At 30.3% G+C, this 72,089-nt stretch overlaps 8 protein-coding genes, 1 long non-coding RNA gene and 1 other non-coding gene across 12 annotated transcripts in view; 6 read left to right on the forward strand and 4 right to left on the reverse strand.

The window, feature by feature from the left end:
• Nucleotides 1-9,742: 9,742 nt before the first annotated feature.
• On the forward strand, nt 9,743-10,968 carry LOC100815986 (uncharacterized). Its single transcript, XM_014777569.3, has 3 exons — nt 9,743-10,037; nt 10,149-10,205; nt 10,542-10,968. Exons 1-3 carry the CDS (start codon nt 9,993-9,995, stop codon nt 10,740-10,742), a joined length of 303 nt encoding a protein of 100 aa, XP_014633055.1. The 5' UTR covers nt 9,743-9,992; the 3' UTR covers nt 10,743-10,968.
• Nucleotides 10,969-15,180: 4,212 nt separating this feature from the next.
• LOC100783022 (pectinesterase inhibitor 10) lies at nt 15,181-16,244 on the forward strand. Its single transcript, XM_006583833.4, has one exon. The coding sequence runs from the start codon at nt 15,556-15,558 to the stop codon at nt 15,982-15,984; it is 429 nt and encodes a 142-aa protein (XP_006583896.1). The 5' UTR covers nt 15,181-15,555; the 3' UTR covers nt 15,985-16,244.
• Nucleotides 16,245-27,581: 11,337 nt separating this feature from the next.
• Nucleotides 27,582-28,386, forward strand: LOC100305848 (proline-rich antigen homolog). Its single transcript, XM_014778169.3, has one exon. It carries the CDS (start codon nt 27,827-27,829, stop codon nt 28,316-28,318), a length of 492 nt encoding a protein of 163 aa, XP_014633655.1. The 5' UTR covers nt 27,582-27,826; the 3' UTR covers nt 28,319-28,386.
• Nucleotides 28,387-41,551: 13,165 nt separating this feature from the next.
• Nucleotides 41,552-43,866, forward strand: LOC100816513 (pentatricopeptide repeat-containing protein At2g01860). Of its 2 annotated transcripts, none has more exons than XM_003528480.5 (3): nt 41,552-41,763; nt 41,960-42,126; nt 42,218-43,866. In XM_003528480.5, the coding sequence occupies exon 3, from the start codon at nt 42,268-42,270 to the stop codon at nt 43,702-43,704; it is 1,437 nt and encodes a 478-aa protein (XP_003528528.1). In that variant the 5' UTR covers nt 41,552-41,763; nt 41,960-42,126; nt 42,218-42,267; the 3' UTR covers nt 43,705-43,866. The 2 variants fall into 2 exon arrangements, with proteins under 2 accessions (XP_003528528.1, XP_006583897.1); XM_006583834.4 differs by having other exon boundaries at nt 41,966-42,126.
• A 1,292-nt stretch (nt 43,867-45,158) lies between these two features.
• Nucleotides 45,159-45,222, forward strand: LOC113002211 (small nucleolar RNA snoR101). Its single transcript, XR_003267755.1, has one exon. It is a non-coding gene; the product is annotated as a small nucleolar RNA snoR101 (small nucleolar RNA).
• A 5,458-nt stretch (nt 45,223-50,680) lies between these two features.
• LOC106799384 (uncharacterized) lies at nt 50,681-52,036 on the reverse strand. 2 transcript variants are annotated; one of them, XR_001389075.2, is made up of 2 exons: nt 51,622-52,036; nt 50,681-51,220 (listed from the first exon to the last, which is right to left on the reverse strand). It is a non-coding gene; the product is annotated as an uncharacterized lncRNA (long non-coding RNA). The 2 variants fall into 2 exon arrangements; XR_001389076.2 differs by having other exon boundaries at nt 50,681-51,209; nt 51,622-52,021.
• A 3,645-nt stretch (nt 52,037-55,681) lies between these two features.
• Nucleotides 55,682-57,313, reverse strand: LOC100817044 (pentatricopeptide repeat-containing protein At4g11690). Its single transcript, XM_003528481.5, has one exon. The coding sequence runs from the start codon at nt 57,311-57,313 to the stop codon at nt 55,682-55,684; it is 1,632 nt and encodes a 543-aa protein (XP_003528529.4).
• Nucleotides 57,314-63,255: 5,942 nt separating this feature from the next.
• On the reverse strand, nt 63,256-64,590 carry LOC100817578 (uncharacterized). Its single transcript, XM_003528482.4, has 2 exons — nt 64,100-64,590; nt 63,256-63,771 (listed from the first exon to the last, which is right to left on the reverse strand). The coding sequence occupies exons 1-2, from the start codon at nt 64,466-64,468 to the stop codon at nt 63,259-63,261; spliced, it is 882 nt and encodes a 293-aa protein (XP_003528530.2). The 5' UTR covers nt 64,469-64,590; the 3' UTR covers nt 63,256-63,258.
• A 3,421-nt stretch (nt 64,591-68,011) lies between these two features.
• On the forward strand, nt 68,012-68,389 carry LOC106799316 (transcription repressor OFP8). The gene has a single exon (XM_014777522.1). The coding sequence runs from the start codon at nt 68,012-68,014 to the stop codon at nt 68,387-68,389; it is 378 nt and encodes a 125-aa protein (XP_014633008.1).
• Nucleotides 68,390-71,855: 3,466 nt separating this feature from the next.
• LOC100784092 (probable diphthine methyl ester synthase) overlaps nt 71,856-72,089 on the reverse strand; it is a 3,083-nt gene continuing 2,849 nt past the window's right edge. The window contains exon 6 of the mRNA XM_003529362.4: nt 71,856-72,089. This exon is cut by the window's right edge and continues 216 nt beyond it. The gene's annotated coding sequence lies outside the window, so the exon portion shown is untranslated.

The following is a 72,089-nucleotide window of genomic DNA, read 5'->3' on the forward strand; positions in this document are numbered from 1 at the left end:
ATGGAGTTTATAAGTTCTCCAAAACACTTATCAAACTCATTCGAACCCGAGATATCCTTTGTTCGGAGTTAAAAGATTAATCCATGAACGTATTTATGTATTAAAATTTTTTTAAAGGACTAACATCTTTTGAGATGTTTTTTTCATAGACATGAATTTGAAATTGAACTCCTGATCAATAAGAGATAAGATTATTCATCAATCATATCACATCAAGTTGATTGGTTAAAGGTCTCTTTAAAATATGTCGATTCTTCTTATATATATACTTTCCTGGTGTTGATTATAAGAAAAAAAAAGACATATTTCATATTTATTAAAAAAATTAGTTAATTTCATTAAATTATATAATTTTTAATTAAAAATAAATACTTTTCTAAAATATTCTTCAATGGGATGAATATCATATATAAAAAAGTTTTTGATCTTATTAAATAAAAGATATGTTAGAAAGAGCCTCATTAACTAAGACATAAGTAATTAAGATTTACTGAAATAAGAAAAAAAGAAAAACTTTTATTACCTATATTTAAAACGAAATGAAAGGGAGTATTTTTCCATACACACAATTGAATTGTCTGCTGCTGGATATAAAACAATAATGTTATTATGATCACATAGATTTCAAGGTTGCGGCAAGACTAAGGCAGAAGTTATCCCGCAGACAGCAGAAATTGAAGATGTTGCGAATAGAGCCGTATTGGAAATGAAAAAGAAAAAGACTAAGGATAGAGCCCAAGAAAAGAATCTATAGTTAGGCTTAGGCAGGACAACGTTTGACATTTGATTATAACAACGTTTGAAATTATCTGTTAGTCATCCTAGCGACAAGTTCTTTAAATTCGTCCCAGATAAACCTTTGCAATTTCGTCAAACAAAGCGCATTTTTTCGATGTTTGTTTATTTAAAAGTAATTTAAAAACTATCTAGGCCTGTATGTTAAAAATTGAAGAGTATTAAAAATTTGCTTCTATTTTTTTTAAAAAAATAATCGTCAAATACTGTAAGGGTACGCAAAATTTGCTTCTAAAAAAAGAGAACACAAGGGTTGCCGTCAAAGTCCACAAGCACCACAACTCAATCCTATTTTGAACCCATCCTTGATTAATTTTTTTTAAAATTAATTCAAAATAATTTAGAAATGTATAAAATAAGTTTTAACTATCTTTGCTAACGTATTTACATTAACTAACTTACTTGTTTGGCATATAAAATAATTTTCTCAAAGTTATAAGATTGGTTTAATGGTGAAGGAAGAAAAAAATAAAAATAAAAATCATGTGTTTAAATTTTTTCATTAAAAAAAATTAACAATTAATATTTGCTGATAAAAAATAATAATTTTCTTGACATGATAGAACAAACAATATGTCTCTACCTTGTTTAGGTGGGTAATTGCAAACTTGCTTTTGAATGAATAAAAAAAACCCCTTTGGTACACTAAAGGCGTCATTTTATAAGAAGAAATTGTTCTATAATTTGTAATAATGAAAAAACTTTTAATTTACTTTCAACTCACTTTTTACTTTTTAGGATTTGGATCATTTTGAACTTTTCTCATGTTATAGAATGAGTCACATAAAACAATAAAGAGATCCTCATTACCAAGATACAAGTAAATTATGCAAATAAGTTAAATTATTATATTTGTAAATTTTTCTCACTTATATATTATTCATCATGCTTATTTATACCTAATGTGAGATTTCTTCACTTACATTTGTCACAATAATCTCTCCTCAATGTAAATCTCTTTCACATGATATACTTCCTCTCTTAAGTGAAAGTCTACCATTATTAGCTCAAATTAATATGACATGTTGTTTCACCTCAACATTATTAAAAAGATTTTTTATACAATATATTCTTATACATGAATTCACTGTTAGGAATACTTTTAATATAAGAGATCCTCATACATGGATCAATCACTAATTCTACAATCCATTAATATTTATTTGAGTTGGTATCAAGTCACACCATGACCTCTACATTGTTAGGATCGATCACCTAGTCACACCCTGTTATTTTGGTAATGATTTTGATACTAATTGTTATGAAATATAAAAAGGTAAATATTAAGGAGAATTTTATTAACAAGTCATGAATGAACTATCCAAACTATTCCAATAAATTTAATATCACATTTAATCCAAAATTTCAAAACATTAAATTTGTGAATCATTTTTACTTATATTTTAATTAATATGATCATTTTTATTTAATATTTAATATGAAACTTTTCACTCACACGGAACTTCAACATTTTCAAACTTTATCTTTTTCTAATTTTTCTTTTTCTTTCTATATGTTCATCGATTCTTTCTTTCATTTTTTTTATGCTCTCCCCTCTTCTTTTTTTGCCATAGATGCAAGAGGATAGGAGAGAATCCAATTTACATATTTTATGATCATGCAAGAGAATTTGTATCAGTCTTTTTACTCTTTCATTTTAATTTTATAATGTTTTCATTATAACAAATTGTAATGATATTTTGAATGATTATAATTTTGTAAGATTAATTTTGATTAAGATTGAGTTTAAAGTGAATTGATTTATATATGATTTTTTTTTTGTTTTAAAAACATACTTGCAGTAAATTATGATATAAATTTGACTCCAAATTTGTAGGGAAAAAAGTTAGAAATTTTTATTCCTCAAATTTGGTTTTAGAGACAAACTTGATTCGGTTGAAAATAACTAAACACAATTTGTTTGTCAAAATAAAATTAAACCCATGAAAAATTATGTCTATCATTGTCTATTGTAAAACTAAACATGTAGCATGTGTGAATTAATGTTAACTAATGTTTGAAAAAGACCAAAATCTTATTCTTTTTTAGACAACAATACAAGAAAATACATATTCACATTGATTATTTTTTGATACATTAAAAAAATAAAGGAAAACAACAAATAGAAGAAAAACGGCAGGAAACTGAAATCTAAGAAAGCTATCTCTCATGACATCAACCAAGGGTTGTGGTCTGATATTATCCGAAGCACGAAACAACAGTTGAACTTCCAAACCCGATTCGGGACCCAACTTGAACAAGAATTCTACATATTGTATTTAATTAGAATCAGAATACATTAAAAATGAAAATATTTTTTTCACCAAAAAAATACATTTTAAAACAAAATCCAATCATAAAGGTTTTATAATTAAAAATATTGACTTTTTTTATAATATTTTAAAAATTATATTTATAACGATCTCTAATTGATTCACAATGTATCAAAATTTAATTAAATTCATTTTTATTTCATAAATTATACTAATACACCATCCTTTTCAAACTAGAGAAAAAATATTATAATATTTTTAGTGCATTAATGACCGTATTACTTTTTCAAGCTAAGCAAAAGAAAAGCTATACATTCCAATATTGACTAAGACAATTACTTTATATTTGATGGGAAAAAAAAAATGTTTGCCGTTTAAGTTCTAGACCTAATCGGGCTCATTCATTTCTAAGCCGCACCCCATTTGGGTCAACTTACGGAAAATGCAAGCGTGCAAACGCATGATCATCGTGAAAATAAATAATTAAATATTATTTTTAGTTCATTTGAGTATTTTTTTTATTTTGTTATATTAAATTTTAAAAGTTTTGTTTTAGTCTTTTATATTTTTTGAAAGTTTTATTTTGGTACGTTAAGTTTTATTTTAGTTCTTTATGTTTTCAAAAATATCATTTTGATCCTTTATGTTTTCAAAAGTTTCATTGTGATCTTTTGTTATGATTTTCATTAATTACCAAACATTAGTATTATGTTCATTTTTTAAGTAATTAATTAAAAATAATAACAACTAAAAATCGAAGTAATATCTAAAATCACCAACGAGATATTAAATCAAAAGTTTCTTATCACTATCAAAACTTAATGTTTATGATTTATATTGAGGTCGAGTAATGGTGTGGCTATGGGATAACAGGCTAGTGTTGTTTGGGGGATGGGGATTGTTAATCTTGGTTGTTTGTTGATAATGGATGTAGTGCTAGGAAGGTTGTAGATATGAGTGGATAGTGGTTATAGGTTAAAAAAGTAAGTGTGGTTGAATGCATTAAGATAGTGACAGTTTTAGTTGCCACTATTTTAAACTAATTATTTTAAAATTTAACAGAATACCAATGTTTGTTTGTTAACATAATGAGAAGAAATGGTTAAAATAAAACTTTTGAAAATATAAAAGATTAAAATGAAACTTTTAAAAACATAAAAATCAAAATGAAAATTTTAAAACTTAATGTACCAAAATGAAACTTTCAGAAACATAAAGGATCAAAATAAAAATTTCAAAAACATAAAAATCAAAATAAAACTTTTAAAACTTAATTTATTAAAATGAAACTACATTATAACATAATGAACTAAAAGTGATATTTAGTGAAAATAAATTAAACCATTTTTTCCTTTTTTTGATATATTTATTATGAAATCATTTGTATGAAACATTACCTTTCTCTTTGTCGTATAAGAGAAAAAAAAAACTTATCTCAAAATAATTGTTATTTTAGATTTTTAATGCAACCTTAATTACTTCTCTACTTATATCCCTTATGATATTAATAGTAGGTAACAAAAATTATAGTTGAATTAATGATGATATAAAATTAATTTTGAAATTATTACTCTTATTTATTTCTTTATTATTTTTTATTTGTGTAAAATAATTTAGGAAGAAAATTATTTTATGACTAAGGGAGTGGTATTAAAATATTATTACAAAAAAAAACGTTACTAAATAAAACATTGCAAAAATGAGGATATTATGATGCAAAGAGGAGAAGAAAGAAAACAAAGAAAGAAAGAAGGAAACTCCTCTTATCTGCCTAACTAGTCGGAGATTCCGAGTATCATGGATCTGCTATTTTCAAGTCATTGATATACAATTACTTCCATGTTTAAGACTGACCTTTCCTGCGCATGTGTTACTCAACAATACCGCAATAAATTCACAATCAATGCATAAAAATCAACGCAAAAAGCATTTCATTTTTATTTTTAAAAAGGAACGTATCCACCCTTAATTTAAATTGAAGATTTGTTTTAATTCAAATCAAGAATTTATATATATATATATATATTCCTTCATTTTACCTAATTTTTCACTTTGAACCATATCCTTCTTTCCCTTGTATTGTATAAATGCTATTTAAGGATTTTTTTTGTGTGTGTTTTGAACTAGAATATGATTGACTCCTTATTATATGTTAAAGATCAGAGAAAATAGAATATTTCTGCGGGGATTGTCTCCGTGACATGAAATGAAAAATTAGATCAAAGGGGCCATGGTATCCATTTATTGGCTAGAACTAGAAAGAAAGTCATGGGATCACGCCATTGGTTTTTATTACTATTTAATAAAGTATACCAAAATGAAAGTGTAACGTGATTATTTTCGCCCATGTATAGCGGGAGCCTACACTTCTATCCACCACCCAACCAGCTACTAGTCAAATTGCAATTCATCTATTTAATATATACATTTTTTTTCTCGATTAAAAATTTAAGAATGGAGATGGTGTCTTAGTTCAAGATAAGAAAAGTTCTCTGACTTGAAAGAAGTTTTACTTACATTTAACTCATCTCAAATAAACAATTAAAAATTTCAAGTTGCAACTTATCAAATACACAACACTTTATCTTGTTCCATTTGACCAACCTCCATTATATACAAGTTTTATTAAAACATTAAACTCAGTAACTATTTCTTTTATTTGAATTGTACTTTGCCACTTCACGATAAGGTCATTTACATGCCACTAGAAGGAAAAAAGTGCCACAAGCTAGATGTGAAATGCTGCTTAGTGAGCACCAAGGATAATTAAAGCTCGTTCAATGCGACGTCAACTTCAAGAGTCAAGACCCATACTTCCAATTCAGTATCCACTTTGAGTTTGAGGGAGGGAGATGCTCAGTGCTGTCACACAACGAATCAAGCAAAATGCTGCAGAAAAAATCAACTTCATAAATAATACATGCAAGTTGTAAGTAGTGTGCTTTGTAACTTGTTAAGTATATGCGGTCCAAATACTAAGATTTTAAGATCCTCAAGCTACCACCAAGTAAATCAATTGAAATTACTTTTAGTAAACGATATCTATGGTCTCAAAAAAAAAAAAAAACACTGCATGCTGATAATTGTTGCTGCATTTAGAACTTAGAAGTTTTATTACGACATGACAATTTTAACTATGAAAGGAAGCTACGGTATGGTATGGGTTTCAATATACAGTGTAAATTACAATAACACTGTTCAAATGTCAGAAGACTTTCACCAAAAAAAAAAAATGACAGAAGATTATATGCATTCTTAAGTGCAGTTTGAAAACAACTATTTTTTTTAAATGATTATTTATTTTCAACAACTTACTTAAAAAATATAAAAAAAAATTAAGAAATTAAATGAATATAGAATACACACAAAATACTTCTTTTCTAATATTACCGTCGAATAATTCCATAAAAATGTGAATCGATCAGGCTTTTGGATTCATCATTTCCAAATTATTCTATTTCGGCCCAACTCATAAGCATTGTTCTACAACCCAACTTACCAAGCCCAACGTCATTAGGTGCTTTGAAGCTATTTCAGCCCAACTCTTGCTCATACCTTCATGAAATTAATTCCAAATCGTCCAAAAACAAAAGGTTCTTGCTATTTACACTCTCATGTTTTAAGCACACCCCTGTACCGCTTTTACCTCTCAATTACCCATTATGCCCTTTTTGTTAAAGAAGTACACCCATTTTACTTTCCAGAAATGTATTTCCAAAATTGCATATACATATTCTGAAAAACTGTATTTTTAAAACTATAATTCATAGTTTTGGAGATATACTTTTAGAATAGATATATATTTTTCAATAAAATATCATCTAAGAATTCAGATGATTGACGAGAAATTAGAAAAACAATAAAAGTTTATCTTATATTTATGTTTGTTAGTCTTGTTTTCATCTTATCATTAATATTCTTTAAATCTTGTCTAAAAACTTATTTTCATTTTATCATATGTATATATTTTTTAATAAAATATCACCTAAGAATTAAGATGGTTGACAAGAAATAAAAAAAAATGATAAACGCTTTTCTTATATATTTTCTCCTCATTACCGAAATCCAACACCACTAATCCGAAGCTCCTCTTCAAGCTCTCTCATTGCGTCGCCATTGACGAGCTCTTGAAGCTCTTGAGCTTTCATTCAAAGCTCGTACCAATGCAGAACATGACGCGCGTCTCTAGAAGGCTATCGATGTTTGCGGGGACATAAATGTGATATCAATCCCCCCTCATACTTTTTTTTTTGGAAAATTTTTATTTTTGGGTTTAAGGAATTTTTTTTTTATAAAACATAAATGGCTTTAATATAACTTTTGTTCTCAAAGTTTTACAATCTTACAAATTTTGTTTTTAGAGAATTTCTTTTCACCAATTATGTATACCCCAATTTAATTAATACCACGAATTTTGTCCTGACATAGAAAATCATCACTAAGATAATTTTGTGATATTTTTCCTTAAGTTCATCACAATTAAGATAATTTAGTGGCGATTTTTCCTTTAAACCATCACAGTTAAAATAAATTGCAACTTTTTATAAACTGAGACAGATTTTGAAAAAAAAATCTAAGGTGCAAAATTTTTGAGATTGTGAAACTTAGGAAAAAGGGCAAACTGTGCAATTTGATATCGATATAAATATAAAAAGATAGTTCAATTAAGTTAATATAAATATATCCATCGCTAAAAGATTGTAAGAACATATACTTTTCCACGACTATATTTTGATTAATCTTACATTACTAAATTATTTGAGATTTTTTTAATTTATTTTTTATATTTTAAAAGTTTATAATTAGAGACTTCAACTTTTAAATCAATTTTAAGGCACAATCAGGGAAGATAATGCTTATGCTTGCGCAAATTGCTTGGCAAAGCTTGGCTCTCAATCTAACTATCATCTCCATAATCATGAAGTTCTGTGCAACTTCAACTGAATAAATAAGCTTATGGTCCAATTTTTAAAACTACAATAAAATGTATTTAGAGGTCAAATTAAAAAGACTTTAAAATTTAAGAACTTAATTACAAATTTTAAAAAATAAGTATTGAATTAAAAGTTTTAAATAATTTAGGAATCGACGGATGAAACAAATAATTCAGGAATCTATACATTAATTTAACTTATATTTTCTTAATTCATTTTAAAATAAAATAAAATATTGTAAAATAAAGAAAATTAAGCATAAGATAGTAGGTATATGGACTGAAAATGAGTAAATCTTTAAAGTGTATAACATTGTCATAGTACATGAAACTAAGAAAATTCTAAATAAGTTCAAGTGTAATTTGTCAATCACATTAACCCAATTTTTTTAAAAAAATTAAACTTAAGTGATATATATTAATACATGTTTAGAGTGCAAAATATTAGTATGTTATTAAATTTAATTAGGAACTTGGATGAACCAACTGGAATATTTAGATATTAATTTAAAATTTTATAGTTTTATAGATTGGAGTTTAATAGACATGTATCACCTATATAAAGGTTTTTATATTATTCTTCAATTAAAAATATTTTTTAGGTAAATATCAATTTTTTCTTTGAAAGTATAAAATATTGTCACATTAGTTTCTAAAATTTTGAAAAAAAATCAGAATAAGTTCTTAGATAGGATATCAAAAAAGTCTTTAAATTTAATTATTTACGTACTTTCGCTTTAGTCGTTATGCATATGCTAATCTTATTATTAAAGTCACAACTTTTAAAATTTTGAAATAAAGTGATTGATATATTATTTTTTGAATAGTTTTTTGGATTTTTTTAAATATTTTCAAGAATTAATCTGATAACACTATATACTTTAAAAACTCAAATAGTGTTTTACTTTCATTTTTTAGCACAATGATATTTGAATACTCCTTAATTTTAAATATCTTAATATCTCTCTCTTTTTTTTATCTCTTTTGTTTATTACATTATGTCATATATTATTATATTTATATTTTTTTTCTCTTTTCTCTTTAGGTGTAGAATAAGAATTTTGGTGTGCAAATATATTTATCTCATTTTTTAATATTAATTCAATTTATTAATTATATGAATTATAAAAGTTATTACATTAAGTTAAGACTTTTGATAAAGCACTGGTATCGGTCGGGTTTTGAAAAATATACACAAGATTTTATGTTCGAAATTTAGGGTATGTTTGGAAGGAAAGGAAAAAAAAATTGAGAGTAAAGAAACTCGTATAATGATATCTTTTTCTTTGTTCTGATTAAAGAGAAAATGAAAAAAAAATTTGAAAAAAAATTGATTTCAAGAAATTAAAATTAAAATTTTTCTTTCTTCCTATTTTCCTTTAATTTAAATTTAAATTTTGTTTTCCTTCATTTTCTTTTCTCTCTATCAAAGGGTTAATGTGACCATGTAAAAAAAATTGAGACTTTTGATTAGATAATTATGCAAAGAGTCTTTGGGTATACTTATATTTCTCCATAGACTAATATGCTCATCGAATTACACTTTTTTTGGCCACTAAAATAGTGATTTACATGGGAAAGGAAGGGATGAGTGTAAGAACGACAGCACACCAAGCAATGACGCGTGACAACGTTGAACTTCTCACCCCCAAAATACTTATCATGTTTGTTAACCACCTCATGTGGTATTCTCAACAAGTTATTAAAAATAAAATTAAGATTAAATAAAAGGATGTTTTAAGAATAATAGAATTAAATATAATAAAATTAGTTAGATTTACTTATTTAAATAAGTCCAGTTTACAAGATCATTTTTTTATTGTAAAAGTTAGTCAAGTTATCTCACACATATGTAATTAAATGATAGTGTAAAGTTTGTTTGCACTCAGTGTATAGCTATTTTTTTGTCTTTTGTGATGTTATATTGAGCTTTGTTGCTTAATTCTTTGCGTTTACTTGGAGCAGTGTTGTCTGATCATAAGAAAAGAACTATGTATGATGCGGGCTTGTATGATCCTCAAGAGGAAGAGGATGAGGTGAGTGTGTTTTAGAGTCGTCTTTTATGTGGATTCAAATTCGGTTCTTTATTTATTTATTCTTGTTGTATTATGGTCTTGAAAGATTTATGTGTGTTTCTCTGCTTTCAGGGCTTTTCTGATTTTGTGGAAGAAATGTTGTTCCATATGGCTCAAGTGAGGCGAGAGGTAATGCTTCTTATTAGAATTTAGAATTGAATAATATGAATTGGAATGAAAAATTATTTACGTGAAGTTTAGTTGTTTGAAGGAGATATAGGGAAGATTGGATAGTCAAGGAAAAAGAAAAAAAGTCTCAAGTTTGATTTCTTTCCTAAAAAAAACTAACATACTAGCAAATTACATTTGCTGATATAAAAAACAAGTTTAGTTGTTTGAATATGATGCTATTATTGTATGATTTAAAATTAAAATGAAGTTGGATATAAATTGATGGAAAAATAGGATTTGGTGAAACGAAGAATGAGCAACACTAACCATTTTCAACTATCAATGTTTCTGCAGGGAAAGCATTACGGTTTGGAAGAGTTGCAGGGCATGTTAATGGAAATGGCTAAAGGATTCGAGTGTCCTTCAATGTACTGTGGGGTGAACTCTGTGATTGATGAGTCTCCGTGCTTAAAGAGGACACGTTTTGACACAAACATGATGGAGAATAAAGGGTCACATTTTCAAGTACCTGATCTTAACCTCTATTGCAGTTAAAGTGATATTGAATTTTGCTAGTTATTTTCAACATTTTGATCATGCATTTATCTGCACATATTCTTCCTTGTATGGTGCTAAATTCGCGAGATGTAAGTGTTAGACCCCAGTGTTTTCTCTCAATTTTTCTAGTTGTAAATGATATGATGGGCTGAAGGGGAAGATGAAGAGAAACTAATGATTGTGTAGTTTGGAAGTGTTATGTTTGAGTAAGGATTTTCTGCCACGGGATTGTTCAGCTTTTGTGTTTCTTTGATTTGGATAAGAAGTTTTATTGACATGTTTTTTAAAAATTTTAACACTAGATTTTTATGAATTTTAAATAAGTTATTATATATAATAATATTTGTAATTAGATGATTGTATATTTTTTATTTCTTTTGTTAATAATTGTTAATTAATTTGATTTTCAATATTTAAAAATAATTTAGTTTTGAAATTAATAAATTTGATCCTAGAATAATATTTACAATTAAAAATAATCTGATTGATTTAATAATGCTAAGGGATAATGTTGTATTTTTCCCCCCAACAATAACAAGAAATAAATATTAGATCGATTATAGTGGGTAAGAGATTACATTAACCGATAAAAGTTAAATTGTTATTGAAGTTAAGTTATAATTTTAATTTTATGAATATTACAGATTTAATGAACTAAAAATGCTAATTTTTGGAATTAAAGTTATTTATGCACTTCACTTTACAATGAAGTCCACAGTAAAGGTGTTTCAGTTTTTATCGAAAGGTATACATTTGTAAAAATTCACGAAAAATATATATTTTATTTTGAAATAATGTCACATTACAAAATTACAGTCCTTGTCTGATAGATTTTCATAATTTACATATTTTTCAGTATTTGCAAAAATAAAAAAACAAAAAAGTACTTTGCTTTAATTCTTTTTATCTAAAACATATATCATAAAATTTATAAAAATACTTTGCTTAGTATAAATAAATAATTATAATTTGGGAAAAATATAAATAAGTGTATTCATTTAATTATTATAAGTTCCGTTTACATAGAAAATCAAATTACATGATTTGTATTGAAATTTTATTAAATATTATTATTTTTGATAAAAATATGAATTCCTTATTGGTAAAAATGTAAAAAAGAGTAGAAATATAAGTTATTTTTGAAAGTATTTTTTTGTGTGCCAAATTTAAACAGTTTTTTTATTAAAAATATTAAAACACAAAAGTTTTTATACCTTGGGCTTTGTGTTTTGTTTGGGTTTTGACCCAAATGTTTATCCTCTTCAGTTAAGAAAATGGCCACGGCTGGAAACGTTGTTTCGTTCTTCTTTACGTAGCATTTTCTATTTGGACAAATAAAAAAAAAGTTCATCTTTAATGAAAAAGAAAAAGCAGATAAATTTTTGGAAACTGAGATAAACTCTCGTTATTTGTAAAGGATTACATTGATTATTTGATTTGAAAAATAATATAAAATTCAATTTATAAGTCTTCCCCACCCCTTAATTTACAAAATCACTAGTGTTAAAATAGAATTATTTTAAATTTCAGATATAATAACCAGGGGTAAGCATTTATCGGATTATCTAAAAACTGGCATTTATTCTATATAATACTAGCGGAAACACACTTCGTGCCTCTCTAAATTTTTTGAAAAATAAAAATAATATTAAATAACTTTTAGGATGTGAGTTGGTTGAAGAGAGTAGTTGTAGGGATATTTTTTTTTTTTTGAAAAGTTAATTTTAGGGATAAAATGTGAAAAAAATGTGTAAACGGAATATCATATTCCTTTTATTAATAGTAAAGATACTGATCAAAATACTAGTTTCATAAAACTTTATCATTCTCGTTGTTAAATGTGAGGCCATCTTTGGGGTATGTTTGAATTTAAAGTGGAAGGAAATCCAAAAATATATTTAAGTTTGGAATTATGCATGTTTGATTATTCCTCAAAAATATATTATTTTTGCCTGCTTTGGAGAAACAAGACTTTGGATACTCTTGTAAACTGAGTTTGACACAAACTTAAGTTTACAAACTTTAATCCAAACATCCTATTATATTTATTTATATATTTTTTGTTAACATAGCTTTATCATGATTTATTATAAATTTTTAAAAATAATCAAATTATTATTTATATTGCTTTCAGTTTTTTGTGATAATTTTTCTCTCTTCAAATATCAACTTATTTTAATTTTTTAAATTTTATTGTTAAAATTTCTTTTTTTTTATCTCAAATTCATCTACTTGTAGAACAAGAAAATTAAAATGTCCAATATATATGGGTACTTTAAATTTTTTTTAAAAAAAATTCAATTTTTTTAATTTCCTGAAACTAAATTACTTATATTTCTATTTACAATAATTATACATAATTTTCTATATTTTCAAAATTTACCAGGCTCCCTAACTCTATTGAAAAATCAACAAGTTAAAATTTCTTAACACCAAATAAATAAAAAAGTTTCTATGGGCAGGGTTAACCATTAACATCACAAGGTACCAAAAAGTTCAACTACATATGTCAAAGAAGTTGTGGCCGGCAGTAGTACAACTTCTACGTGGATTTTATTCGTTTTTATTTTTTGTTTTTTGTCGAAAGAAGATGATCCTTTACAAGTTAAGCAACATAGGAGAAAAAAGAGAATCGTCCAAGAGATCCCTGAATTAAATGTTGTCCCAGTACACTCAAGAACTCTTGGAGCCAAGGGATCTAGGAATATATCTCACAAAAATCGATTTGATTTTTCTACTGTCTCTTCTTCAGCTGTTTATGTCCCTTGAAAATCATACTGTTTTAAAATTAAATTACAAAATTAAATATTTTAACAAAATTAAATATAAATACAACTACATGGACAACACAGCTGACAAAAAGGACAACAACAAACCAATTTTCACAAATACAGGAGTTAAGCTTTCCAAAATGTCTTTGGGTATCACTCACCGAACAAAATATTAGGTGATTTTGGACTATATAGTCTTTATCAATAGTCACATGACATATAATCAAGTGTTATTTATTTTTTTTTTCAAATGAAAAAATTTAAATATATATCATATAAAGATTAGTACTCGAGATAAAGAAAGAGCAAGGAGGGGAATAAACAAAAGTCATATATATGTAGGAGATTTCTCGAATATAAGAGTAGAGAAGCTCAATAATTAGTAAGTGTAGTGTGAAGTTAATTAGTCAAAATCAAAGCTACAAATACAATAGTCTAAGATGATGACTCAAAAATACAGCTACAATAGTCCAAAATGATGAGTAACTCAGCTCTTTGATTTGGGGGGTGGTTTAGAAAATAGGACATGGGAAGTGATAATCATTTTTCATACGTGTCAATTCTTTTATAGTAGAATGAAATACACTTGTGGAGACTAGCTAACAACTCACCCCCATTCATTATATCCTTTTTTCTTTTTCTCCTTATTTATGCACTGTGGTGCCAACGTATGGCATGAAGTGGAATTTGATTTTAAATGTTTTAATAGAGACAAAAAAATAGTTTGAAACAACAGATTAATAATACTATAACTTTTAGAATCCTATGGTCAAATAATCGGCATTTATTTTTTGTTACAACGATCATGTGGCAACCTGCAGAGAAGGTTTCATCATGTGAAACAATATAGGTTCACAAATTAAAAATTCATACAAAAAATATTAAACAAAAAGTTGTTTACACCAAGAAAAGGAATGACTTACCCCTCTTTGCAAGATATGATTTCCACACGCACACGCTAATTTCTGGTGATGATGACACTGTTACTGCTGCACTTTAGCTCTAAAACGTTGCTGTCAACTTTAAGCTGCATTAATTTCAACAAAAGCATAACTAGGAATTGGATTTGACCTCAAAAGTGTTGCAACGGGTGGAATACAGGGATCCAAGATTAAACTCAAATAGTGCCAAAACTTAACAATCCAAAGTGGCTTAGGTCCATGTTAATTTTTGAGGACATGTGGAAGAAATTGCTTTCACAACAAATTAAATTATATAAAAATGATTCAATCTTGTGAGAGAAATAAAAAAGTGTAAAATAAAAAAAAATTGATGCTATAAGAATAAATAGTTTTGTTAATTAGTATTGATGATAATTTTAAAAAACATTTATCATAAAAATCATAAAAAATAATAAGAAATAGTAAAAAAAAGTTATGAATAACATAATTTTACTCATATTAATAAAATAATTTCTATTTTTAATTTTTTAACTATGATATTCTAAGGATATTAGTAAGCATTTTTTAAGAATAAATAATACATTAATCAACAATGTAAAAGTATTTTATCATTATGGTTTAAAATTACAAATCATATATAATAGATTTATCAAATTTCATAATAATCATTTAAAAAAACGTCATTCTAAAAATGATTTATATTAACTAAGAGTATAATTTTTATTTTTTTTACATTCACATAAATATTAAACTCATAATAATTTTTTATATAAAAATGTATTAATATTATAAGTGGTGGAGCTCACAATCTACACAAGCCACATGTTATTGAGGTTCCCTTATTCCATAAGTTACTTAGAAAACCCGAGAAAGCGAAGAGTTCCATAATAGAAAAAAGCCTCAATATCCCCATATGCTCACTCAAATTTCATCTTAGAAAAGTACTTACCCTAAATAAACTCAAAAGGTCAATTTACCAATTTTTTTTTTTTATAGTTCCCATGCACCTAACGTAAGAAATCCTTCACCTTCACTTCTCTAAATCTCTCTTTCCCAATTCATCAATCTCACACTCACACAAATCAGAATTCACACCCACACAAACACAAACACACAATCTCTGAATTGAAACCCACTATGTTGATCAAAGGGAATCAAATTAAGGCACCAATATTGGTCCTCAATTTCTTCCTTGTCCTAATTTGTTCCACATCTTCTTCAGTCAACGGCGTTGAATCAAGGAAACTTGATGAGACTCCAGTGCCTGCCACAAACGGCACTGAAGAAAAGTGTGGATCATGTGGTGGTACCACTTATCCATCGCCACCGCCACCAGTACTACCACCACCATCACCACCACCGCCATCGCCAAAGAAACAACCACCCTCTCAGTATTGTCCGCCACCACCACCATCGTCGTTCATATACATCACCGGGCCTCCGGGGAACTTGTATCCCGTCGACGAGAATTTCAGCGGAGCCATCAGCCACCGCCACCGCCGGAGCTTTGCCACCATGTTGTTGCCACTTTTGGTTGGCTTGTTTAGCACGCTTGCGTTTTGGTGATTCGCTTGTGAAGAAGGTAATAGTAACGATGTATCATTCAGATCATTCTAAACACAAATACACAATGGAAGAATTTTATGGTTTATGATGTTATTGTTATTGTTATAGTTATGAATATCAAGATTTTACGTATGGTACGGCACAGAGAATTTTGTACCGGTAATTAGTGTTTGACACCATGCTCTGTTCTTCTTTTTTATGCGATCACAATCTCTCTTGTAATTCTCTGTCAAATTTATAAAGAACGCCTTTTTTGAAAACTTTGTGTGTCTCATCTGAGGATTTTGTTCCTCTACAGATTTTAGTGGAACTCGGATTTATTATTTATCTTATTGCATAGTAAATTAATATTAATATTTAAAACTAAACTATATTAATTTTAGTGATTAGATATGCATGCAATATCTTTTTGAAACTGTAGAGGATGGGGCTCAATTCCATTTTTTCATGTTAAAAGTTTAATTTTCAGATGCACTGGTAATCCCAATTTTCCCAAACTCGATTAATTAGAAACCAGAGAAATGTGAGAGTAACATATTTTAATACACTCTTGTAATATTTTTAATAAATTTTAACTAATAGAAAAACACGATAATTAAATAATAGTGTAATAAAAAATTATATTATAATTCTAATTAAACTCAATATTAATTTTCCACGAAATTTCCCGAAATGTGAAAAAAGGGATGAATGGTTATTGATGGATCAAACAAGAAAGTGGGTGCTGATCTAAATCGAGTGTAGCTGCAATTTCTGCATTATTAAAATAAATAATGTTGAATTGTTGACCTATATCAATTAATTATGTTGAATACAACGGATCATCCACCACCTTCATTAGCTCCATACCATTGCTTTCACATTGCCGTCTCAATTATACACAAAGTTCATTGTTGAAGGGTCCACGCTTTGTTGCTAATAATGGTTCTTTGGTTCCGCGTAGCCTATCTATACAAATAACACATGCCAAATAATGGATCGCAGAAATAAGAGATGCATTAACTCCAATTAGGTTTTCAATTTCCAGTTGTTATTTTTAAATTTAATTAGAAAAAGAGCCAATAAAAGTAATGCTAGCTCGTGAACAACATATGAGGGAAACATTCACTAAAGCCTTGTGGATAATTATGCTGATCTCATATAACACTTTTATATTACTTTTTACAATTTAAAAGAGAAATAGAAAGAGTAGAATTGTGAGATAAGATGAGTAATGTAACAGAGAGAAAGATAAAGAGAAAATTAAATTATAAGAATAATATTACTCAAGTTTTATTTTACCAAATATATTTTTAGTTGCAAGGGAAGTTCGCTATAACTTGAGACAAATTTTCTCTGTTTTGGATAATGTTATGGAATGAATTAGAATTATAATTAAAATCTTTGACTTTATGGTGAAATCCTAAAGTATTTTTACAAATTTTGATACTTTGAATCAATTATGACTAATCTCTCCAGTTCTAATTACACTAAAAGCTCTTTATTCCTTTTTAGTGATGTTTTATGTAAGAACCAAACTTAGGCCATTATGTACACATTCAATCACAAATTCAAAACATGTTGTTATACTCATTGAATATTTCTTTAAGACTTCAAGTATACCTGGCCAAAGAAAGTTCTGAATTTTTGTTTAATATTGACAGTGTTAGAGAGAAATTTTAACATTTAGGATGATTTGTTCCTACAAATTAATCATAAAATAACGATATAGTTACGTAAGATTAATTAGTGTTCATTATCTATTACGTAACAGTAGCTCTGTATCAGAACCTATAATTATCTTTATTAAAAGGTTAATCAATTTTTTTTAAAAAAAAAACAAGCAGAGAGGACTAAACTCTTTAGACAAGCCACGGTTGAATGTGCAATCTCATCTTTATCGTTTTCTAAGTGGATGAAAGCGGAGTAGTAGTGACCTTAAAGAATAATAATCTTTTGGATCTTGATGTCAGAGTTCAATTCATGTTTGTGAAATCAAATGAGTCATTTATGTCAGTGGCTTGAAACATAAACTTCGGTTGCACCAACATGCATAGAGTGGGGACCCATTAATTGTTGATGTTTGGCAAGTTTAGCCTATATGTCTACATCTTTTCACTGTTTCATCCCTATCACCCCACTAAAGAAAATTCCAGCAGGGAAAATTTCAATGGGGCACGGCTTTTAGTTCTATAGGTTGCATAAATGACAGAATCAAATGAGTTAAGTCTATAACTATTTTTTGCTTGTCCTTGAGTTCTATTCAAATTTGAAAATACCCCACTAAAATTGTTTAGTGAAGTAATGCATTTAAGCAGTACTAATAAATTACTGTTTTGGAATGTTTATCCAAAAGAGGAGTACTTTTACTTTTCATAACATAGGACAAAATGTCTCTAAACCAAAAACAAGTTGTTTGCTATGCTATTTTGCATTCTTATTTCATCAACTAACCAATTACACATTGTCCATTTAAATACAATAAAGTAACTTATATTTGATTATATGTTAGATGTAGAAATTATTGATGAGCTTTCACTCACACTCTTGATACTAATAGAACTGATCACCGGCATTGTATTCCCTGTGATTAATAATTCGTTTACTGTACAATCTATTACTCTCTATTTTTGATATAATTGCATCACGTTTAACAAGTAAAAGTTCAGATGAATGGAAGCATATTGCTTAGACGCCTTCACATAAGCAGTGATTAAGTAGTTATGGATAATTGTTTCGTATACCTTTTTTCATTTTTTGGCACTTTGTTATAGTGGTTAACAATTTATATTGGCTAATCAACCCAGCTAGTTATTCTGACTCTTGTAAGTTTTTTTATGATGTTTTTTAATTATTATTTAAAAGTTGATTAATTATATAAAATAAGTATAGCAAAATGGAATTGTGTATAAAAATACAGGTGTGCAATTAGAATTTTCTATAATTGCTCAATTGGCATTATTCAGACAAATCCCGCCACCCTTTATAAATCACTAACGACATTCATTAAAAAAGAACAAATAAGTTTAGTGGTAACGATTATGGTAGCTTAACCTCATTTGTTTGCAACACTCTGTTGAGGACTGGCTTGAGAAGACATCACTTAATATTAGGTGTGATTGAAACTGGTGCACCTACGTTCCAAGGTGTAATAATTTAGGGCGTTGTGTATGACCTGCATCAAAGTGCATATGGAGTGCTCTATTTTTTGCTTGTCTTTTTTGGGTGCAGATAATAAAACTAATTGTTCCCGCCTAGTAACAAAGAATTATAGGCTTGGTAAATATGAGATTCAGGAGACATATTGCACTTATTTTCTCTTGAATGATGCATGTGTTGTATATCATCGTTGATATATAAAAGTGGACATTGGTAACGTTACAAAATAAATTATTCACGTGCCCGTAGATCTTTTAAAAAATGGTGCTAATTGCTATGCTCAAGTTAAGGTTGGGAATAGAGTAGCATCTAATACAAAAGAGGAAAAATGATAAGTTAAACTTCAAAGTATTTTTTAAGTTTAAATATATTTTTCATCCTCATAAAATTAAAAAAAATATATTTTTATAAAACTTTTAGTAAGTTTATTTCATCCTCGTAAAAATAGTGTTATTCTTTGATCTAGAACAAGATTTGAATATTTAAATCTATATATTTAACTTTTTTTGTCTTAGTTATCTGTATAGCCTATATAAAAAAATTACATTTACATGTAAAAAATTATAATATAGATTTGGATACAACCAAATCTTAGACCAAAAATAATACATTTAAATTTTATGAGAAAAAAAATATATACTAAAAATTTTGTAGAGACAAAAAGATGAACATTTTCAATTTTTGAGGAAAAAAACAATTTTAATCTATTTTATACTTATATTTTCATACACTTTTCTCAAGATATTTTTTTGAATTAAATGTTACTTTTAATCCTTTATATTTTAATATTTTTATGTTTTCTACATTAAGTGTTAAAATCTCATTGTAATCATTTATGTTTTTAAAAGGATTTGATTTTGTTTCTTTTTCAATTTTTTGTTAAAAATATTAATGTTCCATTAACTTTTAAGTTTTAAAATAATTATAATTAAAAATTATCACTATTTTAAATTAATTATTTCACATTAAAATATCCATAGGGTGGAGTTGCGACCTGGATCAAGAAGGGGTGAAACTGATGTTGGAGTGCACAGTTATCTTAGCTTCACGAACTCATGAGACCAACACTTTGATGTCAAAAGTAATCAAGGCTCCACCACGAGCGCAGAGTAGCATTATGTCATTGCAACGCCAAACCATGCTCGATGTAGGTGGAAGCATGACTAGTGCAAAGCTTCACATGCTAAATCGCGCATATCGAGATTCTGGTTCATAAACTACTTCCCGCGACAAACCCACACTGATGACGCTCTCTCGATTTCGTCCCAATGTCAACCTTGCTCGCAGACCCATCACTGAATCACGACATTTTTGTGTGGAAGCAATGAGTGAAAATGTTGTTCATAAGAGATAGAGACTCGTCGGACCCTATGGTGATAAAAGATCTAAGAAGAACAAGCATGACGATGATGATTCAAATATGAGAATAATGATGATGATTCAGATCAGAAGGTGGGGAGGGTGGAGTCAGATCTGAGAAGAATGATGATGATGTGGTTGAACGGGGTGGCAGCATGAGTTTCTATAAGGTTATAATGATAATTATACTACATGAGAGATTTAGGTCTTCACTATATATTATTATTAATTTTAGGGTTATGAATTCTCTAAAACAATAAAACATTGGAAGATAGGTTTTATTCATTTATCTAAGGATTAAATTAATGAGTAGTTTTTCACATATTTTATTTGATATGGTTTGTATGAACTTTGGAGTGTCAAGATTTGTTTAACATGAAATTAGGTTATTTATTGATTTTTTTTAAGTTTACAAATATTTGACATGTAATTCTCTTACCATGAAATAAGCATTTTTTTAAGTCAATACATCCTTTTAATTAAATTTTGTTACGAACGTATCTAGAAAATATTACAAGTATATATATGTATCTTGGGGGTAGAATGGTGTTACAACAACCGCAACACAAGACCCCAAAAATATGCTTCTTTGTCTTCCAATGACAAGGTGCCTTAAAATATGTGTAGAATCTTTGTTTTCTCTTTTTGCATAAAAGTATCCCTCGCTTAGTGAGCAGAATAACTCACTAACCAAATTCCATCTAACATTAATTCAACTTCTTCGAAAGAGGTTGCTTCGCTTAGCAAGCATATGCTTGTTAAGCGGCCTTGGTGATGTTGGCGTGGCTTCCTCAAGAGCAGCCTTGCTAAGTGAACAAAAGTTCTCGATTAGCCATTACTTGCCACATGTCCTCCTCTAAATGATTTTTCTTGCTAAACGGTCAGATCATCTCGCTATGTGAGCAGTCTTCACTCTCTATTTTTCAACTCTTCTTCCAAGTGCACTAAGTTTCTGCAAAAACACATAAAATCCTAATAAATTTCCTATAATTAACTAGATAAATTTTTTTTACTCTTAATACCAAGTAAATCCTAACTAAATAGGATCAAGTATAGCAATAAATAGATAGTGAGATAATTGTTGTGAATTTGGAGTGTAAATACAAGTATGTACAATAATTATCACATACCAATAATATAGTTATTCAAAAAATGCACCGTACGAAACTTTCTAACTAAATTTCTATTGAAGTTCATTTTAAGGGTTTAATCTTTATATTCCTTGTTCAAGTTTAAAAATAAATTAAATATATAAATTATCACCATTGAAAATTGAACTTTTTTTAAAATCATAATTTGATTCATTCAAACAAGTTAAATTTATAACGTTATAATCAAATTACTAAACCTAGGTAAAAAAGATATAAGCAGCTACCAAAAAGGGTTGAGTCTAGTGGAAAGGGCTAGTCTCCTATAGCATGATGAACCAAGGTTCGAATATCTATTGGAAAATGTTCACACATTTAGTGGTAATTTTATAATTTCTTTTTAGGAAAAGGTTAACCAATACTTTAAGTCCATTGGTTAAGAAATGAAAAATTAACATTTTTATTAAAAAAATTATTATTAGTGCATTTGTGCTATGATTTTCAATACACCTCAACATAATTTTAAACAAAAACTTCCTAAACCCATTGGAGTTGACTTAGAAAATATTCTCTTCGTCCCGTTATAATTGTTGTGTAAGGAAAAAAAATTGTTTCAAAATAATTATCAATTTTAATTTTTCAATGTAATATTAATTATCTTTTTTTTTACTTATATCTCATAACATTAAAGGTGGATAACACAATCTATAAATGAATTAATGATGATATAAGATTAATTTTGTTAAATTATTACTTTTTTTATTTATTTATTATTATTTTGTTTGTATGTATAAATCAACCTAGGACGACAATTATAATAGAACAAAGGGAATAATTTGTTTCCAAAATAAGTTGAATGTTTGGGATCTAACTAAAATTTAGAAAAAGCTTTTCTTTGAAAAATAAGTTATTTTTATGAAGCTGAAAATTTGTAGCTTGGAATTATTTTTTAAGAGCTTATTTTTCTTTTTAGCTATTTTTATACTATTTTACTATGTAAAAGCTGTTTTTTTGTTGTATCCAAACAAAATTAATTATTTTAAATCACTTTTAAGCAAACTTACCCAAACAGAAATTGATTATGATTATAATCAATTATAAGAATAATCGATTATGCATATAATTTATTATTGAAATAATCTAATTTTATCAATTGTCCTAAACACACCTTTAGTGGTGAGGATTGGAGTTTGGGTAGCCTTTAACCAATGCCTTTGAGATATTGATTAGCAAGACTCGTGTTTTTTTTTTTTTTATTAATTTTAACTGAAATTTTGTTTTAAAAATTGATATAGATTTAATATTTTTAAAGATCTTGATAGTCAATCAAATATAATCTAGAAGAATTAAATAGGATGTGTTTGATTGTGTTTTTATTTTTTAGATTTTAAAGACAATTTTTAAATAAGTTTTAGAAAATTGAAATATAACAAGATGTAAAAGTACAAACAATAACATGAGTAATAGAAAAGTAATCATAAAAAACGAAAATAACCTAGAAATGTTCTGGCCTTTTTATTTTAAAAAACTAATTGCGAAAAGAAGTTAATTTTGAAAGCAATTTTAAAAGCTATTCTTTTAAAATAATATTTTCGTTTTTCATTTTTAAATAGAAAATAGTAATAAAAAAACAAAAAGAAAAATCAAAGAGCCACTTAATTTTTTAATTCACTATCCATAAAAAAGTTAGAAGTTTTACTACAATTTTTCTTTTTTACCAATTTGGAATTCTTTTTTACAATTTTTTAATTCACTTAATATATATAATTGGCATGGGAATCTTGTGCAGTCGGGGACATGTGCATGAACCCAAAGAAGAAAACAAAACAATTAAATAAAATCTTTTGAAGATGTTCAACTGATTTGGAATCATACGTACATTGATAGCTATAACCACTATCACCCGTCAAATAAGTGTCTGTTTAGGAACAAGAAACCAACTACATGGCCTTTTTCCACCGACACAATGAGATTCAGTAAAACTAAAATTAGTACACCACCTAATTCACCTTTAATTTCGTTGATGTTATCATATTTTTTAACCCTAATGCGTTTTACTTAATATTTGGGACTAATAATTCTCATTAAGCATAGGAATACCAAATTCACAATTATTTGAACAATGTAGACAATTGGGTCAAATATTGAACACTAAAGTATTAGGCATTGTAGTTTTCTTTTATTATAAGAGACAACACCAACAAAGATCGATTCAATTGGTAAAAAATAAATTTATATTTAAAAAAATATATTTAATTTTTGCTATCGATATAAAAATCTTATTGATAAGTAATTTGTAAATATTATTACCTCTATCAATATTTAATGAATCTGACCACCTGTTAGAACTTAACTCTTCTACACTTTAAACTTTTGTTAATAAAAAAGAAATTGTAGCAGCCAACAAAGTTAGGCTATGTGACACAACATGGTGTTTCCGTTATGGGGCACGCGTCTAATCATTCATTCTCACACATTATTTTTTTTCTCCAGCTGTTCTTCAATTTTCTTTCTTGCGTATGGAATGGGTTTTGGTGATTTGAATTACACTAGTGAAGTCAGCAAATTGGACACTAGCTTCATTTGTAATATTGTCCACATGCTCCTCTATGATTTGATTCTTCCAGTCCTCGAAACAACCCTGTTTTAATCAAAACCAAGTATCTCTACCTAGAAAAGTTCATAACTAATCTACATTTAGATGCAATAACAGTAATAACTAGGTCTCTATTATGATGAAAGAAACTGAACTTTTAGTCTATAATGTTGTTGGGACCATTTCATCCTAGTTCTTATTTGGATAACTAATATTTGATCTTTTTAAAGTATAGTTAATTCAATGATAGTATATGAATGTAATTGTTTATCAAATAAATAATTGTGCTTAAGACAACCGTATTGAAGAATTAGACAATTATAAAAATGAAAAATGACAAAATTGAACTTAGAGTTTGCATCTTTATTTATAATAAAAATTACAACAGTACAGAGTACGCTGAGTTTGTACTTTAATTTGTAGCTTCGTTCATAAAAATTGTGATGAAAGATTTGTAACTTGGTCCATCCGAAGCATATTATATTTCATTATAAAAAAGAAAAGAGAAGCATATTATATTTTGTGGGGGTTGTGTTGTTATATTATTTTTCTCCTTAAACGGAAAGAAGTCTGTAATCTATCTCGAGCATCAACAAATATATATATTTTTGTCATATTTCTAATATATTTTGTATTAACTAAAATTTATTAAATTGTATTTAGTTATATTATAATAAAACCTTGGAGTATATCAATTAATTTCACTTAAAATGAAAATATAATAATAAAAGATTATACTCGTACCATGCAAACATTTCTTAAAATTTATTATGCAAATATCCCACTTACATACGAGGGCGTGAAGACCGGGGCTCGAGATAGCTTTTGGTCTTCCATTATTCGGCAAAGAGTACTTTCAATGAAAAAGATTTTATGAACAAAAGATTAAAAAAAAAGCTATATTGATAACGGGTTTTAAAGTTTTAAAAAAGTTTAAATAAACTTTTGATAGAAAAAGAATTATGGACAGACATTGTAAAATCTTTTATACAGTTACCTTATTATAATTATCATATGATAAATTTATTAATTTTAAAAAAATAATTATCTTAACATAATTTAAATAATGATTTATAATTAAAATGATAATATATGTGTTATTTTTTTAAAAATATAATATTTCTTGAGGAAAAAAATCTATGCATTAAGAGTCTAAAATAACTTTATAACGGCATCTCAAGTATAATAAATTTATTTATTTTATAATAATTATTTTAAAAGTCACATAATAATAATAATTTTTGATTAAATAATAATATAAAAATATTTTACCATTAAATTCACGATTGTATATATTATCCTATACTTTTATCCTTTAATATATCACATTTTTATAAAAGTGTTGAGGGAGTATAGTTGCTATTCATTTAGAGATAAACTTCCCTTACTAGTGACTAATGAATATTACAGCATACAAATTAAAGTGAGCATCATGTAACTAAGAAAGTAGTATGTTCTTGGCTTCTTGCTACCATGATCCCTTTGAAAAATCAAAGCACAGATATATCTTATAAATTATCTGAAAAAAGGATAAAAAAGAACTTCCATTCATTGTCTTTCGTTGAGGATAAGCATCCTTTTCATTTAGGAGACACATAACAACCAAAAGCAATCAAAACCAGCAGCAGTTACTGTCATTTGATGTCATCGAGATTTGATGTTTACTCCTCCAAAAGAAAACCTAAATTACTTTCTGGAGCTAACTTTGCCAGTTAAGATTGAAAAGGCATAATGGCCGCACTACTTGTAAACTATATTGATCATTCAAAGTTAATTCAACTTAACGATTAAGGATGCTGCGTTGATTGCATGCATTTTATGGTAAATAAAATTGTGTTGGCTTGTTGATTGATGAAAAGATATATAGTCCATAATGTCATCGTCTATCCATTATTGCTTGCTCGACAAACACTTAGCATACTCGGCATATCATATCACCATATATACGAGTCATGATTTGCTTTGATACTATTATTTTCACCCAAATATTAAGGATGTACTAAAATCACAAAGGGAGTTTGGGATTGGGAGGGACTTTAAAATTTCATCAATTAACATATATTGGATTGGGAGGGACTTTAAGATTTCATCTATTAACATATATTCTTCAAATTAATAGTTTCATTTTTCTTGATTGGGTTTTGGTCTTGTTCATCACTCCATAACAAGTGCATGTCCCTTGAGTGAAATTATATTAGCTAAAATTTTGAACTTAGCTTAATAAATAAAAATGAACTTAGCTAATATGGCTGAATGAATTAGTATTAATTGAAGGAAAGACACTAAATCGAAGTTCATATACCCGAGAAATGATTTAGTATTGTTACTTTTTAAACCAGCTAAAACAAAAAGAAGTACATATAGTTCAAATTCGATTTAGCCATGGATATGCTAGTGCAAATAAAATTTTAATTCCTAGAAATATTCTCCACTGGTCAGGTAGGCCTGGCTAAATATATTAATTACTTCTAATTTCGAAGAAACATAATTCTTGAAGGCCCAAGGCATATGTAGCAAGAGTCTATTTTTTATATTACTTTTTAGACTAAAAGGTTGGTTGAAGCTAGCTGTGACCTGTCAAATTAAGCAATTTCATTCAATTTTAAAGATGCTTGAAATAACATATGAAAATTATTGAAATTGGAAGTTTCTTTCTATTGAACCAACTGACAACACCTCCCCCCTCCCTCCCTCTGTTTATAATCAGTTCAGACCAGAGTTGAATCGTATTTTATAACATCATGGGTTTTGTTATGAATCCTTCCTTTTTGTCGTAGGCATATCATGTGCAATCATTATTATTCTTTGTAAGCAAAAAACACAAGTGTTTTTTTTTTTTTTTATCCTAATCTTAATTTCTAATGCCGCAAATGAAGAGTTTGCTGCCCTGTAGCATCACCAACTCCACTTTGATTTTTCCTCTGCCCAATTAAATGCAACTAAACTGTTTTTGGTATCTATTTGTTACTTACTCCGTTCTCTTTTAAATAAAAGAAAAATAATTAATTTCACACTTACTACGAAAATTAATTAATTTTATTAGCTTGTGTCATTTTTAATTAAAAAAATATTTTTTTATTGAAATTTAATATTAAACATAAATTTTTTATTAAATGAAGAGTATTTTGACCATAATTTCATTAAATAAAACAAAATTATCAAAATTTGCTTATAAAAGGAAAAAAAAATTATAAAAGAGAAGGAATAACATTAGGGTATGTAATAATAACTAACAACTCAATAAACTAAATTTATTATTGAAGTTTTCTTAATCATTATGATTAAGAACAATGAATAGCTAAACCTAAAAAAACACACTAACTAACTAAAGCAAAGCTCATTTGAATAGAGTTATTAATTACCATGACCAAAAATTCTAATATCTCCAAGGCACATGCTTGACTTCTCCTTGCTCATAATAATTACATCCAAGTCGCTATAACTTCACTTTCAATCCTTAGCTATTAGCATTGTTTCCTTTCCATTGCTGATATATGACAAAACACCCGTAGCCATCCAATAAGACCACCACACACACACACACACACATTTCTTCAAACTCACTCCTTTCTTTCCATTCCCTCACTTTCACACCCACAAGTCACACCCACTTGGTTCCTTCCTCCACCCCATTATTTTTTTCTCTTTTTTTGATCCAAACATGTCCTCCACACACCCAAAAAACCCAGCAACGACAACAACATCCACTACTCTCATCGTGCTCTCAATTATACTCCTTTGTTTTCCGACAACCGCAAAAACCGACAACCCTCCATGCCCTTATCCGTGTTACCCACCACCCATTGGAACGGTTACTCCCACCACTCCTTCAGGTGGTTCCACTGTTCCACCAGCACCACCTCAACCCGGATTACTATATCCACCACCTTCTGGGAATTACCCTTATTACCCCACACCACCTTACGGCGGCGGCGGTGGTGTTGGCAGCAACGACGGTAGCGGTAGCGGTAGTGGTGGTTTTGGCAGCCCACCACCACCGGACCCTATTCTACCCTACTTTCCATTCTACTACAGAAAGCCTCCTCACAAGCCAGAAGACAATTCAGCATCAACAACCACTATGTACAAATGGACAGGGATGGTTGGTATTACTAGTCTATTATCTTCATCTTTGCTTCTTCTCTTTGTATAACTCTCATGAATCATGATCAAAATCTTCATGTAATATCTAAACAGTTAATTTAATGCTTGTTAATTTAATGGTATTTTTTAAGATTTTTTTTTAATATATATAATGCTCCCGCTGAAGTTCGAATTTATAACCTTATCCATATTATCTAAATTCTCCGTTATTAGGCTGATCTTAGTGGGTAAATTTAATGGTAGTTTATTCACGTTTGTGTTATGTTTGAGAAAAATATGTTATATCTGTTGTTTGTGGCTGTGAGTTCTTATGTGCATGTAGTTCTGCATTGGAAGGGGAAAAACAGAGGACATAAAATTAGATGAATTTTGGACTAGAAGAGGTTGTAAAGAGAAAAAACAAAAATGATAATGGGAAGGGGAAAAACAGAGGACATAAAATTAGATGAATTTTGGACTAGAAGAGGTTGTAAAGAGAAAAAACAAAAATGATAAGAACAAAAATTTTTGCTTGGTGTTAGATGATGTAATGTAATTGATTGTAAATTTAATTAAAATGTTGTTGGTTTTGAGTAGTTTTGTCTGAATGATATAATAATTAGGATAGTGTCACCACTCACCACTGCTATATGCCTATATGTGTCACCTGCTTTGGATGGTTGAATATGCTGTTGTCCTTCTAATTAATTTCTTCCTTCTTTTCGTTCTATTTTTCTCCACTTTCTACTTTGGTTGATCGTTCTTAATTTTATATCAAAAATAAGAAAAGAAAAAGCTAAAAAAGAGAAGAAAAAATATATTTTGTAGGTAATATAATAACAAAAAGAGAGAGAAATAAAATTAAGAATAAGATGAATGTAAAAATTAGCAAATGAAGAAAATCGAAGTTAATTTTATATATGGTTCTCCTTTAACAAAAAGAAGTAAAAGTCGTAAAGGGTGCTACCATTTTCTTCTGTCAATAAAAAGTGTAAGGCTTTGGTTACAAGAATTTTCAAATTAAATGCAGCTTTGTTGAAATTGTTTAATTTCAATTATTCTGACACATCCTTTCGTCGAAGGTTGATCAGTTCACCAATGTTCAATGAATAAAAGTTCTTCATATTAGTAGTAGATTAATTCTAAATCTTGACCATTTTAATATTAAAAACCTGACTTATGAAAAATTAAAATTTCCACGCATGTCAGTGCTCAACTGTGCATTAATTATAAAAATGATTCAATATTATCCTTCCGTTTGGCTTCATTAATGTTGTTAGTGTCAATTTAGATAGAAAGACAACATTGGCTATTTCTGAAAATTAAAAGAATAAATTGAATATTTTTTAAGAAAATGAAAGGATTATATTGAATAATGTAAATAAAATAGTGAAAAAAGAGAGTAATTTAACTTCATATTTATTACTTTTTCATCTAGATAATTTATTTTTTTCTGCTATCTTGATAAATTTGGATTTTCTTTTACTTAATATTTTTTTATTAGATAATTCCTTCTTCTCCCTTTTGTGATAATTTTATTTTTATTTGTTTATATTTTTATGTCAAGTACTCAATTTGATACTTCAAATTTTTAAAAATTTCAAAATTTGGTATTCAATGGTGTACTTCTATCCTAATTGACACTACCAAGGTTAATAAAATTGGACAAAAAAGCAACATTGAACTTTTTTTTTACATTGGAGGATCAAATTAAGCATTTTAAAAATAGAGAGGCCAAATTAAGTAATGTAAATAAAAAGGTTAAAAAATTAATTTAACCAAATTTTTTTACCATCAAACATGCGAATTAATTGACAAAAGATTTTAGTATAATAGATAATTTTAAGTTTAAACCTTAAATGCGTAGTTATGTGAAATAATCAAATAGAGAATTTTGTCAATCATTTAGACTTATCTAATTCGAGTAAAATATATATGAACTTGTAAAAGAAAAATGAAACATTTTATTATTTCTTAGCTTTATATTTTTCATCATTTTCAAGGAGAAAAATCTTCTTGTTAAAAGGTTTTTTTTAGGTTGAGTTTTTTCTTCTTGAACACCAGTGTCCTTATTGTTAGTATGAATCAATCTTTGAAAGGTAAAAAAATAAAATAAAGAATAGATTACACTAATAATTCTTAAAATTTTATGAAATTACACAAATTTATGTTATTTTATTTTAACATTTATATATAGCAAGATTTTTTTTATAGGGAAGAACTGCATAATGTTTTTTAAACAATAAAGAAAGATTATTGTAATATACAACATAGTGTCGATGTACATTTTTTTATAAAAAATAGTAAGGAAGGTTAGTGTAGAGTAAATAAAAAAGAAAAAAATTTATATAATTTCACAAACTCTCATAAATAACTAATGTAATTTACTCTACAATAAAAAGATAAAAGAAAACTTAGGCACAAGGCCTTCAAAAGCGTGGATAAACACGGTTTAGCCCAATGATACAAATAAATTAAATATTTACCTAAATAATACAACTCAAAATATTTATTCTAATAATATAAAACATAGTTTAAGTGAAAAATCGTTCTCCTTCAAACTGATTTCTCACCTATAATTTGTTCACATGTTATGAAATCAGCTGGGAAACTGATTTCATAATGTCGTTTTTATTTGTTTTTTCTAAATTAGGAACTGATTTCATAAGGTGGTTTTTTCTAAAACTCAGTTTTAAAAAATTAAACCTATTTTTGGTTTTTAAAAAATATTTAAATACTCATTATAAATATAATTTAGTTACATATTTATATAAAAACTGTATATATTTAAGTGATCTAATGCTTTTACCTAAACAATTAAATAACTAAAACATGTTTAATTTTAATAGCATGCATCGACGATTGATATAACTATGAGTACTTAAATATAATTTATCTAGAATAGTATTTTAAAAAAATAATTAATCCTTAAATGAAACCAAGTTTATCTAGATTAAAGAAGACAAAAAAAAAGACTTAGATAAATAAAACTCAGGTAAACATCATAATCTTGTGGGACTAACACAATTAAAGTAGGGAATCTTTAACAAAAAGCAACAACAAAATTCCAATGATGAATTACAAGTTTATTCTAAAAAAATAACAAGTAGTTTGCGCAATGAGTATATATAGTCATCAAGCATCAGAACAATTATCTCATCAGTCGTTCTTGGTTTCCTGGGTTTGCGTAGCAGGATAAGGATTTCATCTATAGAACCTTCAAAAGTTATATTCAACTCAATCGGACCTTTGGTACTAAATTATGAATAGATGAAAAATATTTTTCTCACATCGTCGTCGCATTTGAGCTTCATACAGTCGTATGCAACAAAATCATCACCTACATAGATTGGTTGATAGTAAAAAAGATTTATTAAAATTTGGCAACCTTTGTTGGAGTAAAAAAATGTCTTTCTTAAGGCACCAAATGGCATGTCCTCACTTATTGTGATGACTTTAGGATCACTTGGACTTTCAAACATTATCCCTTCATCTGATGGAATAATGTCAACATCAAAATACACAAGAGCTTATACACTTTTCATGTTTTAAGCAATATGGTGAATATCAAAGAAAGGTGTTGAGTTGCATCAAACCCCTACTGCTATATATATATTAGATGATCTATTATTCTATTGTGACTTATACCAACAGTTGAGATCACACTGACAATATAAAAAATTTAGATTGAGTCTTAATTAATTATGTTTGGTTTGCTCAATTAAAAAAAAGCAGTGCTCAGTCAAATCGTCTTGTAGAAAACATTGTCCAATCACATCGTCTCGAAACAAGCAATGTGAGGTCAAATCGTATGGGGAAAAGCAACATGGGGTCAAATCGTCCTAAAGAAATGAATGTTTAGTCAATTTGTATTAGAAAAATGAAGTGGTCAGTCAATTAATGCATTGTTCATTTAATTAACAAGGGCAAACTGACAATCATCATAATAGGACACAATTAATAAGGGCAAGTAATTAATGTTGTCTGGGCCCAACAGTTCCACATCTGAGAGGTTGTCGGTTGTCGACGCATTCGTCTATGTTCTTGTGATTCAAGTTGTTCATTAGAAATAACAAGTTGTTTTTCTTGGACGAAGTCATTAATGGAAGAATTGTTGGCAATACTTTGGTGAAAGAATGCAAACGAAGGTATGAGCATACTTTACATGTATGCATAAGCAAACTCCGGTGCTTGAAGATCTATATCCATGAGGTTGCTCATAAAGTCTTATTCTCTGGCACTGAAGAATTGTGCATTGTACCCATAATCTTCTTGATGATGATGAGGTTGTGATGTAAATTCATAGGATTAAGCATGTGGTTGTAGTCCTTCATCATGCATGCTGGCAACGACTAGTGGGCTTTGTTGTGGAAGATGTTGTTCAGTTTTCATGTTTGGAGCCAAACAAGATGTGATGATAACGTTTGGATGAGTTGCAAACTGTGTTAGGAAATTTTTTTAATTTGCTCGGTACCAATTTATGTAGTGACTCATATGTTCAATCTTTCCTAGAATTAGTTGCTCAATTAACACATATATATGCATTTTTCCTTCCAAATTGAAATCCACTGTTGATGTTCCTTTGCCTAATTTGTGTCACTATGTCCTCTCATGTTACTATAATGGACTTTGTAAAGACTATGCGATAGACTTGGTATGTCTTGACAAATTCCAAATTAGAGCATGACTCTGTCAGTTTGATGTCATACTACCACGGGAAAAAATAGTTTAAAGATAGACTGACACTTCATATTTTGGAATCCTTGTATACATTTTTCTAGTATAAATGACTCAAAACCTAAGTAATTAAGGCATTTAATGGAACTGAAAAAATAATTTGCATTAGTAATTTTAAAAACAATGTAATTGACATTTGAATAAATAAAGCAAAAAACAAATGGTTCAACCTCCTCGTTATGCATGTTGTCGAATCTTGACCTGTAACCTATCATATCATCCCGTGAGATTCTAGAAAATCGTAGGCCTTTGCTGCTCCATCTAGTGAAATCTAATATGTTTAGTCAAATACATTACCAAAAATAGAATTTGTTTGATTGAGAAATTTTTGTTTACCTAGTTGCAAGTGGATATGACGGTTATCGCTAGACCCTTGGTTGAATGAACAACATGCGATACCATGCTCAAGTCTGTAACAACACAATACATCCTCCTATTTTTTCGGATGTGGGATAAATAGTCTTACACATTTCTCTGTACAAATGTGTTAAACATACTGAACCCTAGCTATAGCGGCCAGTCCGAACAAGATTTGCTAACAAGGGTAGATACATCAGGTGAACTTTATTCCCTGACTTGTCTGGCATCAACACCCCACCAATCAGCCCTAAAATATATGCTTTATAATGAGCTACTAATTGTTGTGGTGTGGGTGATGCTAGGAGAGTCAACATATTTTCTTTTAAACATTTTAGTTTAAGTGTTGATCCCACTAATGCATTCTTTGGGGGAACACCACCTATATATTTTAAGCACATTTGTTCTCAATCATAATATGTTGAGCCAGTAATTGGTTTTCCATCAACGCGTAAACCCAGTTGAAGAGTAACAACTTCCAAGGTGATTATGCATTTACCAACAAGAAGATGAAACGTGTCTGACTCTGGTCTCTACCTTTCAATCAAAGCAGTCACTAAAGCGCAATCGACTTTAACTTGTATGAGCTTTGCAACATCTGAAAAATTAACTTGAACCAACAAAGGTTCAATTTTTGGATCTGAAGAATGCATAGCTTGAGCATACAAGTAGATTACATTTTCTGTTACCTTAAAAAATCAAAATAATAACAACATCATTATATATGAATCATAACATAATTAACATTCAATTAAACAAAATGTATTACATACTTCTCCATTCTTCATATATATGAAGGCATTGTTTCCAAAGAAGAGGACCAACTCTAGATGCCATGCTTTAGGCTTTGGTACTAACGTCAAGAAGAAGTTAAAGAGGGATATATGAGAATGAGTGAAAGTGAGTCTGAGTTAGTATATATGATGACAATACATGCATTGCATTTATAGAAAAGAAATCTAAGTGTAACATAATTCATTCGGTGGGATCTTGGCCGTTGAACTTATGTTGCACCAATTTGTGATATCTAGGTCATTGATTTTGTCGGTGGGATCTTGGTCATTCAACATGCATTGCTCCAATCGGTGATATCTTGGCCGTTGATTTTGTCGGTGGGATCTTGGCCGTTCAATGTGCTTTGCTCCAATCGGTGATATCTAGGCCATTCATTTTGTCGGTGAGATCTTGGTCATTCTTTTTGAAGTGTATGTGACAAGCCATTAAATATTATAAATACCATATACACTAAGGCAGTCTGATCCATTAGCTCAATCATAAACCTTTTTGCTACCTTAAACCATGACTTTATCATCAGTCAATGCGATTGTGTATTATGATGGTGTCATCATAACAACTAAACATGGTTCAACTTCTGTAAGCGATTCACCAAAGATCGTTCAACTTGACAATAAAATGTCATTTGATGCCTTAAAGAAGGCTATTGGAAACATGATTAGTCTACCAAAAGGTAAAGTGGTCAAGGATATACATTTTTTATTACCTATATTATTTTTTGGTGATTGTAGCTAGTACAGGGCATAGATGTTGCACGATGATGAGGACATAATGACTATGATTTTTATGTTCGTAGAAATATCCAAGCTCACATGCCTGGAGTTATATATTACCACCACAGAAACACCTACACAAACATGTGCACATCCACCACCAATTTCTGCTAGCTCTTTGAATTTGGAGGGTTTGGATGAATACCTCGATGAAACAATGAACCTTGAATCGAGTTTTGAAGAACCACCTACCCCCCAATTTATTTGATTGTTATTTTATTATTTAATGATTTGTAGTTGTCATGTGCGTTTTTCATTGTTGTATTTCTGAGTTGTCGTCATGTGTGTTTTAATGCCAAAAGTTATCTTAATGGTTTCATTGATATGAAAATTATGGGAATGAAACATTATTTTAACCAAAACAACCGATACAAATAACAATCTAAGTGCCAAAAGTTGCTTTCATGGATTGAAATCTTCCAATCTTAGTAATTTTTTTTCTTGTTTTTGCCCTAATTCTCAACCTTGGTCTATATGTCTGTCGCACAAACCTTAACCCTACTATATCAACTAATCCATGGACACTAAAAGTCACCCTAACACTAGGTCATAAACCATTAACTATGACCTTGAACCCTACACTTAAGAAGAGACAAAACTTTATTTCTCCGATCTTTCTTCTTTTCTTCTTTTTCTCTCACTCATAGGTTCACAACTTCATCCTCATTTATTCAAGTTAGGGAATTCAATGCTTCAAATCCTTATTTATTCACGTTAGGAAATCCAATTCTTCAAACCCTCATTTATCCACGTCAGAGAATCCAATGCTTCAAACCCTAAAACCTAGGTTATAAACCCTTAACTTTGACCTTGGACCATACACTTAAGAGGAGACAAAACTTCCTTTCTTTGATCTTTCTTATTTTCTTCTTTTTCTCTCACTCACAGGTTCACAACTTCATCCTCATTTATTCAAGTTAGGGAATCCAATGCTTCAAATCCTTATTTATTCGCGTAAGGGAATCCGGTGCTTCAGATCCTTATTCATTCATGTCAGGAATCCAATGCTTTAGATCCTCATTTATTCATGTCAGGGAATCCAATGCTTCAAACCCTAACCCTAATCCTAGGTTGTAAACCCTTAACCTTGATCCTTATATATAGAAGTCATATTCACCTTCGTTTAACATATCCGCACAATTCTTTCTTGCTCTATTACTTTCTTCAAACTTTGCAAACACAAATCCTCTGTCACATTTCTTTCTCTATTACATAACATGTCTTCCACATCTGTCAAATGGTTAATGTACTATAATGGTCAAATAATCAAAATAGATGAAAGGGATATGTTTCAATGCCCTCACCTATTGTTGTTTCAAACAAAGTGAGGCCTCACACTTGAAGCTTTGAAAAGAAAAATCCACGAAAGGCTCTGTCTTCAACCACTGGACCAAGTATGTGATATTTCATTCTGATACTCACAAGTACTGGGTCGTGAAATGCTCAAGTTTATAGCAGTGCAACTTGTTGACGACAAAGACGTCAAAAATATGATTTCTGTTATTCGCCAAAGTGAGATTCTTCAATGCTGCAAATTGTATGCAAACATCAAACTACATACATTTCCTACCCCAAAACCTCAACCAGTGCCTCTTCAACCACAATATTATTCTTAGTCCCATTATTCACACACATCCAATGCAACCTAAGACACTTTTGCTTTAACCCAACCATAATAAAATTTATTTGAATCAAACACATCTTTTTTTACCAAACTTTTTTATGCATCATTTTCTACCAATTTTTTAGACTCACAAGCATTTGATGCCACTGAGGATCAACTTCACCCATACTTGAGTACCTCTGCAGTAGATCCTACCTCATCAACCCAACCAAACGAGTCTGATTTTACAGTAGAGCCTGAATTACCTAATGAAGTATTCGGTGCCTTTAGTGAGGACGAAGACGAAGTTCTACACAATCAACCCAAGAGGAAGATAATGATGAAGAAGTTGAGCCTATTTCACAATAGCAACCATACCACCATACTACATACCACCACACATGCAAAATTGTGAAGAATCTAATTTTCAAGATTCCGAATACGACCATAGCTTGGATCGCGAAGAAGTCCAACATTCAGTGGGGACTCTCTTTGAAGGGATGTTTTTTCTGGCAAAACAAGAAGTACAACATGCTTTACAACAGTATCATGTGAGCAAAGGAACTAACTATAAATACAACTATTGAACCCAACAAAGCTAATTGTCATTTGGGATGATGATAGTTGTACTTGGAAGTGTAGGGTATCATACATCCTTGCAAGTAAGCAGTGGGAAATAAGAAAGCTCTATGAACCTCATACATGTTCAAATTCATCAATCTCACAAAATCATGCAAAGTTGTTATATTTGATCATCAGTAAAAGTATCCATAACTTGATTGAAAATGATCCATCAACTTCAATGTCAGCCTTGATAGCACACATCAAAAGCACTGAAGGACACACCACCACGTACCACAAAGCATAGTTGGCAAAGCAAAAGGCCATTGAAAACATCTACGACAACTAGGAAAGATCGTACCACGATTTGTCGAGATTGTTGCAAGTTATGCATCAATTTCTTCCAGGTATGGTCGTGGAGAAAGAAACATTGCCAATGCCACCACAAGGAGGTCAAGTAGTAGAGGGCTTCATGATATTCCATTGTCTTTTTTGGGGTTTCAGATCGTGTACCAATGGATTTCAATATTGCAAGCCCGTGGTTTAGGTCGATGGAACATGGTTGTATGGTAAATATAAGGGAACCCTCCCTTGTGGCAGTTGCACAAGATGAAAACAATAAAATCTTTCCAATAGCCTTTGTTGTTGTCGTGAGTGAATTAGTGAGAGCATGACTCTTCTTCCTCCAAAATTTAAAAAGGCATGTCACCCCACAACATGGTCTGTGTTTAATTTCAATTAAACATAAGTCAATAAAAAGTGTCTACTCAAGACATGATAGTAGGTGGACAACACAAAATTTTGTGCATGTTTTCTGTATTCGACATATTGCACATAATTACATGAGGAGGTACAAGAACAATGTCCTCAAAACACTAATTATCAATATGGGCGAGTGTCAAATTTCTTTCTCCTCATATTAAATATCACTTCATTTTATATTATTCACAATATTAAAATTGTATGTTTATAACTACTCAGTATATGCAAGGACAGAACCTACGTTCAATCACTACTACAACATTCTGAGGGAGGAAGCAAATGCTGATTGAGTAATTAATGGGCTCAGCAAGATTCCACGAGAAAAATGGACTCCCACATGGGATGTGACCGACGATGAGGACACATGACCACCAATCTTGTGAAGTTGATTAATTTGATACTCAAAAAATCAAAAAAAATTTCAATAGGTGAGCTAGTAAAATCAATATATCTAAGGTGTAATGCATTGTTCAAAAAAATAGGGAGAGAATCGCAGTAATGCTTGCATCTAACCAAGGTTATATGCAAGTACTAAACAAGGTCATCGAAGATGCACAGGGAAAGACAAACGTTCACACTGTTCTTGAGTTTGATCGATGTGACACATGATTCTTGGTCTAGGAGACAATAAACCCGAGAAAGGTTCAACTTGCTAGAGATTTCATGATTAGGCTGAATGAAAGGTGGTGTGATTGTAAAAAATTCTAGAAATTGCACAGGTCTTATTCTCATGTTGTTGTTGTTGCTTGTAAGCATGCTTACCATGAGTACAAGAATTACATACATCTTGTGTATATGTTGAAAAATGTCTCCAACATATACAAAGCATTGTTTGGAAAATTGTGCAATAAAGCTTATTGACCACCGTGTCATGAGCCAATGATCTTCCTTGACCCAAATAAGAAAGAAAATTCTAAGGGTCGTCATATCTCTTCTCATATCCACACCGAAATGGATATCCAAGAACCACGTCAACCAAAGCGATGTTTCATATGTTGCATCCCAGGTCATTCAAAGAAAAATTGTCCCCACTAGGTAGGCTCAAGCCAACAACATTGAATTTATGTCATATTCTTTATATTTTAATTTTTTTGTTGTATTGTTTCAAATTTAAATTTTTAGTTCAATTCAACTTGTTGCTATATTTTTTTTATCTTCTTTTGCTCATTTAATTTTCTAACTAAAAAAAAATAAAATTAATCAAAATATGATGTAAATCATAACAAGGAAAATTTAAAATGGATTTTTTAATGTATTTTTCCATATGATAGTTATAAATCATAACAAGGAAACAATTTAACTAAATTTAAATATAATATAAATCATATGAAATTATATTTTTTATAAATATTTAACTAAATTATATTTATATTGAGTATTTAAATATATACATTTTTCTTAAATACTATTCTAGATAAATTATATTTTTTATAAATTAATATATATAAATTAATAAAATAAAAAAAATAAAAAAACATTTATTTTTAAAAAAGCAATAAGAAAAAGATAGAAAGCAATTGAAAAAAACAAAAAAATTATATTGGGGTGAAAAAATTGTAATTTCTTAGATTTAATTCATGATTACATATATCAAAACATAAGTGCAATTTATCAAAGAGGTTTAACTCAACAGATTGATTGAACATGGTGTGTGAGTTATTGTAAATTCTTTGATACTACATATGATTTCTACTGATTAAAAAAAAAAACTAAATACAATTTGAGTTGATGATGATTTTTTTTCTTCATAATATAATGAACACTCTTGAATATGGCTTCAACTCTAATAGCTTAAGTCTTAATAAGGATGGTTTTTACATATTGATAATTTTACTTTTATCTCTTCCATAAAAAGAACAAAGACAAATGAATTTATGAGCCTATCTAGAACATGAAACAGGATTAGAATAAAATTTATTCATGGAAAAATTCTTATTTAGAGATATTTTATTTATTTATACATAAAAATCATGTCAATTTAATTAATGTATTAAATGTTATACTATTCTATCAAAAGTCTTTGGTCTCAGTAAAATTAGGTTCAAATTCAAGTTTTGTTGATGAAAATAATACAAGAGAGATCAAGATGGTAAGTTAAGTTCTCCAACAAAAATTATTTATCAGCAAAATTAATAAATTTTTTGCATCAATATCATCGTGAAAAAAACAAAGTTACATTATTGTATGTGATAATATATTTACTCTCTCGTTATGAATGAAATTGCTTGAGTTTTTACTATAAAAAAATATTTAAAGAGTGTTTGATAAGATACTTTAATAGTTTATAAAATACTTTGATGAATTGAATATCTATGTAATCTATTTTAATTCTTATGTTGGTAGACATTTTCTTTTTTTTTTCATTTTCTAACGAAAAATTAAAAATTTGTTAACAAATTTTAAAAAAATGATTGAAAATATGAAAAGTTAAAAAAACATTGATAAAAACAAAAAAAATCTAACATAATATTAACTTTAAATAAAATAAAATAAAAATGAATTAATGAACAGTAAAATTTAAGTGAAAAATTTATCTACATCACTCGAACATCAAATAAAGCAAAAAATAATATCACTAACTTTTTACATAAAGGAATTATAAATATTCAAATACTACGAAAGAGAATATGCACTAAGCAAATATCAAGTAATAGTTATCTAAAATACATCAATAAAGCTATTAAAAAAATATATTTAAAATTGTAATTGTTATGTGAGATGAGAACTCAACTTATTTAAACCACAAGTTAAGTGAACCAGACTAAATAAGTTCATGTTTTAATGGACCGATATTTTAATTAGTCTTAACTTGTTTGCTATGCAGATTAAACAGACTGTATGCAAGTCCAAATCATATATCCACCTCTACATGTTACACCACAACTTTGGAGACTAATTTAACTAATAGAAATATAGAATTATAGGGCTTTCTCCAAAACTCTTGTATAGTTGTAGTGCAAGTTCTCCAGGAGCAAAGGCAGTAACAACCCTCTTAGAGGGGCTTTCTCCATCAATGGGAATGGCTTTTACTTCCATGGCAGGGTTTCTCTTCACTTTAGATGAATCCTTTCCTCTCCATAGTGAGAATTTCAGTTGTCTTTTTTTTTTTTTTTTAATATATACCACATTGTTATCTAATTCTTCCTTTTTCCCATCACATTTTCCCTTTTAACCACTGCCTCACTCACATTTGTTGTTTTCTGTGAGCTCCTAGCATTGCTCTACTAACATTCATTATGGGTTACTTAAGGTCGTTTCAATTTGAGTTGTTGCTAGCCTAATGCTAATCCATAAGGAATTACAAAAGAAAGTTATAAGAAAATTGTTAATATAGGAGTAAGTGTTGGTAATTCAAAATTGTTATTATGTTTAGCTAAAAGGTTTTGAATATGTGCCTATTTCATCTATCTTTTTGAAAAAGAAACTCATCAACTCTAACATTCTTTTAATTTCAGATTTTTTTTAGTGGAAGCAATATATTTCATGACAAAAAGCCATAAAATTAACCTTCAAGTAAAAATTATCAAAATAATTTTGTCTTTCTTAACAAAGAATCATAACTTTCAGAATTTATTATAATATGCATACTTAAATAATCAAATCTTTATATTCATGATTAAAAAAACTCAATCATCTATCAACGCTAAAATTTGATAATTTATTATAACAATGTCTCTTATGAGAGAGAAAATGGTGGTTTACTATCTTTTTTTTCAAATTAAAAATTAAACAAAAGCTGAATGAAAATCGGCTCTAAATCACAATTTCTGGGTCACCCTTACCATTCCCCTTCTACCACTCTGCATATTGAAATCGGCTATAACTATAAGAGCAAATCGTAACTTTCTCTGGGTCATGCATGCTGAAGGGAACACAGACCCTTATCATCCCTTGAAACCTCTCTTCAAAAAATAGGCTCTTGCCCAGGTACACTCACCCTTTCCACTTATTTTCATTGTTTTCAGGGATTTCTCTTAGTCTCTAATTGCACTTATGCTCAGTTCTCTACTAGTTTAGTAAATTACAACGAACCTAATTAATATTTTATTCATCAATTGCAATTTGAGAACCCAAAAAAATCTATTGGGAGAGAGTTAAAAATTAATTTAGTGTTGCCGTTTAGTGACAGGCTGATAGCAGAGCCAGGTGCTAAAAAGGTCGAAGATGTATATGAACCCAATCCAAATGAAATAAACGCCACTTCTGTGTTCAGGCAATTGGAATTTGTCACCCCAGTTACGCAAGTTGAATTTTTTCCACAAAGAAGTGAGAAATTCTGCCGTTTCCAAGGTACTGCAATATGCACACCATCTGTTTGATGAAAGTCCTGTTCGGTCATTTAGATGTTTATATAAATATATGACAATAGTTTTCTCTGCAGATTCTGAATGATAGTGCAAAAGCCACATTTTTAATTCCTACTTCTGAATAATGGACTGCACAGTGTCGTTTCCTTGTGTGCATTTTGTTCCGGTGGGAAGAACTTTGTGCAACTACAGAAGAGTCACTGTAGTAGCACATTCAAAAAGGAGAAGACCACCAAAGGACAATCGGTATCGACCACGTCCCAAGCAACCTCCAGAGTTTGGCGTTAATCTGTTCTTGAAGAAGCCTAGCACCGCCTCTAAACCAACTGACGACGACATGGATAGCAATGAAGAGAATGATGAAGAGGAGGATGGAAACATTGGTGTTGTTTGGGAATCAGATGAGCTTGAAGCCATCTCATCACTTTTCCAAGGTAGAATTCCGCAAAAACCTGGAAAATTGGATCGAGAAAGGCCTCTTCCTCTTCCAGTTCCCTTCAAGCTTCGACCTTTGAGACTACCTACACCAAAAACACAAGTAAAATTGACAGCTCCAGCTGTGGTTTCTTCGCGGGCTTCTATGGCTAAGAAAGTGTATAAAAGCCCGAGTTTCCTAGTTGGTTTGGCAAGACAAATAAGCAGGCTTGGTCCAGATGCAGATGTATCTAAAATTCTTGGAAAGTGGGTGCAGTTCCTGAGGAAAGGGTCCTTGTCATTGACAATAAGGGAATTAGGTCATATGGGATTCCCTGAGAGAGCTCTGCAAACATTCTTATGGGCACAAAATCAACCTCATCTCTTCCCAGATGATTGGATTCTGGCCTCAACTGTTGAGGTCTTGGCCAGGAACCATGAGTTAAGAATTCCATTCAACCTAGGCCAGTATACTGGTTTGGCAAGTCGTGCTGTCTTGGAGGCGATGATTAAGGGTTTTATTAAAGGAGGAAACCTTAGATTTGCATGGAAGGTTCTAATAGTTGCCAGAAGGGATAAAAGAATGTTGGATTCCAGCATATATGCGAAGCTAATATTAGAACTTGGAAAGAACCCTGACAGACACAGGCATGTATTGCCTTTGTTAGATGAACTTGGGGAACGAGATGAATTGAATTTAAGCCAGCAAGACTGTACAGCTATAATGAAAGTCTGCGTTAAGATGGGGAAATTTGAAGTAGTTGAAAGCCTGTTTAGTTGGTTTAAACAGTCTGGCTATCAACCGAGCATAGTTATGTTCACTTCTGTGATTCACAGCCGTTACACAGAGAAGAAATACAGAGAGGCATTGGCGGTAGTTTGGGAGATGGAGGCCTCAAATTGCCTTTTTGACCTTCCTGCTTATCGTGTGGTGATAAAACTGTTTGTTGCTTTGAATGATCTATCTAGGGCCACAAGATATTTTTCAAAACTTAAAGAGGCTGGATTTTCTCCCTCTTTTGGCTTATACAAGGACATGCTTCAAATTTACATGGCCTCTGGGAGGATAGCAAAGTGCAAAGAGCTCTGCAGGGAGGCCGAGATAGCAGGTTTCAAGCTAGATAAATATCTTGTGTCAGTTAGATAAATGAAAAACTATAGACTTTAAGAATCCTGCAAGTGTTGTTTTTGCTTCAATTCTAAATCCCTCTTTCTAATGTAATGGCTGGGCTTACTTTTGTACATTGACAAACATAATGAATTCTTTTTACATTGGGGTTAATAATTTGGAATGTTTAATACAGTTGAATTTACTGGTTTAGTCTGCTTTTTTATTTTTTATTTTTTTTTATCGATGTGTAATTCCTTAATTTAGTTACTGCATTTCGCGTTGTAACTTGTAATGCCTTCTGAGTTTGAATCTGAGTTATGAGCAGAGGATAGTTTAATCTAATGAGAAAGGGTTAAAACTATAAGTGATCAATTCTTGCTTGGTAGCCCATTATTGCAGAGATTCTTTGATGAATATCACCTATAACTCCCCCAAATTGTTATGTCTGCTTTCCACGTTTTTTTTTTCTTATAATAGTTGACGCCACCTCTGATTAAGATTACTGTTTGAATAGAGGTTCAATTTCAGATACGCGTAGATATTAACATTAAAGCCCATTTTGATAATTACACACCAAAAACCAATTTTAATTAGTTTTCAAACATTTTCTATGAAAAATCAGTTTTCTAATACAAAAAGAAAATCATGTTACTTTAAAATCACAGTTACTTAAAATTAATTCTATAAAATTACGTTTATCCAAAATCAATTCCACAAACACCCCGTCTAAACATGTACTTAGAAGAAATTTGAATCTTAATTCACTTTGTAAGCTATTATCCCCATTTATTACACTCAACCCAATTAGTAAAGAAATCTCCTTTTAATTCATCTACTTCTGCATATATATTTGTTTTTATTATATTATTATTTGACAAAAAATTAATCAAATTATTATTTTGATAAAAAAAATATTGGGCCAGATTAAAATTCAGTATTTCTGGCCCAAAAGGTAGTTCCTAGGCCGGGTCACACATTCACACTCTCAAACTCATATAAGTAGTAACAATACACTCGCACTCAACCATTCGCCTTCGCCACATTATGTATCTTCAGTTCCGCTTTCAAAGAAGAATTCACAAACCCTAATCCCTAGCTTGAGTTTGCAGATCCCATTTACCCTCTCATACACACAATAAATTCTTCATCTCCATAATTCTACCCCCAATAGAAACCCTAATTATGCTCAGCAAACAATCCATTTGTATGAATTTTTACTATTTGGAAAAATATTCAAGTATATGAAATTGATGTAGTTTAGTGATGTTTTTTCCTCTCTGATCTTGTGAGTTCATTGGAGTTGTGATTAACGTTGTGATTCTTTTACATCTTAGTTTGCCTGTGTTTGTGCTATACCTGTTATATTTTACAATGATAACAGTCTTCTAGAGACATAAACATTTGAACTTTGCACTGGCAAAAATTTTCACGGTCCTATGTTATTTCTTGCTTCTAAACTAAAATGCAAGTGCAAAGATAGTGCATATGATGGTTTACACTTGATCTCTGAACTTCAGGTAAGTTCACGTGTTGACAAGTTCATTAACTGATGCACTTATGAATCTACCAGAGGGGAAGATAAAATGTTTGTAATGAGGATTCAGGACATTGTGATTTTGAAAGATGCTGACATGTTTGAAGTTATTGCTGTATGGTGAATTATAGAATGGGGGATTAGCAACATATAGAAATACTTTGCACATTTCTTTTATTTATAATCAATCTCTGCAGCTCTGTTTTTTTTTTTACTATTATTATTATTATTATCTTTTTAAAGTGTACTCCTCACCTTAATAGAAGTTAAATTTGGTAGAACACATACCTCACATTTCTCTACTTCAGTGATGTAGTTGTAATGTAAGATGTTTTGTATAGGGAAGCACGAAAACACACAAAAGGGGAAGGAGAATATGTGAGCGAGCCAGATATATATGGTTTCATTATTCAATGTACAAATTTCTAAATTAACAATTGAGGCTACTTGGCCTGTATGATTTGAAGCTTATGAACAAGTGGTGTTTTATTTCTTTTTTCAAAATATTTTGTTCGAAAAAGTAATTCAATTTTTTTAATTGAAGTAATATAATTTCGATCATATATAAATTTTCATTATATTTATTTAAATAATGTGTTTTTATCAAACATCACGTTTGCTAACTTTCAAATAATAAAATTTCAAAAACTAGTTTGAAAATTAGAAAATTTTGTAAACAATTAGTAATACAATTTTTCATGGATATTTATCAAATCAAATGGTAAGTATTTAGTATTTTGATTTCAACATAATTTCATTCAAAACTTGTAAAGGTGAATCTAAGTGCACACATAGGAGGCGCTTGGTAAAAGGGAAATTTTTACTCTTTGGGGAATTTTAAGTTCGAAATGTTAATTTTTCTTGTTTGATTTGATTTTTTAAAAAAATAATATTCTTAGAAAACAATGTTTTTTTTTTTTTGAGAATTTCTAATCTAAGAGTGACTTATGTAATTATGGAATGACATTAAGAAAAGATGTCTCATTTGATGGATATTAGACTTAAAAGTTATATTGAAGTCGTTTGGGGTTATTTCATTAGGGGTAATTAAAGTCATTTAGCTTAATTACATAATTAGTTACTTAATTATATTTAAAAGTTCAATTGGTTTATTTGATTATTAAAAAGTTTACTTAAATCTTTTAATTGTTTAAAACATTACAACTATGTCTTTTGTGTAAGTTTTGTTAGTTTGACTAAGGATAGTCTTGCAAATAGACATTTTTACATCACTTGTATTGGCATTTGAGGTAAAAATGTTTATTTTTGTCAATTAAACTAATGGAACTAACAAAAAAAATATGATTGTAGTGTTTTTCATAGTGAGAGAGACTCAATTGAATTTTTAATTATAATTAAGATAACAATAGTATAATTAAGCTTAAATTAAGTCTTTTCTTCTCATTTCATTAAGGTTAATTTTGACATTAAGAAAAAAGGAATTTAGTAGGCATGATAAACAAATTTGGCACTTTATGGCTAATGCCTCACTCTTGTCCAAAGTTTGAGTGTTATCTCTATTGTGAAATATTTTAAGTTTGGAAGCTTGGTTCATTTCGTTTGATATCATTTTGATGGGAAAGGAAAGAGAGTAAGGTGAAGGAAATATAAAAAGGTTAAGTATTCTCGTAATGTTATTTTGATAAAATAGCTTTAGATGCTTATCATATGTACTTGAAGGGTGTTACTTTAATGAACATGATTTCGATGACATTATTTTAATGGAAGGATAAATTCGAATTTAAAAAGGAGGTTATAGCAATTTGTCAAAAGATATCACACAAAGACAATCAAAGCCGTCAGATCTAAATAGTTAAGAATTTATTCATATACATATCAAAATCATATAATTTAACTATTATTAGGAGAAGTCTATAAATAACCTTTGACAATCATTTTTGTTGGTTGAATCATTATCACTCAAATCCTCAAATATCAATACTCAAAAAATAACTCTTGGTAAAAAAATCACAATATATGTATTCATCCAACTTTTATAAATTTTCGTTTCATTTACTTTTTATGTTTCTATGAATTCTTTACTTTTTTTTTTATCTTTATTTCTTTTCTAAACTCTAATTTTATTCAATCCTCATTGCTTATTATTATCAAATTCTTTGTTCACATTGCCATATATCATATAGTTAGAGTTATTATTAAAATCCTTACTAGAATTAATATAAAAAATATTATTATTATAAAAATGTGTTTATCGGAATTATTATCATATGAAGATGGAGACTATGAGGCCGAAAATGAAACTGATAGTGAATACACACATCCTTGGAATGACTATAGAGAAGACCGAGATTGGACCACTCTGTTGGATCCAAAAACTTTTGCAGAAAATCGTACTCCACCTCTACCAAATTGTGATGATGAATATAAGGCCACTTGGGATGTTGATGCATCATTTTGGATGAATGATGAAGCAACAACAACATCTGATTTGAAGATGAGGACAGTGATACCGATGAGATGGAAACACCACCTGATAGTGAAGATGAAGGGATTCCTAAGGTCAAGTTTCCAAGGTTTAGATTGCTTGATGATGATGCCAATATTAATTTTGAAAAGGGCCTAATTTTCATTACCAAAAAAGAAGTCATTGATGCAGTGAAAACATTTGCAATGGTGCATAAAAAGAATCTTGTCATCAATCAAAACGACAAAAAAAGCGTTGTTGTCAAGTGCATGGCAAATTGTTCTTTTCAGCTATAGGTTAGCAAGTCAAGGCATATGAATTTTGGCAGATACTTAAATAAAAAAATGAACACACTTGTCATAGGACTGCTATAAACAAACAAGCTTCTACTAATTGGCTGAGTAACAAATTCATGTGTCTTCTAAGACATACACCAAATATGAAGACACAAGCACTGATTGCTTATGCGTTAGACAAATGGGGGTATAAGTTAAGTTTGGATCAAGCCTACAAAGCTAAGTGTAGGGCACTGCAAAAAATTCAAGGTGCATCCAAGGAATACAAACACTTGAGACAATATAATGAGGAGGTGTTGAGAAGAAATAAAAACAACACAATGACAATCAAGACAAATGCATGTCAAAAGGGTCCTATTTTTGAAATAATTTATGTGTCTTGAGGCTTGTAAAGAGGCATTTGTAACAACATGTAGACCATTAATTGGTCTGGATGGTTGTTTTCTGGAAGGGGATTTTGGTGGTCATCTTCTAACTAAGGTAAGGAAAAATGCCAATAATCAAATGCTACATATCGCATATGTTGTTGTGGAAGCTAAAACGACAAATTCATGGGCTTGGTTTGTTGATTTATTATTGAAAGACATGGAGTCCAATCCAAGAATTGGATTTCATCTCTGATAAGCAAAAGGTGTGTTTACACAATTCTGTCAAATATTACCGTATAGTTTTCTTTATTATTAAAAAGGACATAACCATATGTTTTGTAATTTCATACAGGGGTTGGTAAATGTCATTAAGGAGTTGGGTCAACATGTGGAGCATCATGTTTGTGTGAGGCATCTCTACAACAACTTTAGGAAAAGACACCATGGTGCTCAACTCAAGGAAATGATGTGGCAAGCTATAAGAGCCACGACTATTCCAGAATTTAAAAGAATAATTCAAAAGATGAAGGAGACTAATGGGAGTGATTGGAAGGAGTTAGATGAGTTACAAGCTTCATCATGGACAAAGTCAACATATGGAAGTAGCATCCAATGTGATTTGTAGGTAAACAATATGTATGAAGCTTTCAATAAAAGCATCCTAGAGTACAGGGAGAAACCAATTATCAGCTTACTAGAGGGTATTAAGTTTTATTTGACAAATAGGATTGTAAACCAAAGAGAAAGGATGATGAGATATAGGGGTCCTATATGTTCCAAAATCCAACTCATACTTGAGAAGAACAAAAAAACTATTGAGTGATGGACTTCTCATTGGTCCGATGACGACTAATACTCATTATTTGATGTCTCTAATTATTATCACAAATATGTGGTCAATATCAAACAAAGAAGTTGCAACCCCAGAAATTGGGATTTAACAGGAATTCCTTGCTGCCATGGGGTAACGTGTGTATGGCACAACTTCAAACCTGATGATTATGTGGCTACTTGCTACAGGTTAACAAGTTTTGAATTTATGTTCTATGATGTGAAACCCAAACAAATAATTAACCAGTTTTTGTATTGTTTTTTTGTACAGGAAATCAACATATATGGCTACATATTTATATTTTATCAAACCATATGATGGTCCAATGTTGTGGCCAGAAAGTGAATATGAACCTATCAATCCCCTTGAAATGAGGAGAGCAAAAAAGGCAAGGAATAAGACAAATGATGAGCCTAAGGAAAAATAATAATTACCATGACCAGCACCCTATGTTGTGTCTAGTGGCTATGGAAAAGTTGGTCACAATAAACAAACTTGTAAAGGTAAAACTCAAGCTGATAGGAAGATTAATAGAGGTGGCAACAAGGTAAATTGAGCTTGTTTATGATTTGTTTGCTATGCTAATTAATCATGGATAATTGACCAATTCATTTTTTGATGTCTGCAAGGATTGGAAAATACAAAGAAATTCAGACCAAACTACTAAAAAGGGTGAAACATCACATTCATGAACTTTTAAATTTAATCCAATATTTGAATTTTAGTATTGTGTTCTGATTAAATAATTGTTACAAGGAGCATAAATCAAGAGCAGAGGCAAGTGCCCTAGTTGCTCGATTAGCTTCAACGATTCCTAAACCAGCTCCTTCTGCAAATTTCGTTACTGATGGTCAAACCCCGACACCAATACCAATTGCAAATTCAGCTCCTCGTGGTCGAACTTCGGCACCAACACCTACTGCAAATTCATTTGCTTGTGTAAATTCTGCAATATGTGTTTCAGCCCCGACACAAGCACCAAATGCTAATTCAGTTGCAAGTGTTCGAACTTGAAGCAGTCAAACAACAACTCCATCAAGTCAAATGTCATATGCTATTGGACCTATTTTTTTACAATGCTTCTGCCTCTATAGTCTCAAGTTGCCTTTCATACAAACTAATCATTCTTTATTAGTGTAGAGTGAAGTCTTTTCTTGATGATACAATTGGATTTTTTTGTTGTTGGGCTGATATTTATTTCGTCTACCAAAGCTGTTATGGTAGTTATTATGTGTTTGATTTATCTTTAAGGGACCATAATGATGGTTGCTATAGTTTTCATGTGCTTTGTCTTTAGTTTATGATGGATCACTATGATGAAACCTTATGTCTCATGTTTATTTTATCCTATGTAAGCCAATGTATAGGAATGATGTTTTAGATAATTTTTTATTCCAATAGACCATTCTTACTCATTATTGCAATGAATAGTATTATCAACTGATTAGTATTACTAGAATGGTGTTATTTTCCATTGTTATTAGCTTTTCATTCTTAAGCAATTGCCATAAACCTAACATAAAGGAAAAAATAAACAAAAAGGAAATGCAGTCCAACTTAAGCAAATAGTGCACAATTTTTCATTCATAAACACAACCTTTGGTATACATGCACTACACATGAACCAACAAGCCCTATCATCTTACAACCAAACATCCTTACTAAAAGTAAAACAACCAAATCATTAGTTACCAACACCTAAAATAGGACTATATCTAAATGTCGCTTACAAACAAGTTCAATATCACTTTCTAACAAGTGACATGGCCAGACACTTTCCATGACAGGTTTCCTTTCTGATATAGTGCATAAGACCTGACATTCTCTTTATCATTTCTGCTGCTTTGTCTAGTAGAAGTTGAATGTAATGACAATAACTCCATTCCTTCTTTCTCCTTAATCAAAGCAGAATTTTCTTGAATTATCTACCTTTATTATAAAAATAGTTCTTGAGATTCCATTGAAGATGTCCAATACCGCAATAGTGCTTCTACTGTTAACCTTTGAGTTGCACTGAGCATTGAGATAACCATCAATTTTATACTCTTCCAAAAAGATTTCTACGGCCAAAGCTCCTAATGTTCACCTATCACAACTCTGACATAAGCCTTTAGTTGTTAAAAAAGCCAAAAAGATTCATGAGAGCAAAAGGGAAAATTATTGCAATGCTAATGAATCAAGAGTTTGCAACAGAATAGCTCTCTGTATACAAGATGATCTCCATAAAAAAATTAAGAGTTTGTAAAAGAACAACTCTTTGTATTTCAAAAAATATTAAATATAATGAATATTCCATATTTTTTTAAAAATAGAGAAACTGAAAACTCCTAAGCAATTAGAATATAGTGAGCCATAACAGATAATAGAAAACAACAATCTCCTTATGCATATGTTTGGTAATTGGTATCAATGCAAAAATTATCATTTGGAAAAATACATCAAAGGTTCTACAAATTAGCAAATGAAGGAGCACCATGTTCATGTATACAAAGACTAACCAAAGGAGTGCCTCTGTCCAGGAGAGGTCCCGGATGCCTTGTTTGGAGTCGGTGTTGAACTAAAGGAGGGAGGACTTGAGGCAAAAATCAAGGAACGCAATGCAGCCCTGGTAGTTGGCAACGACAGTAACTGCATGGAAATGAAGCTGTGGAAGATGAATGCCTTGAGGCCATGAAGGCTCAGATACCAGCGGAGGATAGTGAGTCACTAACTTGATTTCTTTGTTGTCCCTTTTCAAGCCGTCCTTGTGTTGCCTATCCGAACCATTTTTATGATTTTTAAAATTGAATCACAATTAAATATTAACAGAACTGTTATGCGATGTCGTTTTGAATAAACAGCATAGAGACAGTAAAGAAACTAGATCCGTGATCCACAAGCACTCTCGAACACGATTTGGAAAAGAGGTAGAAGGGTTCGCGAATAGGAAATAGTAATTAAGTTAAACAATATTTATGGGCCAATGTCCTTCACTAACGGTCACTCAAGGTAGTTAACAAAAGCACCCAAATCCTCAAATTTTTAAAATTGGAGGATCAAATGACTCAATAAATAAATCCTTCACTAACGGTCACTCAAGGTAGTTAACAAAAGCACCCAAATCCTCAAATTTTTAAAATTGGAGGATCAAATGACTCAATAAATAAATAGGGACCAAATGTAAAATTAAGCCTTTATTTTATAAGCACAACTTGTGATTCGTAAAAGTATATTGGTGATAAATGTCTTTTTTTATGGCTTGTATGAAATTCAATTGCCATGTGATAGAAAGTCATGTGCCTTACATTATTATACAAAGCTTTTAATGGCCTGCACGTGACGAGATAAATACATAATTTAAAATTATGATAGAAACCAATTCTTTTATTTTGATAATACCGCACTTACAAGTTTATATCTTTGGTGGCTAAGAAAATAATTTAGAATTGTACATTAAGGTGAGATTTCTTTATCACCAAATTAAAGTGATCAAATCTATGGAATTTGTAATTCCAAGTTAATTGATATAATGATGCTACCAGATTAGAATGTTTGTGTTGAATGAAAATGTTAATTATTAACCACATATGGATCACCCAAATATAAACCATTGCTTATAAATCATGATATTAAGGATTTGATTTCATAATTTTTAAGTGTGTATATTAAAAGATATCATGCATGTTAAAAATAATATAATTGATTGTCTACTAAATTACATTTGTTTGACATCATTATTGATATGGAAATGTATTTATTTGTCTCCCAAAAGTGAACTTAGATGCATGATAAAAGTCTATATAGTTTGAATATATTAGGTTTTGTAACATCCTATTTTTTGGTAAATAAATTAAAAAAAGGATTGTTAACAGAGTTTTAGAAAAATGATGAGGTTTTTATATTTAATTAAATAAGGAAAAATAATTTTATTAATTAAAATAATGGTTTGAGAGAAAATAAAAAAGATATTTTATTTATTCATTTGATAAGAAATAAAATAGAATTTTTTATCAAATAAATAAATAAATAGAGTAAATAATAGGATGAGAGTACCCTAACTATAAATAGAGAGAGACATCCTAGGTTAGTTTTCAGACGATACATTTTGCGCTTTCTCTTCTTCTCAAATTCGTTTTCCCTTTCCTCATTCTCAAAATCCTTTCTTTTTCTTGCATACACTCAAACCTGTCTCGGTAAAATGATAATCCTGAACTCGTTCACCGTTGCATCATTATGAAATTTAAACATGAGTTTAGGAACTTATTTCTGCACAGATCCACGGTTAGGATTTTGAATATAATGTATGTGATAGAAGAAATGTCTCTCGCACTGAGCTTTTTCTTTTCCCGCAGACACTCAAAACCTGTCTAGGTAAAACTATGATCTCCGACTTATTAACCGTTGGATCATCATGAAATGGAAGCACCAGACTCGAAATTCATTTATTCACATCTTCGCCTTCAATTAAATGTCTGGGGAAGGAGAAATACTCATCGCACGCAGACAATGGAATGAAGGCTTCAATTTCTTCTCCTTCTCTCTGACACTTGGAAACCCCAACAAAACAACCCAGAAGAAAAGCTTGAGGAATCACAGGAAACTGCTAGAGATGTCGTTATCTATGTCGAAATACACACGTGAGCCCGCTTAGAGGTAAGGGGTGAGTTTATCGCAATTCGGGTTAGAATGAATGTGTAGGAATCCATAGAGGATCAAATTGGGGTTTATTTTGGGATGTTTATTGAATTATAATTTTCCTTTACAATTATAAATACGATATTGTTGTGATGATGGACCCATTGATGTCCTAATGTAAATTGGTTGATAAACTTGAGGACTCTTGATGTTTTCATATTTTTTATCTATGATTTGATTCATTCATTTTAATATGATTGTGTGGAATTATTTGAGAGGTTTTACTTCCCATGTTATAGGAAGCATTTTGTATAAACTGTTACATTGAGATTATGAAATTGTGATTAAAATTGTAAGTGACAAATTGAACCTGTGATGAATGGTGAAATGCATGTGTATTGAGATGTGTGTATTGAGTTGTGAGCTACGAACTATGCAATCACACAATTGTAAGACCCTTTAAGGGCGACGAGTTTTTGCACGACGAGTATTGTGATGAGATCCACTGTGGGGACCCGACGAGTTTAATCACAAGCGCGACGAGATAAAATTATTTTGAGAACAATTGAGGAGTCGTATGTATTGCATAGTTCATAGGTAAAGTGTATATGATTCATGAGGTGTGATAACATGTTAAATTGAGATTATACCTAGCTTATACTTCTACCAAAGCAGTAATAAAAACACTACCAACATACAAACACTGTATCAGCAAGACCAAAATTAATCAATGAAATACTCAGGAAGTGAAATACCAACTTACTATTTGATTGTAAAGGATTATCTTCAGCAGCAATTCCCGTGGAATTAGCACTAGCCAACAATATTTGCCTCTGCATCACTTCATTTCTCCTACTTGCCTAAAAATAACACAAAATAGTTTGTGTTATTTTCACTCCAAAACAGTTCGAATATAAAATAATCAGTTTCACGAACATCCAATTTTCATAATTTCACCAAACATTACACAAAGTATTTTGTTTGCGTGTTTGTCTAATTTGAAAAAAATAATGAAAAGCGAAAATAGGTAAAAACATAAAAGAGGGACCAAAAAGAAATCTTACAACAAATCTAATTTGGTCGCGCGAGAGTGGAGAGTCACCATGGGTGCGCTGCCGCGGACGATGGGAGCTGAGTGATGAAGCGAACTCAGGAAGGGAGATCTTAGTAACTGAGGAAGTTGAACGGTAACTTTTGACCCAAAAAATAGAAAACAATAACAAATTATTTTTTACGCCATAGAATATCTTTTTATTTGGTTTCAGGTTAAAAAAAATTAATTAGGTTGAGAGTTTATAATTTGAAAATAAAAAATTTATAAATAAATTACAGTGTAATAAAAAAATGTTAAATTAATTTTATTAAAAATATAATTTTCCTTCTCATTTCCTCTCAATCAAACAAGAGCTGAGAAAGTTTATATTTTTCTTCGGTTATACCCAAAAAAATGCAATAAAAAATCTTTTCTTTTTAATTTTTTTTCTTTCACATTCTTTTTTCTACTTTTCTTTGTCAACAAAAAATAAATAACATGTGTCATATAAAAATTAATAAACTATAATCTCATTCTACTTAATAATTTCCCCAACCAACTAAGTAATCATAAGTACTTTATTTTTCAGCTGACATATTTCCCCAGGCTATTTGTCCTAATCCATTGGGCATCATGCACTTTGATAGGATGTGTTGTAGAGAAAGAAATATCAATATGCACACAGAGCAAACTGTTCATTCAAATCAATCATTCATTTGTATCTAGAATGCTGACCAAAAAAAAAATTGTATCTAGAATGCATCAATTATTATGCATTTAGGATATAGATTAACCTCAGAGACAAAAAATCAGGATAATTTTTTGAACAAGCTTGACTAAAGATTATAGTGTTCTATTGATAAGAAATTGAATCAAGAGAAACAAAATATTTTAATTCCGAGTTCAATATTCTAAACATCACCCTTGACTTTGTGAACCATTTTGTACAAAGAAACTGATGGCTTTAGTCCTGAATTTATCATCTGTCCCAAGAGAAGTTCAGCTTCCTTCCACTTTTCATCTCGACAAAGAAGCCCTATGGTTGAACAAAAACTGGCCACATTTGGAACCATTCCACTTTGAACCATTTCATTGAGCAGCCTAAGAGCCCTATAAGAGCTTCCTTCTTTGCAGTAACCGTGAATCATGGTATTATATATGACACTGTTTGGTTGGAGGTGCATCTCACCCAATGATTTGAAGAGTTTTGACGCTTCTTTCATGTTACCATGCACACATAACCCATGAAGTAGGACACTGTATGTGTAAACATCTGGAACCAAACCAGACTTCTCCATTAAAGAATGCATCTCGCAAGCTTTCTCCGTATGATTTAGTCTCGCAAAGGCATCAATTAGAATCGTATATGTCACTTTGGAAGGAGCAATGCATCTCTCTTCCATTTCCTTGACCAAGTCAAGAGCTCCTGCTAAATTCTCAACCTTAGAATACCCTGCAATCAAAGTATTATAAGTCACTAACGTTGGCGATAGTCCACTTGACTTCAACTGATTGAATAATCTAACAGCACTGTCCATTTTTCTAACATCGCAAAACCCATTGATCAGTATGTTGTACGTAACTATGTTAGGACTAAGACCAACTTTGTTGACTTTATGAACCAACTTCACTGCTTCCCCAAACTTCTTCCCTCGACACAGCCCGCCTATTAAAATGTTATAAGTCATAACCCCACATGCAATACCTTTCTCACGCATTTCAGCGAACACCTTAAAAGCTTTATCCACCATCCCATCGTTACAATATTCACTAATAAGACAATTGTAAGCATAAGCATTAGGAACAATTCCACTTCGCTTCATATTTTCATACATCTGAAACCCTTCCCTTTGAAGTCCTTGCTTGAAAAACCCATTCATTAACACACTATAAGTATGCGGGTTGGGAACCAAACCCAACCTATTCATCTTGCAAAACAAATTCTTTGCCAGCATAACATTTCCATCCTTGCAACACCCATCAATCAAAGTAGTGTATATAACAACATTCGGAGACAAACCAAACTCTTCCAGCATGGCCAAAAGCCGAAAGCCTTTCACAAAGTAACCAGCTTCACAACAACCCTTGATCATAATCCCAAAACTGTAGGCATCCAGAACAACTTTACTCTTCAATTCATTGAATATCCACCAAGCTTTATCGAAATAATTAGACCTAATGAGTAAGCACAGAAGATTATTGAAGGTGTTTGATAAAGGAACATGGCCCTCGTGAATCATGTGGTGTAGAAAAGTGAGGGCTTGGTCGGTTGAATGAGAATGAACATAGGCATTGACAACTGTGTCATAGAGAGGAGTGTAGGTTGAACAAGGGGTGAAATGGGCTTGTGTTAGTTGAAGCATTAAGGAGGAGGGGATTCGACCAGAGATTAGACGCAGGATTAGAGATTGGGCTTGGGGTAGCATGCCAGAGGAAAGGAGATGATTTAGGATGAAGGAGATAGAGTGGGAAGTGTGCTGAAGGCCTTGATAGGTTGCGGTGTTGAACAACAAGAGTGCTTTTGTTGGAGGCACTTTCACCATTTTTTGGATGAGAATCAGAGCTTCGTGCGACTGGGACATGTTTCACTAACCCCAGCCACATTTGAAAATCATAGATTACAATCAAGCCAACATGGACATTTTTATTTTTATTTTTTCTCTTTTGTTGATTGTGATCTCGTTCCCATCTCAATTCTCACCCTTTTCTTCAATTTCAATACCCTCAAGCAGTGACCTCGTTTGTTATTTCACATGCTCATACACTAGATAAAGAAATGATTCAGTTATCATTCTTTAACACGTTTCAATGCATAAACTACTTAAATCAAATGAATTGATTCCCAGGCTTCCTAATATCTTTAGAAAAGACAGTCCAGACTCATAACTGGAAGAATCTTGAAGCCGCCAATTTAGATTTTCACTGTATCCCCATCAGAGGAACTAAGGAAAAATGTGTTACTAGCTACCTCTTTCATATAATTATTTATATGATCCCTAAAATGTGACAAGTATAGGTTTATTAAATGGTGTTGTCCTTTTAATGGGTGAGCCTCCTTCATGGTTTGACCTATTTAACTTTTTGTCTGATCATATTAGTCTAACTGTGTAGGAAAATTTGATTGTGCTCCTCTCCTAAGATACGACAATTCGTTGGTTCCGATTGTGTGCAGCGAAAGGATCTCGAACCTTCTGAACACCAATGTTCTTGCTCTAAAAGAAAGAGATTGTGTGCTTGTGCTTTTTTAAAAAAGAGGGAAGAAATATATATAGGCATTTTTACAACAAAATATGACCGTTGGAAACCAACCTACAATTATCAAGACAAACGTAATAAACTAGTTGACTCATTAAAACGGAATCTTAAGAAAATCTAAAATAAATATTTTATTTCATAAAATAGTATTAATATAATTAATATATATTTATAAATTTTAAATTAAAACACAAATATTTATCAACATTCCCCCACATAATTTAAAATTTTAAAATATATTTTCTAAAAGATAATTTGTATAGAAACATAAGAGAAAGAGCATATGATATTGTATTTCGGTATAAGGAACCTTCTGGGTTTGAGCCTTATACCTAGTGTTTATGAACTTCCACCCAAAAAAAACGTAATGACTTAATTGTCTTGAACTACATATTCTTTAACTGGGCTTTAGTACACAACCCCTACAATATTGGCGTTCAATTGGGTTCTAATTAGTGGTAGCGCGTTACACGGCCTTGCGCTTGTATCTTGTTTCATGAGTGTCACTTAGAGATTAACCCATATCTCACAATGACGGCCCCGCCACCACACTCACTAGGTGAATCCTCAAAGAGTGGGTTGTGAGCCCCACCCCTACGATAATTGTCATCGGATTCATTAAGAGTTTTTTTTTACCAAAAATACACATATATAAATACCTCAACCTTAATATTGTCACAATTTATAATACACCTCGTCATAAGAATGAGAAACGGAACAGCTTCGCCAAATTTCATTTTGGTGTACTTTAGTCAACAAACAATTTCGTTGTTACCCGTTGAACTTCATTCATGGGATCACCAATCACACGGAGATGGATGTCCATTGTTGTAACTAAATAATGGGCTTTAGTCCCATTCCCCTTGACGACTCAAGTACGTGTTGATGCGTCAACCCTTTTGTAAGGGTATCCGCAATATTATTTTCTGACCTGACAAAGTCAAGAGAAATGACACCATGAGAAATCAAATTTCTAATAGACTTACGTTTCACTCTTAAGTGTTTTCTTTTTTCATTAAATTTTTTGCTAGTAACTTTAGATATAGCAACTTGACTATCACAATGCATTGGAATTAGAGGTATAGGCTTATTCAACAATGACAAATCACATAACAAATTTTTAAGAAACTCAGCCTCACTACTAACAGTATCTAAAACGATAATTTATGCTTCCATAGTAGAACGTGAAATAATAGTTTGCTTAGCAGATTTCCATGATATTGCACCACAAGCTAAAGTAAAAACATAACCACTTGTTGATTTTGTTTCATCAGAATCAAAAATCCAATTTGCATCACTAAACCCCTTAATTACTGCAGGAAAACATGTATAATGAATGTCATAATTAATGGTTCCTTTTAAGTATCTAAAAACTCTTTCTAATGCAATCCAATGAGAATGATCGGGATTATTAGTATACCTTTCTAATCTACCAACTGCATATGCAATGTCAGGCCTAGAGAAGTTTGTCAAATGCAACAAAGAACCAATAATTTGAGAATATTTATGTGAAGAAATTCCTTTACTCAAATTTTTCTTTAACTTGATGGATGAGTCATAAGGAGTAGAAACAAGTTTCACATCAAAATAATTAAACTTCTTCAATAGCTTTTCAACATAGTGTGATTGGGTTAAAATCATGCCATCATTTTTCTTTATAAGCTTAATTTCCAAAATCACATCTACACAACCAAGGTCTTTCATATCAAAATTTCTAGACAAGAAAAACTTCACATCATTTATGAAATGTATATTACTACCAAATATCAATATGTCATCCAGATACAAACCTAAAATGACACATCCATTATCATCAAATTGTTTCACATACACACATTTATCACTATCATTAATTTGAAAATCATACGAAAGAACAACTTGATCAAACTTTTTGTGTCATTGCTTTGGAGCTTGTTTCAAACCATATAAAGATTTAACAATTTATTTTTCAAGGAAAAACATTTTCAAAAAAAAGATGTCATAATAGTGTCATTAGAAATTTCAGACACTTCTGAATTAACAACTACGAATTTATAAGTAATATTATGTAAAGAATATCCAACAAAAATACAATTAACAGTTTTTTTTGTCAAATTTCCTTTTCTTATTAACAAGGATGTTAACCTTTATTAGACACCTCCACACTTTAAGATATTTCAGATTTGGTTTTCTTTTTCTCCATAGCTCATAAAGATTTTTTTTTTAATTATAAGATACCATATCAAGAAAATGACATACAAAATATAAAGCTTCACTAAGTGTTCATTTTATTGCTTTGTGTGTTGTATTCTCACATGTTTATTATTATTACAGCAAAAAGCTACATATATAGAGGCAATCAGTCACTAACATGTAACAACAAAATACTTGCAGCAATAACAATAACATTAGAAAAAAAAACCAAACAACAAACATCCTAATTTTAAAGACATGTAGTGTTCAAAGGAGAATCTGACCAAGTAAAATATAGTTTTCTAACATATAGGAATGAAATTAGAAGTATGCTTTTAATTTTTTTCATAAACTAATTCTAAATGCATTTTCTCTTCAAAACCATCATTAATAAAGAAAATATATTTTAATTTTAAATTTCAAATTATAAGAAAATATTTTTTCAACAATCTCTCACTAATTTAAAATTTAAGGAAATGAAATAATATAATAAAATATTTTTAATAAAGCATAATATATTGTGTCTTCATCGATTAATTTTTCAAACTTACTAAAAGGGGAGTCAATCATATTCATGACAGATATTTTGATAAAACAAAATGCTACTGCAGAAAAGACTATGCTAAAAAAAAGTAGATAAATTTTTCTCCTTAGAAAATAAAATAAAAATGAAAGAAATAAATAAGAAGAAAAATGTAAATCCTTTAATTAAATAATAAAATAACAGTAGAAAAATAATTTTAATTGACAACACATAAATCAACAATGCACTATATCATACCATAAATATTTAGTCTGGGTTGAAGCGCACAAATGTTATCCTTAGAGAGAAAATGTCCCACTGTACTGGTAGAAAAATTTGATTGCGCTCTACTCCCAAGATACGACAATCCGTTGGTTTCGATCATGTGTAGCGAAAGGATTCCCGAACCTTCTGAACGCCAATATTTTTGTTCTACAAAAAATAAGGTTTTTTACAAGAAAAGAAACAGAAATTTTTTGGGAGAAAAGTAACGAGACTATATGCTTGTGCCTTTTTTAGAAAAGAGGAAATATATATATATATATAGACATTTTTGCAACAACAAAATATGACCGTTGGAAACATGATCGGTTGAAAACAAACTAGTTGACTCATTAAAACGAAATCTTAAGAAAATCTAAAATAAATATTTTATTTTATAAAATAGAGTTAATATAGTTAATATATATTTATAAATTTTAAATTAAAACATAAATATTTACTAACAGAATATACCCAATCTTCATGGTGCTAATCGATATAAAACAATTGGTTAATTGACGGAAAATCTCAAATAAGTTAGCCATTCTAAAAGCTCTTCCATTGAAGGATTACATCTTTTCTTTTATGTCTTGATGTCAAATTAAAGGTAAATTTTGAATCACGTTATTCAAATAATCAAATATTATGTTATGGTAAAATGCCTTCACGCTCTAAGACTTGGCTGTTTTTGCAGCCATCCATGGTGCAATTTTCATTTAAAATATAAAAAAAATTAACAAAAGAAAATATTTATATATAAGACTTGCCTCTACAAGCTGTTGGAATTCAATTACCGATATGTAGATTCTGCTTTTAGTTTCATTATCTCAAGCCATTTAATTACTTTTAAGAACAAAACATTTTATTTTGCGGAATTACTCAAGAAATCAATGATGATAAAGTGATAATAGAGTTACTTGAAATGACTAGCTGTATGAGTGTCAAAGTGCACAAATTGGTTAACTTACATTTAACCCTTTTTTTTCTAGACTTCTTCAATATATGTGAATATCTCTGGTTGCTTGTTTTTTACTTTGTATAGACTGATTCCTCACAATTCCATTGTTTATAAAACCTGAACATTTTGCAGCATCAAGAAAGTGTCAGATTTGGACTCAGCTCAATCAAGGTTTTTCAGCAATGTGAGCATCGAAGTTGAGAGAAAGGGGTGTTATTGACTGATAATGAAAAAATTATGGTGCTATATTTCTCGTTGATTTTTGCTGCGTTTAATACTGTATCAGAGGTTGGATTTCTTTTCTTAATTGTTTTTGAGTCCGATACAATAATTGGCTATGGTAAATATGAGATGGATGAATGAAGATGTAAGGGGTAAACTTAGAACACCACATATAGCTTGATGTGCAAAGCTGGTATTCTACATATTATATACAGTATTTGAGATTTCATACCACTAGTTTAATGCTCGATCTTTTTTTATGCTTTAGTTTTTCCTGCTTGTTACCACATATAGCTTATGTTGTGTCAGTGTCAAAGAAAAAGCTTATGTTGTGTCACATCATTCATCATTATAAATTTGATTTGATGAATTAAAGTGCTATTATTTTTTATTTCCTTAACATGAAAAATACTATTTTTGTTCTTATTTATAAGATGCAGGATCAGCAATTGAACTAATATTTTTAGAGAGTTAGTATTTATAAATTTTAAGCATTCGCTTTTGGATTCAATTGAAATCCTCAACTCAGTAATCAATTCCAATTGCTAGGTTATTTGGTTATTTCTAAACGAAAAGTGTGAATCCAAACTGTTTTGGATCAGTATCTTGATTAAATATAGACAGGGATCTCCCATATTATTTGGGTTCAGCTAGACATTGGAGCATGCGTGATCTCAGTTGTCTATGTAAATAGGCACCTCGGGTATGAATCCTTTTCTACTCTCATTCTTGTTCATTCTTCTCTTACTGATTTAGGCATCAAGGTGTTTGCGCACCACAAGTCCCACATCGACATTGGGTGGTTAACCAACATGAAAAATGCTTATATAATAGGTCACTCCCTTATAAACCGATTTTTAAAAGGATCTTTCGGATGTCTTTAGTGCACTTTAACAACAGACGCTAAACTCTGCCGCGGGATATCAAGATCTGAATCAGATCTCTGTCTCGGAACCAAATCTCAGCCAACGAAACTCACTTTATCTCTGACCCAAAGTTTCCAATTAAAATAAAATTGAATTACTTCCAAGTATAGGATATCCATTCATGTCTTTGTTGGCTGAGGAGAGGCAAAGAAGGAGAAGCGAAGCAAAATCCTATCCCATTCCCACTGCTTGCTCTGCACCTTCGTGCTCTCTCTCACCATCAGAGGGAGGCAGAAAGCAATCCATAGACAACCCAACAATGTTAAAATCAACCTCTTCAATCGTCCATGTTTCCTCAATCATATGTTTGTGATTATGCGCCGCACCGTACCTATAAAGCGTGGCAATTGTCCTCCCACCATGCGCTATGTTAATGCCATCTATGTATCTATAATCATCAATCATGGACTCGATGCTTGTTTCCCAAAACACTGACTCTTTTCCTTTAACGGCCTTCATTTTCACCAACTTTGTGTCCTCAAACTTCACCAGTAGCCCCGTGCGTTGGCTGAAGTAACCCAGCATTGTGTGCATTACGATTTCAGTATTGGACATGCTTTGTGCTTGCAGAATGTGTTGATCCGTTTGTAACCTGAGCATGAAGCAAACCTCGTTGTTAATGTTGTTCTCTCCTACACATTCTGCGTCTAGGAACAAGTTAGCCGTGCACCTTGGGTCCAGTCCCTGATAATAGTAACAACCACTCATGATTAATTTTTTGATTAATTATAAGTGAATATTTCATTCTAACTATGGTTATATTATGTATATAACTTCATTTTTGTTTCAATGTTACTTATTATAAGATTTCATATCATTTTTCTGGACAAAGAAAATATTTTAGTCTTTACTTTAAATAGTCACTTTTTAACTTGGGAGAAAATGAAAAGGGTCTTCTTAAATATTAAAAAAAAATCACACACAAGTTTAATATTAATATCTAAATTAATTAATTAATTTGATATGTATAATTTAATCAATTATAAATAGAAATGAAAAGAATGTTATTTACCTGAAAGAAGCGGCGGAGGGGTCTGGGAGGACCTTTGTTAGCATGGAAAGGTTGAGAAGAAGAATGGTTCCAAGCTAGCTTTCCATTACTGCCAGCACTGACCTTGAAACCGGAAACGACCAATTCCAAACACCATAAATCAGGGTTCTTCTGCCATAATACAAAGCCTCCCACTTCAGTTTTGCCTCTTGATTGAACGCTTTCTTCGTATCCATCACCTTGACGACGCACCTCCGATCCACATATTCTCACTTGTCCCATAGCATACATGCTTTCCAGTGAATTCAACGCAGCTACTCCTCCCGTCGCTGCCACGTACTGCTGAACTATGTACTTGGCACTCGAATCTCTCTGCATGCAGGCCCCCATTTAATTTAACTAATGAAACTATTGGGTGTTGTAGTGGCAACTAATAGCCAAGAAAAATACATGTTTGTATATTAAAATATAAGATATGTTAACCACACACTACTTTAATATTCTACACTCTATCTAGCACAGTTTATTATTGGCTTATGGGGTGAGAGAAAAAAAGTTCAATTGATTATAACTCAAAAGATTGCTAGCAACACAATTCTAACTTAACACACCTCTAACTCTCTCTGTCTCTCTCTCTTTTCTTAATTCTATGATGTGAAGCATCGACACTGACATGGACATCAAACATGACACAGACACGTAAATATCTGTAATATTTAAAATATAGAATGTAGTACGAGTGTCGTGTCGGTGTCGGACACTAACACGAATATGTGTCGAACACCAGACACGACAAGGGACTGAGGTGTCGTACTTCATATATTCTATAACACCATCTCTATTGTTAGATTTCAGGTGTGAGGAAATTTATGAAACGGCAAATGAATGGTAACCCATAATTTGTTAAATCTCTCTTTCTAATTTTCTTTATTTATTTTACTTTTAACAAATAAAAAAGTAACAAACATGTTCGTACATAACTTCGTGATATATTTTTCATTTTTTTAGATAGTGGCATAATTTTTCATGATGTAACATCACTCTGATAAAAGTTACCTAAATATTTTTACATTCTAGACATACTTAGATACGCAAGGTTCGTATGCATGGAGTTCAAAGCGAAATTAATTAACCAAGACAAAAAAAAAATAGAATTGCGTACGTACGTGATATAGTTTATGAGTTATTATCACCGTTATAGATTTATATGCTCTAATATATACCGTGGCATTGAATAATTAATATATATAGATGATTGGTAAGGCTTACAATGGAACAATCTTTGAGGGGGCGAGTCAAATTATGGTCTGATGGAACCTGAAGAGGAATAAGGGGAGCACCCACAAGCTTAAGCAACACCATGAATTCATTGTTTGATGGTGTTGAGAGACCAGAAGACTTATCAACGAATTGAGCATTCATGAGAGTTCGCATGTTCTTCCAACGATTGGACCCATTGCTGCCCATGCCGGACAACATCTCCTCGGGAATTGGCACCTCAAGGACGGTATCCAACCCATCTTCATTGTCAAAATTAGGGCACAACTTCCTCATTGTTAATTTTTTCAAGGAATGTTAATTAATATTAATTTGACCCAATTAAATGAATAGATTATCAAGAAAGAAGGAAAGGAATCCTTTTGAATAAAAACGGAACCCTTCCTCTTTCTGGGTAGTGAGCACCCCCTGTGCCTGGAAAGGCTTAGGGTTAATTTTGTGTCCCTAGTGAAAGGGGAAGCAAGACACATGACGTACGAGCTCTTGCGTTTTCTTTCCTAGCCGTTCCTTGCCCGTAGGCCTAGGTGCCTTTAGCTGCACATATATAGTTTTCTTTTCTTTTCTTTCTTTAAGGAAATTTAGCATGCACAAGAAGGGTCATGTGTCTTCTTTCTTTATATTTTTTTTCTTTACTATTTTCCACATTTATGATTTTATATTTTAAAATAATATGAAAAAGTTCCACAATTCTTTATATATTTCAATATAAAAATATATATATAGATACTACTAGTTTACTTTTTAAAGAGATATATGATGGGAAAGTTAGCAAGAAGAATTAATTTGTTTTGAAATTTATTAAATGGAGATAAATATTGAATTAATATTTAAATCGGGATAAGTCATAGGATTTTTCATCATTTTTGGTAATAAAGTCATAAAAAGTTAGATGATTTTGTTTTTTTTTACCAAAATCGTAAAAAGTGAACTATTTTTATTTTTTTTTAAAAGAATTTAAATGAAGTCCTAAAATAATTAACAACTTCCAAGTCTCAATTTTTTAAAATTATTTATTTGTTACGACTTCAAAGTCATCCAAAAAAATTTATTTTTAAAATAATTTTTAACAACTATAAATTAGTTTTAAGTTATAGTTTTATTAAATATTTTATATATTTTGTATAATTTTTTATTTAATATATTTTTTAATATTTTTATGTTATTTTATTTAATATTTTTTATATTTTTTTACTAATGATGTTAGGGACTATTATTTGTTTTATAAATTAGAAAAATAATATAAACAAAATACTTAAATTTAAATATAAAATAAAATAAAAAAGTGCTACACACATTTGTTTAAGAAAAATATTAATAATAGAATGATGTCGCACAAAGAGTTTTACTAAAACAAATAATGATTCCTAACATCAATAATAAAAATATATAATAAAAATATAGAAAATATTAAATAAAACATTATATAAACTATAGAAAATATTAAATAAAACTGTAACTTAAAACTAATTTAGAGTTGTTAAAAATTAATTTAAAAATAATTTTTTTTGTATAACTTTAAAGTCATAACAAATAAATAATTAATAACATTGAAAAACTTTGAAGTCCTTAATTATTTTACCACTTCCTATAATTTTTTTAAAGAAAAAAAAACAAAAGTCATTAATTATTTTACAATTTCACTTAAAAAAATCGAAGTTATCCAGCTTTTTAGACTTTATTACTTACAACTTATCCCAATTTGAATATTAATTCAAAATTTATTCCTATTTTATAAATTGCAAAAGGAATTACTCTCTTTTGGTAACTTTCCCGATATATGATCACACTTCAGTGTGTAATTTCCAAAAATCATAATAATAAAAGTAATGGAAATCTTGACAAAAAGATCTTCTCCATTTCTTTAATTAGTGGTTACTTTTATTAGTTAGATTGGTGGAAAACATTGGATTAAATACCTGGAATGTTGTCATTTATGGTATGGATCAAAATAAAGAGTATGAATGAGTACTTGATTTGGTACGGGAAATGCAGGGTTTTGATTTGAGACCACGCTTGCATGGTGGGTGTTCTTAGTCGAGCAGGAAAGCTCACATGCAGAAGCAGCACAATTCATTTCTGATTAATGTCAGTTGAACAAAGTGCTAAAGTTGGGGTGAAGTTTAAATGGGAAAGTTTGCCATTGATCATTTAATTTGTTCCTGAAACAACCGCAAATGGAACCTAAATTTTAAGCTAGAAATGCAAATTTGGTTTTCCTAATATTGCTCGTATTTAGTCCGTATATATAGTTATCATTTGTTCCTTACCTAAGAAATCCATTCAATCTTTTTTTAAAAAAAAATCATTCAATGATTAACATAAATGTAACAAAGGTATAGCATATTACTGATCTGTATAAATTAATTAAAGAGAAAATATAAGAAACATTAAATACCAAATGCGGATAAGAACGTTTCAAATGACGAAGTATTTATAAATATATTCTTGACCCTAAAGTGTTTAATTAGCTGAGCTTCGTCATGGCCAAAGGTTTCAAATGTGTCGCTCAAAAGACCTTTCCTCTTTCCCTGGAAACCCCGTTCCTGCCATATACCGTCTTTCACCCGTTAACCACAACGCACGTGACTCAAAGCATCCAAGCCTTCTTCCTTCTCCTTCTCCGTCACCGTCAAGGATAACGTCCATCGCGCAGAGATGCAAAATGTGCTGCGACAAGGAGAGTTTGAAGAAACTGAAATCCAGCGTTCCGTCGAGGAAGACGAAGGTTCGGAGAAACGGAGAGGAACGGAGGTGAAGAAGACGACGGTGACGAGGAGAAGTGTGGAGGGGAAGGTGAAGGAGAGCTTCGCGGTGGTGAAGAAGTCGAAGGATCCTTATGAAGACTTGAGGAAATCGATGATAACGGAGATGGAGATGTCTGAGGCCGAAGATTTGGAGCAGCTTTTGCAGTGTTTCTTGGCTTTGAACTCGCGGAGTTATCATGCAGTTATTGTGCGGGCTTTCATGGAGATTTGGCAACAAATGTTCGTAATGAAAAATCTCCAAACGAACGTTAAAACTCAGGAAAAGTAAATCGTGTTTTGTTTTGGCTGCTATATATGTGTGAATGTGGGAATTATCTTGGGATGTTTTGGTTTGATTTTGATTTTAAAAATTATTTAATTTGTTACACCTCTATTATACGATAGATAGAAAGAGAGAGATTATTGTGTATGTTAATAAGATATTTATTGGAGAAAATGATTCTTCTGTACATAATTATTCTTTGCTTTTGATGTGCATTTATTATGGTATATTTTGTTGGAGAGAAAGCCAAAAGAATGGAAGGGAGATATAAGAGAAATATTAGATAAACACATGAGATTCACACAAAAAAAAAAATATTTTTTATTCTTTTCTTCTTAATTTCTTCCTATGTCAGAATTAAGAAAGAGAGATTGTACGTGCATGATGTATATATAATTTGGATTTTTCTCAGAAAATATTAACATATTATGATGTAGGGATGATGTTCTCTTTAATTCTTTAAAAGGAAAAATATATATTGAAAATTTAAATGTTATTCAACACTAATAAAGAAAAAATAAAAACATAAATATAATAGATGATTTATGCATGATATGATAGAAAAAAAAATATTAATAAATTATGAGATGTTTAAAATTATAAAGTGTCTAAATATCATTCTTTTTTATTTATAATTTGTGCAAGAGTCATTCATTATGAGAACACAACAGTAATGATTGAATTTGATTTTTAGATTAGATTAATTAGCTTTCATGCGTTTTCAAACTTGTGCTTAATTTGTTGGGTAGGGAAAAATGAAATAGAGGGAGGAAAAGTAGGTAGATGAGAAAATAAAATAAGAGAAATAAGTAAAAAATGAAGAGAAATACAGTTGTTTGGTACCAAAAAAATAGAGTAGAAATAGAATAAAAATATGTAAAATAAAGTGGTTTTGTTATGTGAAAAAAGAAAATATAATAAAAGTACATGAATATCCTTTTGTGTGTAAGAGACCATAATAGTAAAAGGGTAGTATGGTAACTTTGTTTAAACAGTACAAAATTCTTCTAATTTCTCGTCAGTTTAGAGAAGAAATATTGTGCAGTGGGAACGGCAAAATTATTCAAATATTTCGTTGCATTTCACAGCTTCCAAATCAGAGAAATTTCTTAAAGTTTGTAAGTTTCCCACTCTTCTTTTCTATTCTCCAATACTTGAGCGCTATCAAACCCAGCCTCCATAATATTAATTTTAAGGTTAAATGTTAATCTTTTATTTATTTATTTTTGTCCCTCTTTTAATAAAAGGTTTTAATTTAATACCTTATTTTTAAAAATTTCTTCAATGTATATATATTTTTTTTGTCCAACTGAGACATGCATTAAAGCATTCTCTAAATATAAGAAACTGAATGACAAAAATATTATTTTTCTAATTTTATAATTTTAATTTTCTTATTTTTTAATTGAGATATTTTATCTTTTACTTTTAAAATTTATGATTTTAGTTCTTCTATTTTTTAACTGAGAAATTTAGTCTCTCACTTTTAAAAATATGTGATTTTAGTCTCATTTGTTAATTTTAGACTTGATTATGTATTTTTTTTAATTATCTTTTGTAAATAAGTCAGGCTTGTAAATAATTAAATAATTTTTAAAAAATATTTGTCATATATATAATAAATAAATATGTGTTAGTAAATATTTGTAGCATATATCAACATTTGAAATTAATAAAAGGACTAAAATTGTAATTTTCTTAAAAATAGAGGATGAAATATCTTAATTAAAAAACTAAAAATAAAATCACAATTTTTTAAAAAAATTAAAGATAAAATGTCAAATTAAAATATATGAAAACTAAAATTATAAATTTAAAAAAATAGGAAAACAAAAATTATATTTTAGTTAAATTAAATTGAATTAATTTTAAAAATACAGGACTAATTGAAGCATTTTGAAAATAAGAAATTCAACTACATCTTTATTATAAGAGAGACCAAATTACATAAGATAAATACAGGACTAATTGTTTTTTGTCTATAATTTTCTTTTTGTCTATTGTTGGACGATTTTATTTTCATTTATTTAGAAGTTACTAATCTAGAATGTAAATGGATTGGTTAATCTAGAAGGTAAAAAAGGTGTATACAACTACTTTGAAACACAAGACGTTCTTGACATTTATAGAAGCGATTTATTTATTACGGCGGGTGATGGAGCAATATCGCATGGACCAACAAGACTTGCACTTGATTTTTATTGACTTGGAGAAAGCGTATGATAGAGTGCCTAGAGAGATTTTGTGGAAAGCTCTAGAGAAGAAAGGGGTTAGGGTTGCATATATTCGAGCTATCCAAGATATGTATGATAGGGTATCGACTAGTGTTAGGACACAGGGTGGAGAGTCAGACGATTTTCCCATCACAATTGGTTTGCATCAAGGGTCAACCCTTAGCCCCTACCTTTTTACCTTAATTCTGGATATCCTCACGGAACAAATTCAAGAGATAGCGCCGAGATGCATGCTTTTTGCAGATGACATAGTCCTCCTTAGAGAGTCGAGGGAGGAGTTGAATGAGAGGTTGGAAACTTGGAGACGAGCTCTAGAAACACATGGCTTTCGCTTAAGCAGAAGCAAATCGGAGTATATGGAATGTAAGTTCAACAAAAGAAGGAGGGTTTCTAACTCAGAGGTGAAAATAGGAGACCATATTATCTCTCAAGTCACACGGTTTAAATATCCTCATCTTGCGGTAAGACCGGCGATTTTGTACGGCACAGAATGTTGGGTGGTCAAGAGCCAACATGAGAATAAAGTAGGTGTAGCGGAGATGAGGATATTGCGGTGGATGTGTGGTAAGACTCGACAGGATAAAATTAGAAACGAAGCTATTAGAGAGAGGGTTGGAGTAGCGCCTATTGTAGAGAAGATGGTGGAAAATAGACTTAGGTGGTTTGGGTATGTAGAGAGAATACCGGTAGACTCTGTAGTGAGGAGAGTAGACCAGATGGAGAGAAGGCAAACAATTCGAGACAGAGGAAGACCCAAAAAGACTATAAGAGAGGTTATCAAAAAGGATCTCGAACTTAATGATTTGGATAGAAGTATGGTACTTGATAGAACATTATGGCGAAAGTTGATCCATGTAGCCGACCCCACCTAGTGGGATAAGGCGTTGTTGTTGTTGTTGTTGATTTTTTTTTTCTGATCCTCAATAAATTCCTTTGATCAACAAAATTATCACCACTCCACCCCATCACAACAATTACAAACATAAACATCAAACTTAAATGAACATCTCATCACTAATAAAGATCTCATATATAATTTCACGAAGAAAATATGGATGATTTTAGTAAACATGAGAATCAAGAATTATTTCATCAGAGGGTGTTGTCATACCAAGCACAACAATCTATATTTGTATTTTTTTTAATAAAAAAATAATATTTTAAAATAAAAAAATTAATTAAAAAAAATAAACCTCATTCAGTAGCAACAAGCACAACAATCTTTCAAAACCTAGTTCTTCAAAGGAAATTTAGATGTATATCATTTTATCTCTAGAAGGATCAACTGATTAAAAAAATATATATGTTCGTTCAGCAGCAGCACCAAAGTAAACACGCTAAACATAATTTTTCATTCACCAATGAATTTAGTTCACTTTTGGCCCTGATTAGAAACCAAAAAGTGTTTCAGGAAGAAAAAAAATACAAGGGCTCCTACAACAAAAAAAAATGAAGTCTATTTTGCTAAATTA

The sequence above is a fragment of the Glycine max genome, chromosome 7 (genome assembly GCF_000004515.6).
Source record: "Glycine max cultivar Williams 82 chromosome 7, Glycine_max_v4.0, whole genome shotgun sequence".
NCBI lineage: Eukaryota > Viridiplantae > Streptophyta > Magnoliopsida > Fabales > Fabaceae > Glycine > Glycine max.

What these genes read in the sequence shown, in the direction of transcription:
- LOC100815986 (XM_014777569.3), top strand. Translation starts at nt 9,993, where the DNA reads ATGTATGATGCGGGCTTGTATGATCCTCAAGAGGAAGAGGATGAG. An exon ending in CTCAAGAGGAAGAGGATGAG is followed by an intron (nt 10,038 to 10,148) that starts GTGAGTGTGTTT and finishes CTCTGCTTTCAG; the next exon opens with GGCTTTTCTGATTTTGTGGA. An exon ending in TGGCTCAAGTGAGGCGAGAG is followed by an intron (nt 10,206 to 10,541) that starts GTAATGCTTCTT and finishes ATGTTTCTGCAG; the next exon opens with GGAAAGCATTACGGTTTGGA.
- LOC100783022 (XM_006583833.4), top strand. Translation starts at nt 15,556, where the DNA reads ATGTTGATCAAAGGGAATCAAATTAAGGCACCAATATTGGTCCTCAAT.
- LOC100305848 (XM_014778169.3), top strand. Translation starts at nt 27,827, where the DNA reads ATGTCCTCCACACACCCAAAAAACCCAGCAACGACAACAACATCCACT.
- LOC100816513 (XM_003528480.5), top strand. Translation starts at nt 42,268, where the DNA reads ATGGACTGCACAGTGTCGTTTCCTTGTGTGCATTTTGTTCCGGTGGGA.
- LOC100817044 (XM_003528481.5), bottom strand. Translation starts at nt 57,313, where the DNA reads ATGGTGAAAGTGCCTCCAACAAAAGCACTCTTGTTGTTCAACACCGCA.
- LOC100817578 (XM_003528482.4), bottom strand. Translation starts at nt 64,468, where the DNA reads ATGGGGGCCTGCATGCAGAGAGATTCGAGTGCCAAGTACATAGTTCAG. An exon ending in CCCTCCGCCGCTTCTTTCAG is followed by an intron (nt 63,772 to 64,099) that starts GTAAATAACATT and finishes TACTATTATCAG; the next exon opens with GGACTGGACCCAAGGTGCAC.
- LOC106799316 (XM_014777522.1), top strand. Translation starts at nt 68,012, where the DNA reads ATGCAAAATGTGCTGCGACAAGGAGAGTTTGAAGAAACTGAAATCCAG.